Below are 72,089 nucleotides of genomic sequence, written 5' to 3'. Positions count from 1 at the left end.
AATATTCAACACCGCTTAAACTTTCAAAAACACTCGGGAGTTAAATGAGCAAATATTACCAAAGAAATTGCGGGAGATGCCGCGATAGTAACTTATAACGGAGTCATCCGCTAATGTGCAATTCAATGCAACATTTTCAGAGTGTAAAAAGCACTCGACCGGATATTGAGGGATCTGGGTTCGAATCCCAGTAAAGGGTAATGATTTTCACACTCTGAAAATGTTGCATTGAACAAATATTAGTTTCATTGTGACATTTCTATTTCTGCGGCACTAGAGATTTATCAATTTTATGAGAAAAAGCATGAAATAATAACAAAAATAGTTGACGCATTTCCCAATTAGAGATTGCATTAACGTGTCATTGCATAAAGAAATCCAGCGGTTATAGGTGATTAGTATTCGGACATTCACTTACACGAAACATGTGAGATGTCATGACATGAATGTTTACGTATCTTTGTTCCATCAAGTCCAATAACGATTCAACTGTAAACCTGTTTATGTTATCAATCGCAAAATAGCTGCATGTGCTTTGCATATCGGTTGCGTTTGCTTTTATGGCGGGATACTGCATTGGTCACCGAGATCACAAACTTCATATCGTTTAAGATCAAACGCAATTTTGGCATTCGCGCTGTCATGGATTTATTGGATGAAATATATGCTTACGGGAGTGACGTTAAATATAGCCTAAACCTCGATAATACTGCGTCGGTTGTTTTCAGAGGCTGGATTCATATAATTGTGATCAGTCGTGGATATTTTGCGGTCAACTATTATGACGTGAGTAACAATGAGATAACTTTGAACTGTGAAGCATTTGCTGATCAAAATTTCTCTTCAATTCCTGTCGTAATAGTTAGGGGTGAAAGAGGTATAAATCTTCGTTTAGAAATAGTCATTCCGAGTGTACATAAAGCAAATTACAGCGTGTGTGAATAATCTAGTCACAAAGGTAGAGTTAATAATTCGACGGGACATTAAGTCCTGAGCCCTCTGCATGACCAACACCTCATCGGCGAGTCTCCTAGCATGCAGTACAAAAAAAGCTATCGAGAATTTTCCGTTGCTGCTAACATTCTTAATTCAAGCAAAATAATTGCTTCTGATTACATCTCGCCATCTTCTTTAACATGGCTGATTTATTCGCAGCACATACATATGATGAATGCCACATATACTGAATTGCATAGAAAATTAACCGGGATTACCCAAGCAGTATATAATTGGCCTTTAGTAGATTGAGATCCTTACGCACTGTTAATTATTTAGAATAAAATACATTAGATCATTAATACGATACATAAGATCCATGTTGGAATTAGCTTAGAACAGCTAAACATCGAGGCAGTCAGTCAACGCGCTGCAAATCAAGCTCTTCCGTCAGAGGCTTATTTATTTACCCGCATATAACATGGGACCTTAAACTTACGTTATAAAAGTAGTTTATTTTGATGGTAGAAATGGCTGCGTTTCATTGATATTAAAAAATTTTCAACAATGAATATAAACCTTAATATCTCATAATAAATGATACATTTGTTTTCCACACCTTACGCAATCAACTGAAAGGCTGGTTTAATAGAAGGTAGAGAGCCCACAAGTACTTATCCCAAAGACGTGTGGCAATCACATTTTCATGACAGGAAGTTTCTAATCCCATGCCGTCAGTGGTTTGAGATAGGGATATCGGAATGGTGCGGTGAATAACGTACTTGCTTCCCACCTAGAGAGCCCAGGTTCTAATCCCGGGTGCGGCATTTATTTCTCAGTGGTATCCCGATCTCTAGTTGAAGTGCTTTGTGGGGAGCACTTTGAGTGAGTACCCCGTCCGTCGGATGGGACGTTAAAATGTGGACCTTGGCGCCTTTTGTTAAGAGTAGGCTAAAGCCGACGCCGGGTTTGTTTTCACCCTTCATCCTTTCCTGTCCATCCTGAATGGCGCAAATGAACTCAGATGTCGGTCACCTCCCCTAAAACCACTACTATTACTGGTTTGAGGGAAGATCCTTTGTTTGAAAAATCACTGTTCGGGTGAAATTGAAATTACACAGCAGCGTCATCAGGAAACGATCTCGAAACTTCGTTCAGAGATTCGGCGTTCTACCCACTGGAGTAACACATCATATGTCACTTAATTCAATTAAAATAAAATTGCAATAAACTCTGAATCCTACTTGCATTTGAGTTTTCCCCTCTGGTGAAGCTTGCTCTTTAATTAGATGTACCCAAATATTTAGAAATTTTATCTGCAGTTTCGTATCCATTACCTTATTAAATTGCCAACGGCACTTTCCTGGTGGAGCATTACTTCAATTGAAAGCCTTTGTGAATGTGCAAGAGATTTTTTTAATTAGATGATACTTATGTAGCTTGTGTACAGCTAAATGGTGACTCTTTCAGGGATAAGTACCAAATATTTCCGTTGCAAACGTGAAAAGTTTGATAATTTCATGCCAATTTTCAGCTTAAATTTGTGATCTATATTTTGAGTTATGCTTGCGAATAGGAAATGCATTAAACCAAATTTTCCAAAACAAAAGTGAATGAAAGTGCGTGCTCATTCCATATAAATTAGTGCATTAAGGTTTCTCTAATGTTATTGATACATTGAGTGCGTGTTGGTAAATTTTTGTCCCTATTTCAATGAGACTCATTCCCTCTCTTCTAACTAATCGAATTTTTGCTACTAGTGTATATAAGAGAAATCAGGCATTTAAATTATCTTCCCTCTAACGTGAGTGAGTTAAGAGGTTTAATAATCCTAAGGCCATACTTTTATTCATTCGCAGATTAAGTCCTGCTTCTCTTCTTTGGTTTTCTAATTACTACGAAAATTGTATTTGCTAATGTTTGCATGGATTTTTATGCACCTAAGTTCAAATCAAGTTGTTTAAATCTTTGTAATTTATTCACTGTACAACTAGCTGTCCAATTATGACTAGAGGATCACGGCGTGGAAGGGAGAGTAACATACGTCAGCACGTGTGTTTAAATCTACGTATTTCTGATAATGGAAAACTATGAACCAAGTTAGATGTCGAGGCATAGAATGGGCATTTTAAATTTAATAGCAATAACACTAATATAAATAGACCCTTCATTCTAACCTGAAAAAAATCAAAGAAGGAGGGTAATATGTAACAAAAATAATCCCAAAAATAAAAAAGCTGGAATTAGGAAGTGAGGATGAACTTCAGATAGCTCAGATGATTCTCGTGACATGTGTGACGATAACCATCCTATAAAGGAGCGAAGTTGAGTTGTGGTCAAATGTGTTAAATAGAATATGCTGTTCAATAAACTCTAAACTACGCTCGGATATCGTTTAAGTACACACAGAAATCTTTTTACGCGTAGAAGGAATATTAATAATGGGGCGACTTACTCACAATAATATAGGAAAACTATGGAAAAAAACTATTTGAATCCAATCTAAAATCGTAGAATTTTGTAATATCCGAATAGTGTAATTTAAAATGTAATCCTATCTTTTTGAAAATATGAAATTATTGCTGCTCACACGATTTATAACGAGAAATAATTAAATGATTCAACATATCTTTCTTTGGATCAATTTCCTGGTGACTGCATTAAGATAACCTTCGTCATTAAATTCATTTTCGTCTTATTCATTCAATTTCATTTATTTAAATTTTAAAACTGCTGTGCGATCTCGCAAAAGTACAATGTGAATGAACTTTATAAACATACATGTATTGGACGATTCCAAAAATCATCAAAAATATTATTAGAAAAAACATGAACACTCTTATCAATGCTGAGGGGTGTTTCATAGGCGATGGTATAGTTTATCCAATGCTAAGCTCAACGACGTGTGAAATTCACACGTCCTTGTAGGAGGGAAAGATCCTTTCTCAGTTCCGGCTATGGTTTCCCAGGAAGTTAAGGTACCCGAAAATTCACACAGTATGGGTGGATGCGAGAGTGCTCAGAGAGGCATGCCCAGGAATAGAACCCGGGTCCTCCCCAGATATTTATTACTATATGTGTTGTGATTCCTGTCGTGATATCAAAAGTATATACCCTCTGGCACCGTTGAAATTTTACATCTTTTCAAGCAATAGAATTTTCTAAATGCTAAATACGTCAAATAAATCTAGTATTTTATGGAATAAGTGGGAACTGAATTTTCTGCGCTCGGAAAGATGAGATCATATTGCATTCTAAAATTCACAAAAGGAAATTCATTACGTGATAGCGTAACCACAGTAAGATTCTACTATATTTTTAGCTGTTAGAACATTACTCACCGATTTTACCAACTAGGTATTCTATATTTCGACCATTAAGCGAAGTCTGCAACTATCAACGATGCAGAAGAGCACCCTATTTTTGCTACAGGGTTGTTTAACACACACGGTGTCGATATAATACTTACACATCCAAAAGATTAAGAGCTAATCAACATGTTCGAATAAAGGCCTTACAAATATTGCCAAAAAAGAGTGTGCTAAGGAATAATCTTCTAGATCTCAGGAATAAACAAAAAATATGTTCCTTTGAAAGTGAACTACATTTTTGATGAGTGCGATATTGGTAAACAGTTCAATGGTTCCTTGGGCCCAATGCATTCGTTTGTTAACCACTTGAAGTTATCAATAAATTTCATAGTTAGAGAAAAAAACTGAACGATAGGATTGTCAATGTAGTTCATAAGTGAGAAGGAATGGGTGAACGTTTTCGTATTTTGTAACAAAAGCGAATTATATGTACTCAATGCTGCTTCGTTTAATCTAAAATGAACTCATTGAATGCAATTAAGGCAAAACGACTGTTAGATACTGTTTTAGTCGAGTATTTAGTCTATTAAGGTATCTTCGATGCAAAATTTCCAGGAGTTTCTTAAATCTCATCAACTTTGACCGGCCGGCTAGGTTTCTAGAAACGCCTATGATTGAAACAGACACACTGATACTTTGCGAAGGGGTGTCAGTTGTTTGGGGAACCCACTATTAGAGTCAAGCCTTTCAAAAATCCGCGGTTGATAAAGAAATGCTTCTGTTTTGTCCTAGCATGTTCTTTTTTATTTTTGGGGAGAATACCATAACATTTGTCACAAAATGTTTATTATTGTACATACCCAGTTCTGCGTCAGTGCATTATGAATTTTAGTTCTCAGCAATGTTTCATTGCTCTGTAATTACACACAATGTGTGGAATGGGTTTGACATTTTCTGCCTCTTATTTAATCCGATCATTTTTTCACTACTGATGTACTATTCCGTATCATACTTCATGGAAATCTGTCAGTTTCAAGCAAACCCAATCGCTATCCACGCTCTTCACGACTCGAGAATTTCTTCTCAACCTCGCTTGTTCAAGTATCCGCATCCCGTGGCGAGGCCGCCCTATTTTGAGGCACCCATATCCCCGTCGCCATAGTCGTAATCTCTCAGGCCCTCACGACCGATCCCTTCCCTTATCTCCCTATCATTTTCTCCCCCACTTCCCGATCATTCGATTCGACTATTGATGCGTGAAAACCACCGCCCGTGGTGATTGTTAAGTTGAGGTAATTGGTAGGAGAGGAGTTCTGTTGGGGCTCCGATAACTTCTCGAGGTGGTGGAATGATAACGGGCCCCCGAGGCATCTCTTGGGACACACTGAAGCGAGAAGAGGACGCGCCGCCGTGAAGAACTCCGACCTCTCTCTTCTAAAATCCGTAGGATGGGGAGGTCATGACCTCGGGAGCACGTGACCGCTGAAATTTGAAGCGTACTAATTTTGGATGGGGCCAACACGGTTCAAGTTTTTTCATGAAAGGAGAAATTTTTCCGTCAATCGTTTCCCCTTCATTGTTTTAAAATATCGGTAGGATAGATCAGGAAAATTAGATTAGGGACTTGAAGGGTCGAATCAACAGATTAAAGATGATATTTTTCCCGCAAAAAGAAAGGGATCAGAATAGCTGCAAACGAAGCACATATGGAGAAGAATATTTTTTTAGGAGTCCTAAGTGGTCTAGTTCGTCGTTATTATTTTATCTAAACTTTAATATATTTTTATTATTTTTACTATCATCTCGGCTCGCACGCGTTGTCAGAAAAACATATTTCAGACGTACACCATAGTGCATATACCAGTGGTAAAAACATCTGCATTATCTGAAATGTTTCACTTATATTATTATTATTAGGTAATCTACCGGTTAAGGTAGGTTTTTGGATAGACACAACTACCAAATAAATATTTTGTAATTTCCTAACAAAACACAAAATCTAACAACCTACTCTACATCAAGTCACTCTTCATCTCTGAGTACTTCCTTCCTCCCTTGATCCCGTCCAACATCCCTATCCTATTCCTTCCCTTTCCTCGTTTGCCTAACATTTTTCCCTCTATTACAGTCTTCAACATCCCACTGCCGATCAATACGCCCCTCATCCATTTTTCCTGCCGCCATAGGATTTCTCCCAAAAAACCCCTCTCTTCGCCCACCATATAAAGTACTTCCTCATTTGTTATCCTCTCTGTCCATTTCACCTTCTCCATTCTTCTCCACACCCACATTTCAAAAGCCTCCAGTCTACGTCTATCCTCCTGCTTCAATGACCATGTTTCCGTGCCGTACATACTACGCTCCATATCAAAGTTTTTACGAGTCTTTTCTTAATATCTTTACTCAACGTCCCTCTCATTAACTCCCTCCTCCTTGTGAAAGCCTCTTTGCCTAGCGCAATTCTCCTCCTTAGATCCCTACTACTTTGACCGTGTTGGTCCAAAACACTTCCGAGATACGTAAACTGTTCTACCTGCTCTAGTTTTTGCCCTCCTATTTTAATGTTAAGCTTGGCCTTTTTTTCTAGAGAATCGCATAACCTTTGTTTTATTAATATTGATTTTCATCCCATACCTGTCGCACTGAATTTCCAATTCGCTCAGTAATGCTTGCAACACCTTAGCTGACTGACAAACTAAAGCTTGGTCATCAGCAAACCTAACTGATTTTACGAATTCCCCGCCCACTTTCATTCCTATCTCCAGTTCTTCCCATGCCTCTTTGGTCATTTCCTCTGCATACAGGTTGAACAGCAACGGTGATAATGGGTAACCCTGCCTTACACCTCTTCCTAACACTGCCCATTCAGACTCCCCGTTCCCCACTCGCACCTGAGCAGCCTGAGGATTAGCCTCCTTTCCCTCCAATATATTACTATTTTCTTCAATATGCTCATTAGTTTTCCCCAATTCACTCTATAAAATGCTTTTTCGAAATCTACGAAACAGGCAAATACCTCCTGGTTGTATTCTATATTCCTCTCGATTAATTATCTCATTACTGCAATGGCATCATGCGTTCCTCTCCACTTCCTAAACCCAAACTGGTCATCCCATAAGTATTCATTTGCCCTACTCTCTATCCTTTTGTTTATGATCCCGAGAACAACTTTAGCTGCGTGGGATATCAAATTTATTGTTATATATTGCTAAATTCCAAGGAACTGCGGGAGAAGCCGCAGCAGTAATTTTCAACGGAGTCACCCGATAATATGCATTTCAATGCAAACATTTCTATAGGTAAAAATAATTCACCTTGACCGGGATCCCGGTCAATGTGAATGATTTTTACACTCTGAAATTGTTGCATATTAATTGCGAACTAACAGCTAAGCGAAGCATTTTTTGAAATAACCTACCTGGTGTTAAATTACCCCCTGCCACGCCACCTAACCGTTGTTTGCATGGACCTTCTACATAATATCCTCGATGGTACACAGTTACATATAGGTGTAGAAGGATCTAAAGGATTGTCCCGTACTGACCTCTGCAGGGAATAGGGATACGTTTACCTATTAATTTCTCTCTCCAGCAAATGGCGTCTGCATAAGCATTATTTTTAAACCATTTAGTCTGTGATTTACAGTAGAATTACGTTTCGAACGGTCGCTACAACTTTGTAGGGATCTCACATCGGATGCAAAACATGTATCAGTATAATTTTTATTCCTGTTAAAAATAGATTTTAGTCATTATAAATCCTTATCGTAACAATATAAAGGCTGCCTTGAACCTAATTGCAAAATTTATATTTTATCAAAGAAGAGAAATAGAAAAGTTTCTATTTCAAACCTAACGAATCGTTAAATATCTTCTCGGCATGAATGTATTAAGATAACGCGAACCGCAGATGCTAGATTAGCTATAGACCGGGCCATTCTTGTTAAGTCAACATTCTCTTAACCCAAATGGCAGTGGATGTTACTACAAGAAAAGCAAATTTATACATATTCTAAATAAAGTGTCTAAAATGCGGTTTTTTATCATTTAATGTTAGACAATGTTAATGTCATGAGAACGATATCGGCACTAAAAATTATTCAGGTCTTAAATAAATAATTTTTATTGTCCTATTGTCCATCCTTACCTGGATTTAAAAACTTATCACTTCGTTTATTGGTAACCCTTTGAGGAAAAATATGCAACAATTTTTTTGTTCAGAATTTTACAAAACATTTTTTTTCTTATTGTCAGCTTACTTAATGAAACGATTACTCATTTCATGTCAAATCAGACTATTATTCTGGGAATGCCCAGAAGGCTAACTTACAGGCCAAATAACTTGCAGGCTGTATAATACCAAAAAATTGATCCACACATGTAACTTCTTCCAATTCAGATTATATCCAAACGACTCTGAGAATATGATATCCGGATAGAACTTCATTTAATAGAAATTAAGCACCAACACAAGCATTGTTTAGTTCGACATTTGTGTTGTTCTCTCGTTTTTTCCTCGGCTAATCCTCACGTTAAACGTCTGATCTCCTAAACTTCCATTAAAAACTATAATTATTCATATTTCTGTCATAGGAGACAGGAGTCAAATCGAGATGTCTCTGCTTTGTCATGTAATCAGACGTTCTGCTCTGCTGATATTATCATACTTCTATCATCTCTTATCCTTAGGAAATACGATAAGACAAGTGAAGAATAAGAATCTCATCACTTATGATGTTCCCCCACTCTTTATTTTTCTCTCGTAACGTAACATTTCCATTTCCCTAGTCTTCTCTTCCCCGGGGCATTTAGTATCTATGCGTCTCCACTTCGGAGGTATTTAACGCCACCTCCAAGCAATCATTAAAATGGGTTGCTATGAGGTGTTTCCCTATTTCCAGGCCCAAGCCGTGAGCTGTTGTATGCATTTCTTCTGACAAAATTGTAGCTTTACTTGGGTTATTTTACTCGCTCATTTTTTCCTTTCCTACTACAGCGCGCTCTTTCCAATTTAGCTCCCTCGGAAATTAAATCCTTACATTTGAGCCAGCTTTTTCTGCCCTTGTTTAGTCTTCATGTTGTTTATTTTTCATTAAAGCAAACCAATATTTTGTACTTGGAACATAAAATTGTAAGTTTGCTTCCGTTATTCTTTCCTCGGAAGCCAGTTTCCTCCTCGGATTTTCTTCGTTCGATAAAATATTTTTAAAAATATGGTTAATGCCGGACGCATCCATGGCAGACTCCCTACTTTGCCCTTTCATCGTATATACAGGGTTTATTCTTTGATATTACTACATAATCTTCATAATTTGAACTCATTCTCGTGTACTTTGGGGAAACTCATTCCTTTTGGTTGCAGTCACATTTTCCAGTATTCAGTTCTCTCTCTATAATGCCTGTGCCCGTTTTGAACTACAAGTTTTCCAGTTGTTCGGGATTCCCTAAGCGTTCTGGAAATACCAATTGATTGATACTTTGCTGTTGAACTCCTTCGAGGAGCCCCATTTAGATATCAATATGGGGTCTTGGTTCACCTCCGGAATATATTACTCGAGGGGAGTTTCATAAGATCTGCGAATAAATCAATAAAAGGGAAAAATAAGTGATTAGGAACTGCTGGACCTTGGTAAAATGAAAGGGGGGATCCAGTTGCCTTATACAATCCGTTCTAAAAGTGTTTGTGTCGTTTTTACCAAGTCTCCGATTTAATATGCTCAAGTGAAACAGTCTACGGTCTCCACCTTCGCTCATTTGATGGAGAGTTATTGCACTCACCTCCGCGTTGTTGGTCACAACCACTCACATTCACGTAACTTTCACAGGATTTCGTTATATCCTCAGACCCAGGTACACAAAACCCCCACGCTCTCCGAGTGGCGCTAGTCATTTCCCAAGACTTTTTATTCATCGAGTGCCCGAGATACTTTCAAATGAATGCATTACAAATCGAGAGATTTCCCAACGATTTGCAGTCGCTCTTGGTAAATGTTAGCCTTGAATTATATTATAAATTTTAGTCATAGATATGGATCGAAAAAAAAATTTGTTGTAATTATTTAATTTATACATCCATCAGAAATTATGAAAGTGCACGTATTAAAATATTTGGGAGGTCAACATTTATCTGGAGTAAAGCACATGAGATATCACTGGAATATGCAAAATATATATTCATTTCGCATAGCAAAATGAAGGGACCGATTCAAAACAGGGAAAATGAGGATGCCAAGGACACTGGTGCACTTTCAAGTATCAATTCTTCTCATTGCATAGTTAGCTGTGAGTAATTGGAGCTAGATACCATCTTTGTTTTTGCTTTATTGGATTTTTGGGCAAGGGATCAATGAGATTTTCATAATATTCATGCTTATATTAACCCACACCTATTCAAAATTCTAGGATTTGGCTATGAAAAACTTTTACCGGAGGGTAAGCATAGATGAGAGACCTTTGAGCTGCACGTCGAGTCGAGTGGAAAAATAAAATGGAGAGAAAGGAAAATTAGCGTTGAAATTTTATTAAATTTAAAGGGGAAATGCGGCTTCTGGTAGAAATTCGAAGAATGCAGGAAGAGTGGATTCAGAAGATCTTGAGATATAATGGATGCTGAAGGAGGTAATGGAAGGGATAATGTTGAGAAGGTGAGGTTGGAGGGTGGAAAAGAATAAGCATTTTGGATGGAATGAAGGGAGGTGGAAAGCAGTGCAGAGATATAGAACGGGTTATTACAATATGCAGTTTGAGATTTAAGATGATTTTTCGTCTACCAGTCGGAGCTTAAGAGCACAGCATTGCGTGGTGCCGGGGTCTATCAAAAACCAACCCTCACCCTGCAAACTGTACTAGAAAAAATCTTGAATCGTCATATACTTTCCCCTAAATGTTCTTAGTGGTTAACGCCTTTCATTGCTTCCTTTAATCTCATATGCCATTACAGATATTAGTGAATTTTCTTAGGAAACATATTTCTCATAATTTAACATAATTCTCCAGCTATGACTCAATACAGTAGTAGTAGATTGACGGTAGATCATTTGAAATTTTGCTGAAAGGGCATGAGAGTAGAAGCTATTATACCGGGGTTCACACTTGCTTTACTTCACGGACAATCTAAGGATTGAGGGTCAGAATGTCCTCAAGAAATCCACGTTTGCCTCATGTACACCTCTCGAATTATGGATTACGTAGCCTAAATAGCATTTTGTCTCATACCGACATTACCATTTAACTGTCAGCTTGAAGAAAACGATTCTTTGTATGTTCTTTCCTTTTCCTTGTAAAGAAGTTTTCCGCCGGTGCATGGGTTAATCCATCCACGGGAGGGATTCCAGTCCGTCGTCCGAATGGCTAAGGGAGTCCTAGCAAGCCATCCGTAGTGCGTAAATATTCGCGCGGAGGTCTCTCAAGACCCGGACGAGACCATCCTCATCGCGGCGGGATCTCCTCCTCCCCTTGGCGGTGATGGCCCAGGGGAAGGAGGTTAGGGGAAAAAACGTGGGTGCTATCTCGGCCAGGGAGGGTACGGATAGTCCGGGAGGAGACGAACAGTCCCCGCCACATGCGCCTTCATGCGCGGGGACCCCGCCGTGCCGAGGGCGGACTTCCCCCGTCCCGAATGCAAGGGCACGTATGTATGTATGTTCGTATGCGCGCGCCTGTGAGTGTGTGAGTGTACGTGTGTATGCAAATACTCACACGGACTTGCGAACGCCCCGCTGTGCAACTCGTTTGCATCTCGGGACGAGGCTCGAGTCCTAGCGAGGGAGCGCTCGTTGGTGCGGAGGGAGGGAGCAGCGGGGTAGAGGGTGGAAGACAGGAGAAAGTGGATAGGGGGAAGGGAGTGGAAAAAGGTCGAAGGCCCGTACCCCCTCTCTCCTTCCTCCTGCGAGGGAAAGAGAGAGAGAGAATAAATGAATGGATGGATGCAGCCAGAGGCCAAAAGAGAAGATCCGCCAACTCTCCCCCCTCCCTCACCAATACCACGTTTACTCCCCGTCTATATCTTCCTCCCTGCGCGAAAGGGAAGACGGCTTCGAGGGGATGAGAAAGAGAGAGACTGGGCTGTGAGGTTCGGGGCGGGGGAGAGAAATAAAGAAGCCAGAAAGAGGGCGAAGTTAGGTTGAAGAGATGTACAACGGTAGGAAGGGATGTGAGGTTGAAGATTGGGAGAGGGGTGGATGGATAGATAGATATATGGGGAGCGTGGAAAGAAAATAGTGCGGTCTGTAGGCTTTAAAAGGAAATGATCGGAGGGAGAATTATCAAGAGAGAGAGAGAGTATACTGGGGGTATGATGTTGTAAGGTAAGGAAGGAAAAAAAGGTTATCGGGGAAAAGAAAGTGGGTAGGCGCTCAGGCAGCGAGGGGAGAGCATTATAGTAGTAAGGCATCCTAGGTTGGAAGATGAAAGGCATGGGATACGAGGATAGGAGGGGAGAGGGCTCCGGGTATGTGGCGACGTTCAGCATAGAGGAGGATCGGAGGGTCTAGTAGGGAGGCCAGAGAAAGAAATCGGCAGAGGAAAATAACCGGCGTGCCTTGGGTACTGGACTTGAAGCTGGGCCCGTCGACTGAGGGAGCCTCGTGGATATATAAGTCTGGTGACTTCTCACCCTCCCTCCCCCGTCTCTCCTCGCTTTCTCCTCACTCCCCGCTCTTGTGAGAAGGGTGCCACCCCACACCCTCTCTCTATCTCTCACTCCTGCTCATCCTTCCGCCGTAACCTCTTTGGGCAAGCACCCTTCCCCCGCAAGATCTCGCCCTCCGCGCGTCCCTCCCCCCGTCCTCACTCGGGGATCACCCCCGAAGGAATCTCCTGCATGCATAGTCTCATTCCGGAACTCCTTCGGGATGCGAGTCTGGTATCCCAGGGTCGCGGGCTCTCGCACTTAGACGAAGGCGGAACACTGAAACTCTTCCCACGGGACCTCCACCCGGCAACCACCGGGGTAAGGAGGATCGAGAGGCGAGGAAGCACCTTCGGGAAAAACGGAGGAGGAATTTTGGTGTCGTCTTTGGCTATCGTCGTCCACAAGGAGACTTTGTGGCGTAAAAGAGAGAGATAGAGAGCAGACGGAGTGAGAAGGATTTTCGCCCACCCGGAGACGTGAGTCGATCACGTGAGTCCCCGATGGAGTAGCGGAGGAGTTAGAGAGGAGGGCGCCCATCCCTCTCCCAGTGATTCGGCCAAAGGATATAGTGGCAGGCGACGGGAAGCAGAGAGGAAGCAGTCATCCTTCACTAAAGGGGCCGTTCTTCTGATGACATTTCTCGCTCGCAGCCTCGTTTCTTTGAACTAGTGTGGAGAAGAGGAGGTGTAACATCAGAGGAACCAGGCGCCGAGGATGGTGGGACCGATTAAGGGTTTGGTGAAGACTAGGTAAAAGTGAATCGAGCAGAGTGAGAGGGAAACTTAAAATAAATGCGTTGACGATAAGATAGGGATTACGGATGGAAAGGTAAACAGAAGGTCCTGCTTCTATTCCCATCTTCAGAATAATTTTCTCTCCTCGAAAATCGCCTTATCCCCTGTCTCGAACGGTTAAGTGGATATTGGAAAGATAAGAAGGGAGGAGTTTGAAATCAGAGCCAGCTAAAGAGCGGAGTGAAAGACTAGCGGAGCTAAGACTAGATCGAGTCTCTAGTCTCGTACATCCATTCAGGGCCTATTCAAAGAGGATCACTGCCTATCCAACCCATGACCAGAAAGAAGGAGGGCCGGAGAAGACAGAGGAACGGAAAGCTGAGGAAACATCTCGACCCGAGAAGATAACTCCGCCTCTGTGAAGGGTTACTATCACTTCGTAAAGGGTCACTATCAGACCCGCCGCTTCGCTTTAAAAAGCAAATTTCCGTCAATCGGAAAAAGACGTTTCCCGGTGGGTGGGTGTGATAGACCTCTACAGGAAAAATGTGTAGTGATACAAATTAATGCCTGGCTGTTTCGGTGAGGGTTCTCTCGAAGTTTGGAGACGAAAGGAAAGGAAGGAGTCTGCGGAGAAGGAGGAGGCAGAGGCAGCCACGTCCGACGTCTTTCCGGTTCGCCCAGGGTGAGGACGAGGTGGAGAGGAGTTAGAAGCAGGGGGAGTTGGGAGGTTGGACGACGGGGGAGGCCAGCCGGCACCACCGCCAGATCAGAATTCCTCCGCGTGGATTGAGCGAAGGCGCCGCCGCGGGGGAGGAGGTTCCGACAGCAAAAAGATACAGGGGATGAAGGATCCCTAACCACTTGAACCACGGGAAAGGGAGGGTCAGAGTTGAGAAGGTGGAGAGTCGACCGTTGTCACCGATAAGATTTGCGAACTCGTCGTAAGAAACGGGAGGAGGGAGTGGACAGAAGTCGTCTAGGGCGGCGAGACGATTAAACAAGGGAAGGAGGAGGATCAGTAGCCGGCAACTTCGCATCGAGGCGATAGGGAAAGAGCGGTGGAGTACTGTGTTTTTCGTCTGCTACCGCATGCACCGTAGGCGGTTTACAATAGAGTAGAGGAGACGAGCGCGCGAGAGAGAGAGAGAAATCAGGAATACTGCCCGCGGGCGGAAGGAGTAAGAGAAGAAGCCGACAAGGAAAAGTGGGAGTCGCAGGGGGTGGGGAGTGGCGGAAGAGAGGGAGGTTTTTAAGTACGCGCAAGAGGGCGCTATCATCGGAAAAGGGGTAGGGTGGCCGGGGAGGGGAAGGTTAACCTCGCAAGAGAAATGGGGAGGGGCTGAGGAAGGAGGAGGCTGAGGTGGTGGTGGTGGAAGAGTAAAGAGGGGAAGGAGGAGGACGAGAAGTGGTGGGTGGGGGGGCGGCGGGGGATGCGGAGGCGGTGGAGGAGGAGAAGTGGAGGTTTTGAGAAGGAGGCGGAGGAGTAGAAGAAGGTTGTAGGCGAATTCCGCCGCTCTCAGTCGCCTGCTGCCTTGCGGTCGACGAAGGTCGACCCAAGAGGAGGGAAGAAGGAAAAAGGCCTCCGCGGGGGGAGAGGGAAAGATATTTCGAGAGGAGGTGTTAAGGGGGAGAGGGGAAAATGTCTGGGAGTGGAAGGGGGAGGATTCCGACTTGCCCGTGTGACCGAATGGCTTTGTGTGCGTGAGAGAAGAGGAAGGGAAAGAGAGAGAGCGAAAGAGGAACGAAAGTGAAAGTGAATTGGATCGAGGCGGGGTCCTTGGAGGAGGTGGGGCTTTTCATAAAAGGATTCGCCCGGCGGTTCGATGCTGCCCCAAGTCTGGTGCCCGGGAGAGGAGGCGGGAGGCCATTAAGTAGACGCGGCGTGGAAAAAGAAGACGGAGGAGGAAAGCGAAGGAAAAATATCGGATTTTTTGGAAGAGTCCCGATGCGCCATGCCTCCTCGTCGTCACCGCCACGCCTCCTCCGGTCGAACCCTTTAAATTTTTCATCGCCGGTACCCACTCCACGTCTCACACCCCACCCCTCTCGCCACGCTTGCCAAACACCCCCCCTCCCCCATCCATCGACCTTCCCGATTCTCGGGAGAGAAAAATAAATAAGCATAAAAGGTGTCACCCACGCACCGGCGGGACTTTGTATAAATCCCTGTGCCGCGCTGTCTGGGGATCACCTCCTTCGGGAACTCGGCGTCTCTCCATCTGCGGTTCGTAAGGTGACTCGGCGAAATCTTCGCGGAGAACAAAAGGAAAAACAAAAACAAAGAAAACAATGAAAACAGACATTCATTCTATTTTATCCTTTTGAAAGAAATCAGCCGCGAGTGAGCGAGAGAAGAGGAAGTGTGTGTGTGTGCCGTTTCCCCACCCTCAACCGTGTCCCTATCTCCTTCCCGTTCAGTGAGGGTGGAAAAATTCTCGAGTGCGCGCGGAAAAGACGCCTGTGTTTACATGAGCGTGCTTTCGCACGTGTGGGCTCGTGTTTTTGATCGAAGGTCGTAAATGAGGCCACCCCATCCCACTTTCCGTCCCGATTGTGCGATCAAGTTTGCGTCTCAAGGTGCGGACGAATTTTGCCCGCGCCACGTGAATGGATGAGTATTTGTGTGTGTGTGTGTGCGTGTTCCCATGCAAGTTTCAAGAGTGCGAGGATATCTATGCGAGTGCGCGCAGCGTTCGTTTTCTGTTTTTGCTTGTGACGTCTGCGACCCGACCCTGAAGGATAAGAGAGAAATAACGAGGGAAGGTTGTGGTGCGAAGAGTTAGATGGAGATAGGTGAGGGATCTATTTTGTGAGCTGAGGAGTGCACTAGAATTTCAGAGTCGGAAAGAGGTTGACTGCCACGGCACATATCCCCCCATCCAAACTACCAGATTCTCCAGTCCTATTGTTCCTCGCCCTCCGCCGCCACACACGTACGCGAAGAAATTAGACGCGAACAAAGGTAAATCGAATATCGAACGCTCCCGACCTCGTAATTTCGGTTGAACACCCAAACAACAGACCTGGCACACCGTTTTCCCACCTCTGACTCACGGGTGCTACGAGGGAGATGATGGGGGAGTGACGCTGTAGAGACGAGAGGGGTTATTTGGCGGTGTTACGAGAATTATATCCGACGACGCCTCTCTCGAGACAAAATGGGGACCCAATTTTCCTAAAAAAAACTCCCCGAACGATAACATCTCTCTAATTTAATGCCCTTCCTTTTCTGCGTCTCCCCTCCACCCTTCCCAACTAGCTCCAGGGAAAACTACCTCATCCCTCAAACCACCAAACCAGAGAGGCCTTGCCCTTCAGCCTGGGGTGGTGCCTTTACCCCCGCCCCCTTCCTCTCCACTTCACTCGATCGGATTCTCGCTCTTTCTCCCACCCACCTCACGCGCCACCCGACCACTCTCCTCTAGTACACCCCCCCCCCCCAACTTCCACTCGTCACACTTCATGATCCCTCGCACCTTTCCAAAATCTCCCCGTTTACCAGAAATGAAATACGTCTCCTAACACTGAGCCGTTGTATCATTCCACGGATGCCGCCACCGCTTCCACATCCCGAAGAAGCATTAATCGGACGAATTGAAAAAGATGACGCAGGGATAAAGAAAATAAAGGATTCACGTTTTCATATGCGGAGGGGAAAAAATAAATGAAATCTCTTTTTCTAAGAGTCGAAGTCGTTCATTCTTTCATCTCTCTCCCGTCACCCATTTTCGTCGCTCCGAAAGGACCGCTCTTCCCTCTGTGGCCCTCAACTTTCTCCGCCTTTACCCCCCCCCCCCCCCTCGGAATTCCTACTTCCCTTTTTGTATGAGCCAGGAGGGGTTACGTCTGCCCACACACTGCCCTACGCCATAGAAGGAGAGGGTCGAGTAGACGGGAAAGAGATATCAAGATATAGTGAAGAAAGGGAGGGAGAAGGAAAAAGAGGAAGGGTTTAAGGGGAGAAGAAATTCTTTTTTGGATTCGTCGGAGACAAAGTGTCTACTCCACGGTGGGGAGGAGGAAATTACCTACACAGGCGTGCATCGCCACCCACACCCGTAAAACTTCCACGGTCCTCCCCGCCAACTCTTTTCCATCCCTCCCTACGCCACAGGCCTCCCCGTTCCCTCCCTAGCCTCCGCCCTTTCTCCCCGCCCCCCTCGCCCCGCTTCCTACCTTCGCCCGCCGCAAATTGCCCGAACTGCGTCGCGAGAAATTGGACTCTTACCCAGGCGTCCATCGCCTGCACCCCCGCACCCCGCGCACCCTCTCTCTCCCGCACCCAGTCACGTGCCATACAATTTCCCCTCAAACTTGCCACTCCCGCTCCGACCACCCACGCAACCCCGGGCGCAAAATCCTCTCGCCCACGAAGTCCGTATGCAGTTCTTGCGGACCCTAACTGCGTCACGAGGTTTCGTTGAGGAAGTGGTAAGGTTTACACACCTGCTCCGCGGAGAACCGGGGACTGGGAGAGGGGCACATCGGCGACCCTCGAACGCACGGGACCCCCACGGGATCGAAGGAGAGAAAAGTAAAAATGAAAAATACAGCAAAAAAGACGCAGCCCTTTAGCGTCCATGGAGATGGACGATAATGGAACACACTACTCACCCTCTTCCTACTTGAAGTGACCAGAGACGAAAGGAGCGCAGAGCCCTAAACCTAAGGGAAGGGGAGCATATACGACTCCGTACCCAACAAATGCTCTCACGCCATGCGCGATAGTCCCTTTTGAACAGTGGGGCGGGGTCGGAAATAATTTACCACGCCACGGAAGAAACAAACGCCCTCCACAAGTCCACCGGGGATAAACAATGGAAACGTGGACTGAAAAATAAGAGCACGAGGAAAATCACAGGAAGGAGAAATACCAGAGACGGAGAAATATGAATGAATGAACGGGTGAAAGCATTCGCTTCTAATATAGCTAGACCATAGAAAGTGTAGTAATTTCAGAAAATTTCCATTCGTCACCATAGCCCATTTTGAAGGGAAGGGAAACGGAGAGAGTGATGGTATTCAAGAGTCAATAGAAAAGACGAGGTAAAGGAAATCCACGTAAGAAAGTGATATAAATCAAACCGGAAGACTGAAAGACATGAACAAACACTCCGATCCCCTTTCTCCGCACACGCTCTGCAGAGAAAAAAACGTGCCGAACGAAATCCCTTTAAACTTCATAGGACGTATATTTTAGGCCGTGCGTCGGTGGGGAAAAGGAAAGAGGCAATCGGGACAGAAGGGGAGAGGCGAAGTGAGCGTGTTAGAGGCGGCAGAGGGGAAGTTTGGGAGGAAGGAGCGGAGAGTATGAGATAGTTTTGAGAGGAAAAAATGGGCGCAAAAACAGGGTGAGGGGGTGTGCAGGGGAAGGTTTTTTGGGGGTCTGGACTTCGCTTGGATTAAGGGAAGTGGACGAAGGGTTGGGGGTAAAGGAAGAAGAGGGGGGCGAGTGCAAAAAGGGGGGAGGGGCTTCTGCGTATGTGGCACGGGGCAACCTGTTGCGGAAGGAGTGCGAGGGAGGGGGCGCTGAAGTGCGCCGTGGTGAAGGTATATATGGTCAGCGAAGGAGAGTGGAAGGGAGGAATAGAGGGGAGAGCGCAATTTCATTGTTGTTCCAACGTTAGCTTATTTTTTTTCGCCCTCCTTTTGTTTCTCACTTTTTTCCTTCCCTCGCCTTCGAGGGATATTTTCGACCCGTTTTCGGTCTCCCCTCCCTCGTAATTACTGTCCATCGGCCTCCCTCCCTGGACGTCTCTCCCCCAGTTTTATTTTTTTTCCTTTTAAAGGTTTGACCCCGATAAGCCATCTCCCGTCACCGGCTTCGCACTTTCCGCCTAAATACGTAAAAAGGAAAAATATACCTCCCCGCAACCCTTCCCGAAAACCTTTAGCAGAACCATTTCTGTTTCGGAGAAACGATTAACTTAATTCAAGCGTGAAAGTTCAGGCTGAGAGAGCAAGATTAAAGAGTGTGCACTTTTGTCATCCTGTGATCCAATGATATGTATTAATCGGGAGATTTAAAAGTGCCAGGAAGAGAGGTTTGAAGCTATTTTCATTTGACAGACTTTGAAAAACAGTTGTCGCATTCTGAATTAAATGCCGTGCATGATCACATTTGAGAACTGGAACTCATTTTGTTCTGTTTTGGAAGCTAGCCATCCCGGCAATATTTACTTCATTCACGCCAACAGAACACTATTTGCATTTGAATGCACTTTCCCAACTGGTCAACGCGTGTGAAGGATTTATCTAGGATTGAGAGGACACAATTAAACTGAGTAGCGAGAGGTATTCCCTCAACAGATCGAGAAAAGGAGTGGCGAAAAAATATATGCTCGGAAAAACATACGCCTTTTTAATTCACCGCAACCTCTTCAGTTTTTAAAGCTTCATTTTTAGCACCCGCACGTCCCACGGCACCTATGCGTATTTAAACGACAGGAACGATACTGATTTAAGGGCTCGCGAACGTCGACCGAAAAACAATAACGACCTTAAGGCATATGTTTTAAAAGCAAACCTGCTGGAAGTGTAGTCCTTCATTTAGAATTCAACCCATTCTGTGCGTTCTATATCGCCGCAGTGCTATCCACTAGCACACAGTGTTTGTGACATTCTTATGTAACAGCGTGCGGTCGGAATCAATCACAACTCACATCCTTATCTACGCCTCTCCAAAGAACCTCCAGCCTTCTCGCTGAAAGTTTCTGCGGTCTCAAGGGCCGAGTGCTATCCCCTGTGGAACCAACGCCTACGAGAAGGAGGGGTCGCATACGTACGCAAATCACTCCGATTCCCAACGGCGGCTACGCCCTATTCTACAGCTAAACTCATACATATCCTTTTACCATTAAAGCCGTACTTGGAGCCCCATCGCGACGCCTTCCGAGACGCTTTGACCAAGACCCATCGTCCTGCCCTCTATGCTACGCCAACACCTAGTCGCCTTACTCCCTTTGCGATTAGACTACTTCGGTCAAGAGTTTCTCGGTTGCCTGTCTTCCCCGCGAACACTCGAGGCCCTTTTAAATGATCACGGTACCTACCCCACTTCACGCTGACTCGCACTTCAAGGAGGGTTATATAGTGTTTTAGGAATGAAAAATAGAGTGGCCTCAATTAGATTTCCTCTCGCACCCGTACTGTTGGTCCCCGCACCTTAGACCGAAGGAGGCTCAGGGGAAGTCGGCCGCAAGCAGTGATGGCAAGGCCAAGTTTAAGGGCGAAGGGAAGGAAATAGGGATTAAGTGAAGGAATGGCGACGCTCTCATTTGAAGTCGCCCACGATTTATTTCTCTCCCTTCTCCGAGAAAATTGGTCAACTTCAGTTCCGGGGGCAGTGAGGAGGGAACAACAGAGTGGTGGACGAATTAGGCAAGAGAAAGAAAGGAGGCCGTGAAAGACAAGTAAAGGGATAAAAATCAGAAGAAATAATTTCGTTTTATATTTTGGAGGTAGGTCCTGGAGGGGTGGATTAATCGCATCCCTTTAAGAAGGGGGAAGCCTTCGTTTTATTTCCCTTCTCATCTCCCTTTTCTTTTTTGGAGGGACTCGGCATCTTCCGCGATCGTTCGGTTAGGGAGTGGAGGAAAGAGAAGGAGAAAGAGTGAGAGACGTATAGCGAAGACGTCGCCACCCGAAAGTCTGTATCTCGCCTTACGCCAACAGCCAGTCGCCGTCTTCTTGCTTTCTTCCCGTGCAACGGAGGCGATCGAGGAAGGGGAGGGAGTGATATTTCCGTTCACAGTAAACGCTCCTCCACCCGAGGCGCCCTCCTCTCGTTTACTACGTGCGCCCCTCCCACCCTAACGACGGCTCGGCTCTTTCCCGTGGAAAAAAGTGAGAGGAGAAATAAAAATAAAAGCGAACTCTTCGCGCGTCCGTGAAAAACCTCACTCGTTCCCCGAAAGGCACACGTGGGCCGCGCCCGGGCAGGTGCGCCCGAGGTTAGAAGGCGGCGGGGATCGCGTGTCGGGTGAGGTGAGCGAGCCGTCGCGGAAAAGACCCACGGCGAGCGGGGAGGATAAGAGTGGCCGAGCGAAATATTATCCGCGGTGACTGCCGCCGCCGCTGCGGCGTTCTACCCTCGAACCTTCGGCGTGTGCCGACAGTGAGCAACCCAAAGATCGTCTCCATTGCCCTCCTTAGATACGCATCTACCGTTCGAGGGAACCTGTGATTGTGTATGAGTGAAAAACAGTGCGCAGCGGTCAAGGCTTTGAGCAGTCGCTCCATTCGGCCATTGTGGATGGTCTCACCGGAGAGTGAGGAACTCTTCTCTCTGCGCGAACGCCGCGAATATTCCGAAATTCTACCATTTGGAAATTGACGCGCAATTCCGTGGATTCAAGGTTCCCGTTACCCCTCCACCGCATTCTTTGGGCATTCCAACCCCTCGCGACAGGTGTGACCCCAAACCCTTGTGGACAGAATACGTGAGTTCGGTGGAGAATGGGAGACGACCCTTTGGTTGAGCTCTGCTCCGCCTTCCGCGTGAACAGATGAAGACGCCCGAGGGATTAACGACACCGAGACCATCAGCTCAAAAGGCAGTTAGTTTTCGTTCGTCGTGTGTGTGTTCCTCCGACGGTGTTGCTGGTTGTGTCGTGGAGTGGCGACGTTGAGTGCACGTTCCCTCGCCCTCGTCCTCGAGGACTGAAGAGGAACCGCGGCCATGGATGAGCACATCCACCGCCTGATGGGCGTGCCACCGCCCTCCTCCGAGTACGACCGGCGGAGGCGGAGGCCGTCCCTGCAGCCTCCGCCGCCCCCACCGCTCCCTCCTCCCCCCTCCCACGTCCCGCGACCACCCCCGGTGCCTCCCCCGGGTTCCTCGCAGCCACCCCTGGCGCCGCCGTCTTATCCTCCCACTGTACCACCCCTCGCCAACTCCTCCCCCAACTCCCGGCAGCCGCAGCTGAAGATCCCGAGACCCAAGGCGTCTGGGAAGGGCGGAAAGGGCGGTGGGGCGAAGAACCTTTCAACTTCGTCGACTGCCGAGTCAAGGGACGCGGTTCCGGCGACCAGCGCGGCCACTGTGAGGGCTTCGTCACAGGAAGGTAAATGTGCATTACGTAGCGTATCTACTGGCGGACCTGCTCTCCGCTCGGGAAATCTTGTTGACTTCGCGTGCTTGGTCTATGGGTCGTACCCCATTAGACATGACACTCTTATTAAATTTGACCACAACCTTCTTTATGCTCTTTTGAAGGTGAGGTTTAGGACGATTTCTCGCTCTTACCTATGATTGTCGCTCAGATTATTATGCAGTAAACGACTATCCATGCAAAAACATCACTGTATTCCTGTATGACCTAAACCCAAAGTGCATGATACTTTCTTGAACACTGCTTTGTTTAAATAAGTTTTGAGTTTCTCTGTTACTCAAATTTTATCGTAAGGTCAGACGTTTCATTGCTTTTCGAAGACATCTATTAGTTGTATGTTATTAATTACTAGCTTACGGCCAAAAAACAGATTTATTTGTTTTTATGCCTACGGTGGGCTCTTATGCCTAAAGATGTACTTGAAATGATTAGGAAGGACCGATTTTTCTCTAAAGTAAGCAATATATTTGATCAGCATTATTTTTCATCCTTGGCGACGTGGATGAGTAAGTGCATACATGTGCCTTCTGTGCACCACTCTTGAGTGCGACTGCTGTTGTACGTCTTCGGCACTGATGAACATTAATTCTTTACTATAAAGAGAATACATATAACCAATTTACCCATAAATGTCAAATTGGAATCACTCTAATGTCACACATTCCTACCCATAAATTAAAATGACTGTTTTTAGATTACGACTTTTAAAATACCCAAAGTTTGTTAAGCATTGAAGAGGTCAAATTAACTGATAAGAGAATACTTAGATGTAAATTGTGAACAGACTTACTGCATTATTAAATTTGAGAACAGATATAATCGGTTTGAAATATATTAACACATACTATTGCCGTATAAACTAGGTCAAAACTTTTTTTGACAACAGTGAATACACTGACAGTGAGTAGAATCATGCATGATGTTTTGTTGTTTGAGCAGATGCGTCCGGCGCGTCGTGGAGGAATAGCCTTATATAAATTAATAACACATTTTTTACTGCCTTCTTATTTAATATAACGTCAGGCGTGCGTTTCGACGCCAAGATGTCATAATCTGTTAAACTTAAGTAATTTTATTCCATGGTGTCCAAATGTACGTTTGTATTTTATTAAATACACGGAAAGTACAATGCGTTCTTCAATTATATAATTTTTTCGACCAAAATAATGAACTTTTTCAGTAGGAAAAATGATACATTACGACCAAGATTTCGAAACTGCATTATCATGAGATTGTCACCGTAACAAATGATGACGCAACATTAGAATGAATCGTAACCTTGGTCATAATGTTTACATCTATTCTAGCTATTTTTGTGGGAGATGCCCGGAAAACTAGCGGCTGAATTCTTAAATACGTATAAGGAAAAAAGCAATAGCTATAAAAATGGATTCCTATTCTTCTTATTTTTTTGCGTAATCACGGCTGGTGTTAAGGAAACGAATTTTCATTTATTTCTTTTTCTCACATGACAGAATGGTTCAGTTAAGTTTAGTGCAAATTATGTTAACGTTGAAAATAATGGCATACCCTTATCTCCCAGGCTTCTTAAATGAATTTCCATTTAACTATTTATCGTGTTGTTTGTTTACTGCGGTATTGATGTATCAGTAGTTCACGCAATAAGAGTTAGTTTTGTCTTAACACATGAAATACTACATCCTAATTAAACCTGAACGTCAGTATAATTACTATGTCTTACCTTAGGCACTTGGCTGTAAACATTTTAAGCTTATGCTTGCCTCAGTAGTTCGTTTAGACGTCGGATATTTTTTCTCGGTCTGAATTTTTGTTTTTAAAAATTAACCTCTAATTTGCTTAAAATATATTTCACGTCGTTATCAGAAGATTATAGAGTGCTCGTCTCTCGCCGTCATTGGTTGGTGTGCCCAGTTCACCCATCTCTTCCGAGGGTTTTGGCTTCGTTCAGAAACTGTCGCCGGTGATTGCTTTTCTTGGCATCGAAGATGCTCCAAATGAGAGGATCAAGTATGAAAGAGAGAGGAAGCCATGAGTAACATAACCCCCCTAAAATATGAGAAGCAGAGACGCCAGCTTTTATTTTGAATCGGTGCTACACGTAATACACATAAGAAAAAGCAAACAGAGGTTTTAACAAGATAACTGGATAATTGGATTGCACCGATACTGTGATATGCCTCCTATATTTTTATTGCTCCCAGAATACACAAACCTCATAGCATTTGTCTTCTTAATCCACCGAAGACTCTATTGCGTATTGTAAAATAAATGAAAGTTCCAGGCTTTCGGGATTATAGCATAGGATTTTAATGGAATAAGACAAAATTGAAGGCCTAAAAATTTTTAATTTAGTTTTCATGGTCTCTGCCTTTGCGTTCAATTGTATTTTTCGCCTTGATATCAATGGAAATCAGAAGAATTGGTCAGGCAATAAATTGCGTGAAAAGGTACTTTAATAGCTTGTGCTATTAAGTTTATTATTTGTCGCAAATATATTTCGTTGCCTAATGTATAGGAAAAATGCATGTAATAGGAGCAGAAAGTCATCAGTTATTCTACGACGGCTGGTCAAGAATTTGTAAAGATCTGATAAGGCTAATGATAATTAACAGTTCTGCTGTTGCAATAGGTAAGAGAATAACTGAAATCATTGAATACCAATTTTCGGTGCTAAATAAATGAAAAATCATAGTAAAGTAGCCAACATATCTGGCCTATTTCTGGCGTGTCCCTGGCGCCATTTCTAATACTCAAATTTTGGTTTGGGTATATTTGACATAATGCTTTATTGAATTGTTTTATTTTAGTTCGCGGGTGATTTTATCGCATGTAAGTAAGGAGTAAAGGGAAAGTTTCGTGAATACTTCCATCTACCAATGGCTACACGCGCTATGGAAATGGATGGTGCTATTCAAATTTGTCATTGATCTCCATCAATGTGTTTAAAAGCTCTGAAACGTGGTTTACTGTATTCCCATAATGACCTTTGAGTATTTTCTCTTGCTTTGAAACTCTAAAAATGATTTGAGCCCTTTCCTTTCATGATAACTTTGATATATTACCAGTTTAGGTCACAATCTCCTGAATCAAAGGATAAAATCCTGTGTTGGTAGTGGATCATCCAGCTATCACGCTACCATTAATGTCCTAAGGGTATTTACATGCTACCTTTGGTTCTGATCCGTGGAGTAATTTTAACTCCTACAAGGGACAAACAAGTAATAATTAAATCAAACGGACTTTCTACATTATATGTGTAACAAAAAATATTCAATTATTTTGTTTCTCTGTATAGCTATACTTATCCAATATTGTGCGTACTCACAAGTGAAGATATTCAGTTTACGATGGGGTTCGAGTATTAGGTTGGAAAAAGTTATGACAGCTTTTTGAAATTAAGTGCTCAATGGTACATTTACGATGGCATCAACGAATTCAATTGTATTATCACCCTTGCGCATTCATCGTCGTCAAGTTAAGTAGTTTTGCAGCTAAAGTAGCTTTTTATGATAGCACTTGAGAAAAATAATTGAAATGTCTAGATGAAGTTGGGCATTTTCCAACGCTTTTTCACAGACCTGCATTGAGATGCTGCGGACTAAACATCTACTAATGCCCTGTGGCGCGCCGCAGAGATTTGGCAGGAAGGGTTCAGTTGGTGAATACGTATGCTCGCGACGCCGTGGCGTTTTTTTTTCATCTGACCCCTTTGACTGATGGCCTTTTTCTTATGAAGTATTCTTTAATGATAATTTGCTATATGGTATATGCATATGAAGGTTATATATGTATATATATATATATACACACACACACAAACATACATATTGGTACGTTTTTCAGGTAATTTTTTTTCTTCCTACGGTTCTACTTTAAATATTTCAGGCGGAATTGTTGCAGTCACGAGTTTCAATATTCATTCGTATCACCCGTGAAATATCTGACCTATACACTTTTAGGCAAGATAGTATTTATTTAATTTTACTTACCTTTAGAATGATACTGTAAGGTGAAAGGAGTATAGTCATTGGGAAGATAAGCTAAATACTCGTATCAGAGCAACTTGTTTCTTCACGAGGGATACTACTTTTCTGTGCCTAAAAAAATGGCTAACCACATATTGTCTGCACCGAATGTTGTCACTAAATTCATTCTAAATGCATGCTCTTTAATTTTTAGACGTACCAAGTTGTGTATTTTATGCACATAATATTTTAAAGTTGGCCCCTAAATTAATTGTACAAACTTCTTTAAATAATTTCTGGATCAATTATTGAGGAAAATGAGTCAAAGTTAGCGGAAGCCTTCACTTCTTCGATCTTGGTGATAATCAAAACAACTTTACTTTTGCTTCAACGGATTGTAGCAAAAAATGTCGTTTGAGTAGCGTATCCGGATTCATAATTAGGAAAGGGAAAAAATGTGAGCCATCGAAGAGAAAAGTCCGACGAGAAGATAGTTGATGTGTAGTTCAGTCTTGTAATTTCAAACAGGGCCAAGTTTTCGCTTTTACAGGCCTTCGTTTTTGTATGTTATACCATTGCATGATTTAGAAGAATTATCTTTCGCGCTGTACAACAACAGTAAGTTGTTCAACTCATTTAAACAGTTTTTCAATGATGTTTTTTGCCATATCGCAAAACTGGCTTGGCATGTTTGGTTAAAACGGTTCTTCCAAAAGGTTATTTCAATTTCATGGAGTGACATCATTTCAGTAGAGTTTTGGAATACTCAAAACCTTGAGTAGTGGTATCTTACGAATGAGCTATTAAGGAAATAGTTAAAGTTGAACATTAGTTGTATATATCTAATTGTGTATAGAACTACAGTTTTCAGCGAAAGGTTATTTTGATTTCCGTAAATGAGGGAGACTGACATTTTCCAATATTATGGCACGAGTACACTTGTAATTCACTCAAATGACACTCTTATGAGAATTTATGAAGGTTAATGCGAAAGTAATGTTAAGGAAATTATTTAAGACTATTCCATCGGATTTCATGCTTTGTAAAGCTTAAAAAAACCTGTATCTGAACCATTTTAACCATGCCATGCCATGAAGTTACTGTCCATCAATTCTCGTCATACATGTATTTGATAATTATTCCCTTTCTTTGATCAGACAGTTTAATTGTTTCGCAAAACTTTAAATTATTCTTCCAGCCCAATTTCGGATCAGCCTAGCATTATTCAAATATTTCAATCTTGAATTTCAGGATTTTTTGCGTTAAGACGAAAAATGTCTGTAGTTTTGCAAAGTTCAGAACCGAAAATAAATCACCCGTGGTATTAAATCCTTGGAGTTTGATTAAAGTTGAAACGCATTTTATAGAAATTAAATAGTGAAAAGGATGACGTCATGTAGTGGAACGGCGTATCCACTCCATGTAACCAATATAAGTTGAGGCAATCCTTCACATAAAATATTCATTATTTTTTCGGCCTGCAAAAAGTTACGACGACATGGCGGCTTTTGCACGAACGACCTATACAAAGGTATATGATTTACGTGGCATTGAATAATTCACTGAAGGTGCTACCACGCCCATTTTAAAAGTTATGGCTGGGTAAAAATCTGTGCTCTAAACGAACACGTGGCGATTTTGTGGAACTTACTGCGTCTCGTGCGCCTATTTGATGGTGACGCCACCTAACCTGATTTAAAAGTTAGCGTTGTGGGTTGACTCCAATGAAGAAAGATTTAGGAGAATTGGGAACCTTAGTTTCTCGGAAAGGTTTTTGTTAATTTAGTCGCGTGTTACGAAATACTACCACTTCATTTTGCAGCGAATATTTTTATTTCATTTCTTTATTTATATACCCTGCAAGCCACCGATAGGATGTGTGCCAGGGGGTGAATACACACCAGAATAATTTTACCCGAACATGACCCTATTGCGGTCGAACAATGTTATTATGATCCCCTATTGTTCGTGGAGAAAATAACATCTTAAATCTATCTGCTCCTCTGACCTCTCTAATTTGATTAACATGATCTTACCGAAAAGGTAGATCTGGCAAGATCTCGCACGTTAGCCATTTTCCAATCTCTGGGAGCCTTGTGATCTCCCAGCGACTTTTTAAATATTAATTCTAGGTGCGGTGCAATTTCCCGGGGATTGGGCCCAGAGGATTTATTAGGCTTGCTATTTTTCAGCAAACGTTATATTACATTATATGAGAATTCAATTTTGGGCATCGGTTGACCGGCACGATTTGGTAAGCAATCGGAGGCATTTGGTGAGATATTAGTGAATACACTTTGAAAAAAAGGAATTCATTAAGTTAGCCTTTTCCAAACTGCTGGTTACTCATTCGCTGGCTATTGCTGGTTACTTTTTCTTTTGGTTCCTATATCTCATTTCTTCTTAAGCGGACAGGATTATCTGCAATGTACACCTAGGAAATCAAATAACGTTTTGCAATGCATTTTGGCAAATTTTTTGCAAAAAAGGGGATAATGAATTTTGAGCATCATTGCATACCTACGCTTCAAGCAGGCGTCTTTCGGGACAGAATAAGTGAAAATTAGAAATTATTTCCGAAAATGTAACTCTTTTCATTAGTTCATTTCTTATTAACTGCCCATGGGAAACCTCTTTCACCATACCACATTCATACATTTTTAATATCAACTATTTTGTGAGGCGTCGTTTTTTCTTATTTCTTTACGCAGGGGTAATTTGTTTTCTTTTTGATCAATATACTTGATGTACGTTTTACGGTGGGTAAGTTTGTTTCTTTGATAGCGTGACCTCTCTACTAATGGTGATAGCCCCTTTTATACGTATTTGACACTCGACATTTTTTATCGACCAGTATGACAGAGGGTTTTTCGTGATGAACAATCTTTAACGTGCGTTACCTGACCCTTGCCTACTGAGCATGCCTGGCATGGACACAACCTCTGCCTGTGTATCCTAGCGGTGTCTTGCAGGCTATCAGGTAGACGCGCTTCCGTATATGCGCTTCCGTAATTGAAATTCTTCACATTCCTTGTCTTGAGAGTCATTTTGATTGAATCCACCGAATACTCTCTCGACCTACCCCTTCCTAGCCACCCATTTAACCTTCTCTCATACATATAACTAGCAAGTGAAGTAATCCATTTCTCAACATGAACAAACCAATGAAGCACAATTCTTTCATTGTTTCTAAAACCACTCATTGCTCGCCCATTCCCTCTTAACTTTCCCCAAAATATTTTGAACACTCAAATTAAGGCTGGAAATGTTAGCTAAGTTTCCGCACAATGAGGGGAACTTTCGCCCTTGGGTTATTTTAGACCTTTATTCAAAGCTACAAAAGTTTGTAAATAGTAAACCATTAAAGTAAAAAACTGTTTGCTGTTCACATTTTCAAAACAATGTTTAAGCAAACCTTTATTATGTCGCATATCCATATCCATTTTGCAACTATGTATATGAACCAAACGTGCAATATTCTATGAAACTCATTTCTACGTGAAAATTAAGTTCATCTTTGAGTTCTGGCACCATTAAATGAAATATTTTTCAAACTATACTCAAACTGGTCTCCCCCATCAGCTAAAACCTTTTTCTTTCCTCTACCATTATTGAAAAAGAGAAAAAAATATTTTGAATATCCAAATTATTTTGTATTATATACCTTCTAAACGGGATTTATTTTGTTAAAAAAATAGCTCATATTACCGAATACGTTGCTATAACAATATGAATGTAATTACGACTTTAACTAATGTAGAATTACTAGTTAAATACTTTTCGCACAAAATACACATGATGCTTTTCTATCTGCCATTTATTTACAAAATGATATTTAATGCTTAATTATTGGACTGTTCTATCAAAACCTTTTAATCATTATAAACTGTAGCAGAATGGGACTACATTAAAGTACAAAGATTATTCAATGAAATTACATGAGAGGAAAATATTACTTATGCGTCTGAACCAGTCGTACCATGATACAATTTCAGTGGTTGAATACATTTTGCTCCTCGTGTCATGAACGTTGCCTTCCGCACAGTTTTCCCAGAAACCATCGGATTCATCGAGGACACAGTCCATTAAAACTTCAATATTCTTCGGTACGCGTGTGAGCAAAGACATAATTCCATTCGACCAGTTTAAAAGAAATGATTTCATTTCAGCTACATTCCTTTTCCAAATCTTGACCCATTTTAACGCCATACGTTATTAGGGACAGTTCTGCTTTATCGTGAAAATGTATTGTTTTTCATCATGAAATAATTAACCATGAAAAGAAAAGATAAATATCGGGAAAGAGCTGAGCGTCCGCTTATCTGCGACTGAAAGCTGCGTTCTTCTCCGAATTGCGTCGTTCTTGCCTCCCGGAGCAAGCCGACTCGTGGATTCAAGCCGTCGCAATAGAGTATACTATCTTCTTCAAATTTCGATTTTTCGGCCCCGACTCGCCTTCCCTGACTGCTGGCTTCATTCCCCTTGACATCCAAGTTCAAGGTCTTTCGGGTACTTAAAAGAGTCTTTCCACCGACTGAATGTTGATGACGTAGGTACTACAAAATTTCTCTCTATCATTTATATAAAGGTCGTTTCTATCGACATTGATCCCATATAATGATTCGTTTTATTTGAGCGTGCGTAATTCAGTTGTATCGCATGACGCTGTGACTCGTATTTTGATAGCAGGTTTCGTTTAATGGCCTTAAATTTACCTTAAATTAAACGAGACGAGTTTCAACGTTAAATCAGGCGGTTGGAACTACAACTACGTGGTAACAATTAAAGAGGTCATATGATATCCACTCTTTGGGCTTCTATAAGCCTCGAGGTCGCTTAGCTTATGATAAGGATGCGATGGGTAGTTTATGGGAACGAATCCGCTCTAAATTTGTTTGTCACTTTCATTTATACTGATAAAATTGCTTTTCTCCCAGCGTTCAATTCATTCGATCACCGACTAAAAACGTTTATCATCGAAGCGAAGATTATTTCCGTTTTTATAAAGTCTTGGATCAAATATGTTCTAATATTCTCCTATATTAACCTAGTAATATATTCCTTTTTTACTAGGTACAAATATATTTAAGATTGCTATGAGCTGTCAAAATGCGTTTATGAATTTATGTATGTGTATCTGCCACAGCTTGCATGCGCCGCCGCTTGTGAAAATATGACTTTTATATGTAACGCGTCTTTTAGTAAATAATGCGGAGCTTTCTTTCAGTTCTTATGAGTGTTCCAGGACAATTATCAATGCACTATATTTATTTAGTAATGAGGCAGAGATATGAGGTCATAAAATTCGTGTGGGTCTTATTGAACCCTTACTTGATCGTGCAAAAAAATTGTTTTGACTGGAGAATAAAAATTAACGAAGGAAAATGATATTGAGCCCTTGAATTGATTGAATGTAAAAAGGTTGAGAAGGCGCGGGGGGACGTGGATAAAACACTTTAGAATCACAAAACATGACAGGAAAATAAAGGTTGACAAAACATATAAATTGATCTTCGGAAAAGTATAATTTTTGTGGAAAAGAAGAGCAGATTAAAAACTACATTAAAACCAATCCACCGTTTGTGAGCATGTGAAAGCAAGTGGAAGTGTTTTTAATGTTTCCATTTTCCGTTCGGATTTTAGTAGGTTTTTTAAGCATCTGTTTGAATAGGATCAGTTAAATGGCGTTAAATTATAAGAGAGAAATATTGAGCACTTCACTGTAGCTACATGTAACCCTATTTCTTGGAAAGGAACTTCGGTTGATGGTATTTGCACGTTCAAGATTAAGGGTTGAGCAATTAGAGAGAAAGGGAGATTTCAAGGGAAGATAAAGGCTCCAGGAGATACTCGACACCTTTACTGAGGCTGCCCCAGAGGAATATTCTTAAGAAAGGATTATACAATTTAGTCTTCCTTCCGACAGGTGGGATTATTGAATTATTCTGCACTTAACACTAGAGAAGTACTTTGCAGAGTTATTTAGCATGCACATCTCTAGTTTTCTTTGGGATGAAGCATCATAACTTATTTCCACCTTTTGCTGCCTCCGAAGAGCTTCAAATCGAAAAAAATGAGATCATTAAATCCAAAAAAATATGTCAATTTTTTTTAACTGCACTAAAATATTTTTACGTTTATTTAATTCACAGTATCCATTCATTTTTCAAGTAAAACCTTTTAATATTAGGATTATACGCAAAGAACTTTCAAAATATTGCAAAGCGTTAATAACTTACTCCGGGTTCATTAAAATAACAAACGCTTTTTGTGCCATTGGCAGGAATGGTGGCTAACCAATGCTCTTGTGTTGGTATATATTAACTTCATCTAAACTTCTTCCGTTTGCTCATGCTGTCATCAATCTCATAATGCAGTGAAATGGGCTGATATTTGATGAATGTTTTGCGGGTGACCCTTGCTGATATGTTCAGTGGGAAGAAATAAAAGAGGACATTTCCGGGCGTCAGATTAAATGCTCACATGAGTGCATTTTATGGACGTTATGAAGAAACCTCATTTAGGTATGACCTCATTGAAACTAGATTACAAAACATCGATAGTGAAAACTAATTCACGCCAAAAATTCAATACCCAGTCAAAATAAAAATGCACGTGGATTTTGCTATTTATGTTTTGATATAAAACTTTCATCCATGAATCCCCATTGGGTCGCAACTAAATCGGAAGGATTTTCCTCGAGAAATCGTTGATAAATTTCAGAAGGGAAAATACTATATTTATCGCTTGTGTTGGGCCACTTGATTTCCTCGATCGCCCCTCCGGATTTTAACACTCCTATCGTCCTGCACTGCACTCTCTCCATCGGTGTTCCCCCCTCTCCCGCCCCCACGCACACTTTCGATCCCCTATCCACGACCACCACCGTCTCGGACCAAACACCCCCTCCCCCTCGCCCCGCAAGCCCTCCCCACTCTCCTGGCTTTGCGGCGCAATGCCCGTAGTCCCATCGCTTCGGCCCCTCACTCGCTCGCTCGCAAAATTTGACCTTGGAAAACGCACTTTATATCTTTTTGCTCTTCGGCCGAAGTTCCCTCCTCCTTTTTGCTCCCATTCTACAACCCTTCCATCCCACTTTTCACCCCCCCCCCCAATCCGTTCCTCCCTCCACCCATGACCCTCTGTCAACCCCTCCCCTCCCCCCTGGGCGAAGATATACGGCCGTGGGTGTGGGGAGCTGAAGATCAGGATGTTTTGGGGAACGAACTGCGAAGGCGGGAATGGAAGTTAAAGGGGGAGAGCATGGAGGATTAGAGAGGTGGTGGGGAGAGCGGAGACGGGTCGTGGCGGTGGCGGATGGACCGGGACCCAGGAGAACCGTGGTGCGCACATTTTCTGTCCGTCTCCGGCAGGAAGGCGCTATTTTGAGCGCGGAGTTGTGTGTGTGCAGAGGGCCTCATCATATGACGCAATCGCGGCGTTTCCTTTCTTTGATTTTTAACCCCGGCGCGCGAGAAAACCGTGACACCCTGCTGACCGCAAGCTCCGCACGCTTTCGTAATTTGATTCCCAGTATTTTGCGTTAACTTTTTGCAAAAATATCTTGACGATAACCGACAGCAAATGACCTTTTCCTTGAGCCAAACACGCAAACTATATATAACCAATTTTGTGAGTCTTTGTATATTGAGTACTTGGGTTTACGTAGTTTTCTCGTTAAACTGAAGGCCATGGAAAAAATAATAAAACATATAATACTAGAAATGAATGAATTATTATATATATTAATTATAATTAATATTTTTATCTCCAACTGTATACCTTATTCTACCCATTGGATTCTACAATAGCCCTAGTGATTAGAGCCCCGAGGGCGACTGCTGACCAGAGGACCCGGTTTTGTATCCCCATGACTTTGAACATAACCATCCTCATGTATTCCTCGAGTGCAGGCGAGGTGGATATCCCCGGTCTTCCGTTGCTCTTTGTGGAAGGATGTCTTTGTGGCATCGGGTACTTAAAATGGCATTGGTAGCTATTCCATTAAAGTCACCAATGACATTTCTCGACTCCATTTGAGTGCCTGGATACTCAAGCCTTGGCATAATAGTATCAGCAATAGCGTTGCTCTGCGGTCGTCTTTTGTCTCTGCCATTACAACACTTTTATTCCAAACTCCTTTAAAATGACATGAAAGTTCCGAGAGTTGAGATGGTTAATTGTGCTCAGCATTATCATTCCATACTACATAAAAACTGATAACAAACTGACGAAACGAAACCTGGCTATATTTGACGAAATATAGCACCCATAATGTAATGATTTGATTTTGTGTGTCACGGAAGGAAATTTTAATTCATTATTGCTTGGTAAATTTAGAAAAATGGAATTTAACCCTTAAGTAAGTTTTGCTCACACAAATATTTATGACTAAAGGTAGATTCCAGAAAAATGTCAGAAATTACGAGTATTTTCTTGCCAGTAAGTCAGGCATCAGTTTCTAAAAACGCAATGAAAGTCACAATTTTTCTTCGGTTGCTTTGTAGTTTTGGTGTACTTTTCGTATTAACATCCAATTTATGTACTGACTTAACACGTGAGTGATGATTATACTGGTATATTGATCAATAGGGGAACAAAATAATGACTACTTTTGGAAAATGCACGAGTACAGAGATTTAGATAACCTCTTCTTTCATTATTTTATGCCAAAGTTAGCACTTAATCCAAGTTACCCTCGACATAAAAATGTTATCAATAAATATAATAAGCAAATGACTCATGGCAATGGACATAAATAACCCGCGCTTACTGATATGCAATTGCTTGTTCCCCATTGGCTGAAAAACGTTTTTCTCTTGGCAGTCTTCATGAACATGTGCCGTCGTGCATATGTTATCAATTTCGTTCTTCTCAAAGGTTTTGTGGCGCTAGATATTGCATAGGCACCTATGCCATTTGTTTATGCCGGTGTCGAGCGCTGGCACTGATTCTATTTTCACATGTCGTATGAAGGATGACATCGGTTGTTCTTACGAGTTGAGGAATAACCCTTCAGATCTTCTTGAGAAACCACAAGCATTACAAGGGAATGATCAAACCTCCTCTTACCCAAATGTTTGGAGTTTACACGCCATATGGGGCTACATATACGACATGAGCTCTGCCCCCATCTATCTCACAAACTTTCGTTCTGATTACGGTGATTGAACCCAGCTAACTATGCTGACGTTAATTTAGAGTCGTATGAAAACATATGTCACTAAAGCATATGATATTTTATAATGATGTAATATTCATTTTCTAAGAGAACAAAATTAACTGCATACCAATTATAAGTTAGCTGAATAATCAGAGTGATCAACCGTAATGCTGATCGTAATTCAATAAAAAATGGAAGGCAAATGTAAAAGTTTTTATCGAGGTCATTATTAATTTTTTCATGTAATTCAGACGTTGAAATAAGTAAAAAGCAAGCATTAATTGCAAGGCTAGTTAATTAAAAATGAAGAAAGCCAAGCAAAACGTTTCACTGACTCTTAAGTTTTTGTATGATAAATCTCTTTTGCCATAATGTTGATAAATATAATTTGAATGAGAACATTTGTAATACAAGGGAGATTACAATAAAAGAAACTGTGAACAAATCAACGTGTGAAATTTTGTAAAATGTATTATAGTTATTATTAGAATTTGAACAATCCAAACCTTCGGATTATGCGGACTTCTTCTGATGATATTAAAACTCATATTACCCTTACTGAAGAGAAAGTATAGCTAATGCAAGTGTAATAAATAAATGGGAAAGAATGGTATTCTGCTGTAGCGAGTGAATATTGAAATGTGGGTAACTAAAAACTAATCTTCAACTTAGTTATAGGTACTGCTTTTGTGTGGGAAATTTAAGAAGCTAATATAGTCTGCTCGATGCTTTTCCAACCCGGCTGGGTTCCTAAATTAAAAATTAACATGCAATAGTAAAGAGGGACTCACCAAATAATATGAGTATATTATATTATCTCGCTAAATAAAAGCATAATGAAGCAAAACGTTGTTTCACCGTTGCCTGAATCATACGCCAATTAAAATAATGTATCATAACATTGAGTTGTTGGGTTAACTCTTACTTAAAATTTCATTGCATACTTAAGTAAATATTATCATATCTTTTTAGTGACTACTTTCTATTGTACGCACCACCCTCCCAAAAGTTTCCTTACTGAATGTTTCTATGGAGGTCCATAGTTATTTGGTGAACAGCAGTTGCGTGATACTCACTTGCTGATAAAATGATATGCAGGTTTTCAAATCAATTTCTGTTTCAAATTTGGCCTTTCAATGTAGGCCATCAATGAAATATTGAACAACATACGAAAGTATCATTGCCGACGGGATGCTTTTAGCCAAAAAATAATCCATTCAATACACTCATACTAAAATATTATATAAAATCTTAACTGTTCCTTTATGTATAGATATTTTAAGTAGCACGCCCCAATTACAATAGTTCAAAGTTTTATAAACATGCAAACAAAAATTTCGGCGGAAGTTACCCAAAAAGGGAAATTGTCCAAAACACACCGATGATAACTTTAAAACGCGCGAATATTTCCGTTGTAATACAGAAGTCGGTTTCACTCCCTAAACATTTTTTTAATGTGCGAAATTAGTTCAATTAATTTAATAACTTTAAAGAAGACATTTCTTTAGTAGGTCACAAATCTAATGCGCGTGTAGTTCACTGTTTTATGGGAATATGAATAGGCTCCAAAGTGTGATCAGATAGGCTCCGAGGTGTGTTCAGATAAAAGGCTCCGAATTGTGCGTAGAGTCAGTCAATAATAGAGTTTTCCTAGTAGGAGGTATTGCCATTTTCCCCGTTTCGTTGTAACCATTAATCTTTTAGCTATTCTTGGTGGAAAGAGCCTGTGCACAAGTCCGTTGGTAGAATTACTGAACAATAAATTAGTCAACAAGTCTTGAACTAATTTTACAATGATGACATCGAAGCAGTGATAGTTTTCAGTCAAAATTTGATGGAAAGGTCTTCTCCTGAGTTTCACTTCTATCTCTGAAGATATCCAGAAATCACAGAATCTTCATAGTATGGTCATCCTCCGTAATTGTGGAGGTGTGTTTCGAAGCCTTGGGATTTGGCTGAGCAATATTCTACGTAAAATTGAAATTTGCATCGGATTCTTCTTAATCGGCATTAAATGTATACAATTTGATACGTGTCAAATGCATATACCATTTGTAGTACGGATTGTAGCTCCAGTAGTACTCTTCGTATTCCTAGTTGCAGAATCTATGTAAAATATTTGTGACAAAATTACCGCAGAAGTTCACAGACTTAGCACTTCGAACTTAAACTTTTCATTAGCACTTCTTCAATGTTTCGACGGAGATTTCATCGAAATTCTCGCCCTAGCAGGTATGGTTAAAACAATAATGCCCAAAAAAGAAAGGATTAAAAGACGTCAAAATATGCCGCAAGGCGTACCCGAAACTGTGAGAATATTTCATGTGCCAGTTGTTGCGCTTTTAAAAATTTATTTTATTGAAAACACTTTGTGCTATCGAGACAAAAACGTCTATGAGATGCACACAAATTCGGGATACACGGAGCGTTGCAAGCATATCAGACAAACGAAAACTCCCACTCAAGCATACACTTTCTTTGTAGTCGTCATTCTAACGGCTTAGCACTAGCTTCAAACGGCCTTCTTCATCTTTATTAATATTAAACTAAGACGATTTTGTCAATATTAGGGTAGAATTGGTAACTGTTTTTGAGGATCTCTTGCTGACTGCATAAAGAAATTTTGAAAACAACATATTTGACAATTTATAATATATTGCATGCAAGTGAGATTGTTTCATCTTATTTGATGAGGTTAGCAGTAAACATAGTGGGTTTATTGATCTTAAAAATTGGTGTATTACAACAAAATTTATAGCATGATGTAAATTTGAAACGTACCCGTTCGTCGAACATAATTCCATATTCTCCTCTTAAACATGAAGGCGGTTTCGTTAATGACTTTGCAGACCGGAGGCAATAATGGACGTTCAGGTGCATCATAGTAAGGGTTCCCATCGGAGGAAGAGAAGGAATGAGAAAATACCAGAGCGAGATGAGGGTGGCGAGGCTGGGAGATGGGTGTCTGCGTTTGTATCTGCACACAATGCGGCGATAAACCTTATCTTCGCCGACAAAGTTTCGCTCCCAGCGCTCAATCCTCTCCAGCGTGCCGCCGAGGTTTAATTCGTAGATCCTACCCATGTCGGCTGTTGTTCTACCCCGACTTCCACGGCACTCCTCCACCCCTAGGACCTCATTCCTCGCTACTCTCATTTGATCTTTGGCCTATGACGAGGAGAGCAATTTCCACTCAGCGCTTGAGATAAAACGGTATCGTTTGTTCCCTTAATGGGTTAGTATTGGCGTTTTCGTATTGGTGAATGAAAACAGGAGTATAGGAAGGAAGAGGAGATGAAATAGTGGCGAATTTGGTCCAAGAAAGGCCCAGACTTCACTGTCATTGGTTTACTTTGCAGGCATGCCAGAGGAATTCCCAGGCATTTTGCGTGGTGAGTTGGACGTTGAGTGCCAAGTGGGAAGATATAGTAGGGCAACGTGACATTGCGCGCAGTTTCTGAAAGTCGTGAATTTAATTACGCCGCGGGTAGCAAATTACGTTCATTTCACCTTTCATATTTCAAAATGATGACCGGAGGCAGTTGGTTCTCCAAGATTTTATTTCTTTCTAATTTAGCGTGGTATATTCGGCATCTATTTTCTATTTAATGCATATCATGCCCGTAGAAAAGCGTTTGGGCCACGTTTATAAATACCTATTAAACGTAAGATGTGTTTGATGTTTAATGCATGGTGCCACCTTTCTACAACATTTACATTCTGAGGCCGAAAACTAATTTTAAAAGGGTTACCTCTAAGATTATTTACACATCATACTTACAATATTCCAGCCGATATTGGATTAATATAGTTTTTTTAGAGATGTGTTACATCTAGCTAGGTAATTTCTCTGTTCATTTCTTACCCTTAGTTTTTTGCAGCTGTTGGGAATACTGATTTGCTGTAATCTTTACATTTCCGTTCAATTTTTCCTTGACATATTTTTCATCTTTGGCATTCTTATCCTCCGTCTCTTGACGATTTAAAATGACAGTTATCATATTTGAAATGAAATAATAATGATTAGATTATCACTATAAATACATTTATGTTAAACGACTAATATAACTCTACATGAGCAAACTTACATTAAATTTACAGGTTTTTGGCATATTTTGCGAGTTGAAATTAAATTATCGCCCACACCGTCCTAAAGACTTAAATCTTATTTGTAGCAGTGTTCGTTAAATTATTCTCTTGGTCAATGTAAAAAAGTTTTTATTAGCATGATGTCCATTAGAATAAAGATATTAATCTCTTAACTTACAATTGGGTATAAGAGCGGGGAGTGCGCTGAGGGAGCAAACGTGATAGGGAGAGTACGAGCATGTGAAAAATGAATGTTTCAAACTTGACAGTGACTTTTTTCAATGCAATCTGGAATTGCCATTGCTTGTGAATTTTTAAACGAAACCACTAAGTTCGCTTGAACGTTGTATGCTTGTCTGCGTGTTGAGGCTCTTTTTCGGAACGGTGCTCGTATCTATTCCTTACAGGAAAAGCATATAAGAATGAGGAAGAATCGATCCGTAAATACAGAGGATCTGGGAACCCCCAAGTGCGCCATCTTATTTTCAATCATAAGGGCTTCTTCCAAAGAAGAGGAAACCGGCGAGTCAGCGTCGTTCTAGAGTTGGAAGTATGAGAAATCGATATTATTTATTAGAGGGAAAGGGAGAGCCACGAAAGGAGGAAAGAGAGGGAGAGAGAGGTTGCGAAATTTGCGAAACACACTCACTCGTGTGTATGTCGAAAATTTTGTTCACTTCTTCTATTGCATGTAAAACCTTAAGTAGTGCACTCCCGAGAGAAGCGCAGAGAAACTACAGCCCAATCAATATATGAACGCACAGGGGTACAGTAATCGTAAAGGTATATAAAAAGGAAAAAGATAACTCTGTAACGTTTCGGAGATCGCTCGGGGTACCACCTTCATCAGAAAAAGATGAGTAACGTTATTCTTCTTCATTTGACGAAGGCGGCACCACCAAAACACAAAAGAAATATCTATTCTCCGTTTTCATGCCTCAATATTTTTCGCAAATGAATTGTGCGAACAAAATAAAATGGTAATAATATAGAAAAATTCTACCTTCTTCCTTGTTCACATACCTACGTTCGTGCGTCAGTCAAGAGACGGTAGCTGGTAAGAAAGAACCAAAGGTCTCTTGCGGCAATGGTGATTCACTAGGTGAGATGAAGGTACTCCCCCGCCTTCTTCACCTTCCTTCACTCTCCCTCACGCTCCACCGTCCTCTGTTCCTCTCTCTATCCCGTTTCTTCTGCCGAGTCTGTAGTCCCGTGATAGGCGCATGTGCGAATATTGGCAAGATCGAGTTTTCGGGAGGTGGAGAGAGGGGGATGTTGGATGGTGAGCCGCGGTGTGTTCTCAAGGGATGCTATTCACCTACGCCAAGGAATCAACGCCTGTGTTTTACACCGGGGAGTTAAACTTCGCAATGCTCCGTAATGTTCCTCCATTACCTGGCCGTCGGCGGGATTACTTGATGGTTTCAATAAATTTCCTCCACCCCCCCACACCAGGGCCGCCGCACGTTTGCTCTCCGTGCTCGGGGCACATATCTCGTCGAAGGGCGACGGAGGATTCCTTTACTTCCGTGTCATTTACGCGTGCGTCGCAGGGAATAATGGAGATGAGGGAGAGCAAGCTCATATTGTCTGCCTCCTCCTCATCACGGGTTCCCCGGGAATATCCAAGGGTTTGATTTAGTTGACGGTCCACCGGTTCGACGGGGATGTTTATTTTTCTCCCGTCGCCACTTGCTCGTTTGCCTCTTGAGATTAAACGTCACACGTGTGTGGAAAACCAGCGATATACGACACTCATTCTATCGCAAAAGAATTCATGAAATTCACATAAATATTTGAACGAATAATTTTGAACAAGCGTTTGAAAATCATGCCTTCTTTTCAATTGGCATGGGTTCAAATCTTCCGTTTGTCTTTCGGCACGACCGTCTTCCTCTCAAGAAATAGCTTCAGTATAATACAAAATCTATCGATGAGTATTCAATATAATTACAGAGTCATAAGAGTAATAATAGTATGTGAAATTTCGTTTGAAATTAAAAATCTTACTCTAATGCATATGTACTACCCATTGTAGGTACTGTCTTATCGGTCCCGCCCTTTTTTCTATACACTACAGTTAAATAATTTAGGATGAAAGTAAGAAAGTAACAAGTAACAAGCTGAAAATAAATGAACAGAATCGTTTATAATTAAAAAAATACACCTAATTGTTCCAGCTTATTATCTACTGTATATTCCATGTAGGAGCAGGTACGGAATCCGACGAAAAATATGTAAGTGATATCTTACATAATTATTTTTTAAATAATATGATGGTGCCAATATTAATAATTATGCTATACATGCTTTAAATGCTTGGATACACATTTTAATGCATATTTTTTCTCATTATTAAGGAATGTTTCCTATTGCTAGTACAATGCTGATACACCCAATAATGAATTGAATTCCTAGTAAGAGAGGGTAATAATTCAAAAAATTATTGTTTAGGTTAGCTGTGAATGCTACATGCATGATGATATGTAGAAATCCCCGATGGATCATAAGAGGCCAGTTAGTTCGAAGGTTAAATAAAAGTCATTACAAAATTCTTTCCATATTCCATTACGGCCGTTCAGTAGGCACTGCACCTTGGCCTTTTCATACACGAATGTATATTTTTTCGTACCTCCTAAGGCAAATAGGTGGATAGTAAATTAGGAAATCGTTCTTTATCTTTCCACTCTGAAAACTGATTTTTCTAAATTTTTTTGTCAGTATTATTAGAACTGCAAGATTTTAGATTACATTATCTTAATTAACACTAAAATACTTCAGAGATCTCAGTAAATATGTAACGTTCATTCCAGCGCTTCTCATGCACAGAGACTTAATTGGACGCTTGGAAAATATTGACGAAAATTTAAGAATTGTTATAATATCTTACGACAACCTTGACAGAATTAGTGATGACAGGTTCATAACGAGTAGCAACGGAACACCAATAGAACGTTTCTGTCACCATAACGATTTCCTCTGATACTTAAACATGCTGGAGAGGAAGATAATGGACGAAGCTTAAACAGCGATTTGGATAGAATTTCCTTCTTGCGCTGGGGATTATGCTCGGGAATTAAAGCTTTTTCTCTTTGATTAAAGGGGATAGCCTGTATGCCGCCCCGTTTGAGCGCTTGAGTTGATTTCTCCCGCTCATCGTCTGCTTCCCTCCCTCCGCCTTCTTCCCGCCCCCCCCTCAACCCTCTCCCTCTCTCTCTCGGCTCCAATATTACTGCCGGCTTCTCCTTCGTAGTTTACATCCGACGACCGCGCGAGAGCCTCCGATCGGATGCGATTTCCCTGCGAGAGGCAGCGGTCGGGGCGGAGATGAACGGAATCCGTATGGGAGTGCGTCCGAGAGGTTTGAAGTTGATAAATGGTGGGTCGCGCGTTATTCACCATTTAAACGTCCTTCGTCCATGAAATGAGTCGCATGACAAGACGAGTATGGGCCGGAGCAGTTATAGGTGCTCGATGGGGAGCTGGAAAGGAGGACGTCGTGCTTCTGTTTCTAAACCAATCTCCGAGTGGCTTATTGTATCTCATCAAAGATCCTTATTATCTATCCTCTCCTCTTCGTGCACATTTTCTCTCCACACGCATGAAAGCCTACATTCTCGGACTTTCACCTTTTTCTAATTACTTTGCCTTTCTTTTCCATGAAGACATATATTCTCAATTAAATTTTTTTATCATCCAAGACGGTCCACTTATCAGACGGTCTCCAATAACTATGATGTACGACATAATACGACGCTTAAGCTTCCGTTTGCATACCCTCCGTCATATTCCTCTCAACGTTACATATTTTCTAAACTCTTTTACCACGTCTACAAACCCGATTATCTTCCTTCCTCTAACCAGCTTATCTATGACCTAACTTTATCTTTTACGGATGGAAGTGATCACCCTTAAAAAATAAAATCAAAATTACTAACGTTGCCAAGTTTTTTTTCAAATAGGTGCATCGGAGATCAATAAAAGTTGCCTGGAAAGCATTTTGAACTCTTTCCTAATTCTATAAAATTATTGAGAAGAATATTTTTAGCATACTTCAGATAAATTTCATTTTTCAAGTGTCATCGTGTCGTGTATAAATTTTAACTTAAGGGTTCCATTTCATTTAATGTATGCTAATATTCTTTTTCCTCTGCCATTTCCCCACGGATTTCACCCTATTGTATTTTCAATCAGTAAATTCAAAAAAGGGGATTTTTTCCTCTTATTATGACTTTCAATATCCCTCTACATTTCAGAATTTCCTGTACCTACTTTTCTGCCTTTCTCTGCTGCCACCGACTAACTTCCTCTCTTCCCCCGCCAAATTAAAACTTCGTCGTTAGTCCACCACTTTGTTTAGATATCTAATTCTTTTTCATAATCATATCTCAAAAGTCCCTAATCGGCGTTCATCCTTTTGCGCCAAAGTCATTCTTCATAGTGTTACGCTCCATATTTGAGACGTTATTAATCCTTTCGTAGTGTACTGTCCCCTCTGCTAGTCCTTGGAAAAATCTCTTACGAATTCCCATCTTTTTATACTTTTGCTTCTTCCTCCAACTCTATTCTTCTCCTAATATATCCAGTTCCTTACGTGTATCCTTATCCAATTATCTCCATCCATAAATTTTATCATATAAATATAATCAAGGCTCAGAACATTTTGCATTCATAAAGATTATTTTCCCGTAAAGATAATAAGATGCAACCTAAAGAGAGCTAAACAAAGGCGAAGAAAAATAATGAAAGAGTATAGAATCGTGTTTAGCCGTGCTTCATCCCTTCAGCCTATATTTCAACAGAGAATGATGCTGTTTTCATTTAAAGTTTCAAGACTTTAATTATTGAACATTGAATTTACCGCGAACACCTCTGAACTCGCAAGTTTTCTGAGGCTGCTAAAGATTTCGGAAATGTGGGCGAAATACTTCAGAGCCTTAATCATGTTACGATTCCTGACTCCTAAATTGTGTGTCGAGAATTTGCGTAGCATGGATTCGCATGATAATTTGATACATTAATTTGACAATTTCAATTTTTTGTACTCATTTACCAGTAGCTAGTGACTTTGAGGTAAATATGAGCTTAGTTAAAAAGATTCTTAATGTTCGCAAGAATTCCCTCAAGAAAAGGGTTATTTTTATCTTTAGGAAATAAAAAATGGTAGTACGGTACTGTGCTCTGCATTACGGTAATGGTAGTAATCAGATATACAATTTAACTACAAAGATAATACATTTGATGTTATTGTGAAACTCTCCAAATTTAGTTCGAGTACATCACTTCGTTACTTCCCTCAAGTGCAAAGTCAATTTGGAATTTTTCTGGTTTACTCATTTTCGAATGGATAACGGTTTTTACATATTTTAACCAAATTCCATTTTCTACTGTAATGCCGTTTTATGAAATATTCAATTGAAATATGCAACCCTTATTCTACAAGCTACTCAAAGGCAACTGATCATTCTTGGCTCTAATTTCCATGGAGTTAACGTGGAGGTTTTTCTTATAAAGGTTATATGCAGTGTTTAAAAAATTAAAATGACTTCAATTTGCTTTGAACGGTGAACGTTTTCCCGTGGTAGTGTGGCAAATAGAGATATGGCACCTATTAACCAAGGGTAGGCAAGGTAAGCATTAACGTACTCACTTGAGGGTAAAGTGTTATTTACGATGTTGGAACTTCCGTTTACGTTGAGGTTAACGCGGTGAAATCTCCTGTGTGAAATAGTAAATCCCCGATCAACTCAAGCCATTGCCTTAGATGAATGACGTCTAATTCAAGCGATATGGCCTAATCGACATAGAGAGCAAAAATTTAATTAAAGATTTGCTAAAGAGAACTCAGCAAAAGTAATAAACGACGGAGTAAAAACGTTTGATGTCTAAACACATGGATAAATGCAAAGATTTTGGAGGACAATCCTTTTCCTCGAGCGATTTGGAGCATATGCATTTCATTATGCCTTTCCATTTTTTATTGAAAAGATGGATAATTTCAGCCAATGATTTTCATCCTAGTTGTTTGGATCCAACTCAAATACTCGTATGATTAATTCTTCTATATCACTGTATCCGATTACTTGATATATTACATTTTAATTATATGCTACGTGTATTTATTATTATGCTTATCAATAAAATGAGACCATATTGGATTATGCTCTACAAAAAATGTGCTTTTTATACAAACTTTACCGTTGCGTTTGCAATAAATAATTAACTAACTTTGACCAACCAAGATCTACCCACATCCTAGTGTAATTTAAGATTGAGTAAGCGCCTACGCGTCATTTTAGAGTAAGTGTTAAAAAGATATGGAAATTTTTGGTTAAAATTATTCACCACATGGGCAGGAAAGAGAATAAAAACAACTTCAGTTTCAAATTTCTATGGCTCCTAACGTTCCGCGAATTTACGCCACGAAGGAGATTTACGCGGGCCTTTTTCAGCCCAGGAGGCATCCCTCATATGACACCCACGGATATAATTTACGACCAATTTAATTTTGCCTCTCTTAAACGGTACATTATCTCCCCAGCGGCCGTGTGCGAGCGGAAAATTGGCCCGGCTCTTGAGCTCCCTCCGAATTGACGCCCCGCTTAAACCTTTTGGGTGACACGCTCTCTCGACTCTCACTCCTCTTCCCCATCCACAACCATCCCCACCCGCGCGAGGATGGGTGAGTTTCCATCTCCTCCGCTGCCGCTCCCCCATCACTTTATCGCATTGTTTTCCCCGGCCATCCCCTTTAATAAGAGTCGGGAAGCGAGCGCGCGCGCGTCCGCGTGGGTCGTTTTAAAGGAGGAGGAGGAGGAAAAGGGGAGTAGGAAGGAAGAGAAGAGTCTGTGCCAGCGATATGTCGCCCCGAAGCCTCCGGGGGATAGCTCCTTAAATCCGCAAGCCATCCGTCGCGTCGCCCGCGTTATTCTCGGCAGTCAGAATGGCAATGGTATTTATAGTGAAGGGTGGGAAGTTGGGGAGAGCGAGGGGAAACGAGGGAGTGGGAAATGAGAAATAGCGGGCGCCACCTTATGTCATCCAGTTTTGTTTATGCGAGAGTCTACGTGCGTTGAGAGAGGGAGTGGAGAGGATTCTGGGGGTTGGCGGGAAGAGGATTTAATTTTGGATGAGCGGGAGAGGGAATGAAATCGAAAGTGGCAAAGAGAGAGAGAGACAACTTACAATACGGAAAGAAATCTTAAATAAGTCCTACGTAATGTTCTCATATAAAGACAGCTGATGGTGTCAAGGTCAAGCACATGCCTCGGGAAACCCAGCGTCGCTTTGCTATGCGAGCCAACGATTGATGACTTATCTAAGGGTTTTTGATGAAATTTGGTGACTAATCTTCTTCTAGCATGCCATTAATTTCCGTGATAGAAAAAAAGTTCACATAAAAAGTTGCAGTCCAAAGAATATGATAACCAGCCCTCACCAGAGGTGATTAATGAAAGAATGAAATTTACTAGCCAACCTCACCTTTTCCGAGAAATTTCAAGTGAAGAAGCTAATGAAATTAATGAAAATTCTATAAAGATGCAATATTATTGATTTTAGTACATAATATGTCAAATTTTTCTCCTTGAAGTTTTAATTTTTAAATTATGCCCAAGGTAATCAAGGTAGCTGTTCCTCAGGTAATTGGGTAATAATGCTTTCGGTTCATCAATATCATTCGTAATTGTTTCTGTATGTTGATTCTGGATTATAAAATATATAGTTTCATGCGACATCTTAATGTGAGATAAGTTCTTATGAAAAGGTGTGAAGTTGGTGGAGAGGTGCGCCTCACTCGAGTGGGAGTCAGTGAAAGAATTATTGAGGAGTGTTACAGGTGTATACAGTGTGAAGAGCTGAAGCTTGCAGAGACTGATGAAAAGAGAATTAATTTTCTGGTCCGTTTCTCCATTGAAATCTCATTTTCGGATTGAAAATTGACAATAATGACTGTCAGGAGAGTCATCTCACTTTTGCAATTTATCCACATGTCCTGGGAGTATGCTGAAAATCGATATCATGATCACAACCTAATTAGCTTTTGAAGAGAAGATTTCTAGCTTTAACTGCCCTCAAATTACCCCTTCCAAAATGGAAAAGAATACAATAGTCATAGTGCGATGTTAGCAGAATTTCAGCAAATGAGTACAAAATTAGATGGTGGGATTACAGTGGTTGAGGGGTTTTAGGAATCAGAGGAAAGGTGAAAAGAAAACTTAGGTTGGCATTTGGGTGCGCTTAACGAACAACGCCAATGTTTCGCTGTCATTCAGCGTTCAAATCTTAGACAATTTATGTTACTCCCAGCCTAAAATGTTCTCCGCTCACCCCCAAGGATCGGAACACTACCGAAAGTAGTCCCTCCCAACAAACCGTACCCTCAACATGGAAAGCTAACAAAGCATTTCCCGCTCCAAACGGAAAACCAATGAGTAGCCATTTCCATTGAATTTTGCTTAAAATTTCACCCATTCAGTCCGACTTCCTGTTCGTGAGGCTAACGCACCAAATGGCTGCATTTAAACATCCCAGCGGCATTTGCATTGCTAAGTGGGTGCACGAAAATTGAGTGTGTGCTTGGAAAACTTCAAGAGACAGGAAAGTCCCGCAAAAATCTGTATTCGACCCACGTTAATTTTTTTCCGTGTATTCGAACAAGCAAGCCTTGGGGACCCTGATGCCTCCACCAACACTGACGGGGTTAGTAATGAGGAAAATACGATTTCTATTCCCTTGACTATTATCTCTGACATATTCGTGGAGGGTTCCGTCATATGAAAGATTCTTGAGGCTCAGAAGGTCGATGTTTTTTCCAACGCGGTCACTTTGACTAATTTTTTCTTGCTTTCCACGAAATATATTTTCTGAGGGAAGAAGAAGACGAAATCCATACCGAAAAAGTAGACCGGGCACTTAACAACGTTGGCATCTCCACAAACAGAGATTTATGGAGGAAGGAGGAGCAAAGATTTGATTGGGGTACTTATGGAATCTGCGCAGAGGGCGGATGGAGAGAAGGGAAGTAAACACAGGGACATATGAAAATTCTTTGGGAGTCATTCATTATGAGTGCTGGAATCATATATCTTGGGAATGCAAGTACCAAAAATACGAATGATTCTTAGGCGAACTAAACCATGAACGGCTCCGAAGAAAATATTTTTTGCGCTTGTCAAAACGATGAAGATGGATTACTTAATTAAAAGAAGAGTATTGCGGATTTAACCAAAAATCGGAGTTTTCGCCTTAAGTTATATTAGAAAATATATTTACCATGCAATTCCAAGACACATCAGTCTAATTTGACCCTTAAATTTTCGCAGTTTAAAAAATATACTCTTTTCGCTCTGTTTAAAAGATCTACCTAGTTACGGGAATTTTGTGGAATAAAAGAAACAATTACAACCATTCCAAAAACTGGAAGTTTTCACTAATATATTATCCGTCTAACCCCGAATATAAGCGGCTAAAAATTATTTTAATTACTGATTTACAGCTTTAATTCATCGACAGCATCGAATTTCGACTTTAAAAAATTATTTAAATTTTGGCAACTTGTATATTTATATATATTGAATTCATTCAAACATCTCAACTTTATAACTTTTTTCATCTCGTAGTAGCATCTTAGATATTTAAGTGTATTATATAAAATTTGATGAGATATATTTATCCATTTATAGAGGAAGAAATTTATGAATTTTCTTCAGTAATTGATCATTGCATGTGAATGAAAGTTGCCAGACCCTTTTCGTGTTTACCATTTGTTATATTGATTGTTTCTCAAGAACGAGGAGTTTTAAAAACAGTGCCTGCGCATTTTAAAGGAAATAACTAAGTCTCTTTCCATTAAAAATAACTTGCCATTAGTTATAAAACTATAAACATTATCTGATTCGTATCCTATTATTCCGTTCCTTATCTAAAGTAGTGTCAATTCCATTTCGTACCATCCTGTAACTTCTCCTCAAATCCTGAAAAATTTGAGCTCCTCAATAAAAGAGTATTTTCCATTTATTGAAGCAATTATGTCCATTCAGTCATCACATGAAAAATATAATTCAAATTGAATGCAACCAAAGCGTATTGTAGATACATTGTGAAAAGATACATAGATTTATGGTAACGCATCTTGTGGCATTGCAAGACCAACGCGACTTTCATAAAAATTTGCAAGGTAGCGTAAAACGCCTGCTCCTCAGTGGCGTGGATTGATCCAATTAATTTCTAGTAATGCAAATATTTACAGTCATAATTGAGAATCGTGATACCATGACTATAAAACTTGTTCATCGCAATCTCCCTAGAAGTGAATTTCCTTGTATACATTAAGCCGTTTTTACATTTATCTTTCCAACCATAAATGAGCTCTCTCACGAAAACTGTTCACGGGTAAATTTAGAACGAACATACTTGTCGGTAGAAGGCGTGAATACAGTTTTATCGTATTTTGGGGTAGTATTTAATGTTAAGATATATGTGTAGTTAAATTAAAAAGCATGTGTAACGCCATTAGGACACGGATAGTGGAGTGTTATAAACTTTAGATGAGGTAGAGATAGTATAATAGAATGATTATTTCAGTATTGACAATTGTTTACTTTTTAAAGCATTTTCCTTTTTTAAGCAGGTTTCTAAGGAGAGAATTCAAGAAGTAGTCTCTAATTAGAAAGTAAATGGGTCATCCTCTCCGAGAATTACTTGAGACTCCAAGCAGAATAAAATCAGTTTTATATAAAATAAAATCAAAATGCTGGTCCGGTGGTAGATGCGAATGACCATCCGTCGGAACGCACGTTGAAAAAATGTTCATTCTCATTATGTAATGATAAAGGAAATATATTTGACATGAGTGGTATTATACCCATCCAAAACCAGCGTGGCAGGGAGGCAGGCGACGATGGCCGGGAGACGCGAAATAAGTAGAAGATACTGAGGGAATAAAAATTTGGAACATCATTGGATTGAGGCTCAAGTAATTGCGATTAGTTTGCATTAATTCCATTAGCAGTAAATTAGAAATGTAAATATATTAGCTATAAGAGTAGAAGAAGGAAGCAAATTAGAGAGAAAGAGAGGCGCAATTTATATGATAGCGATTGTTCATGAGAGACGATTTCATTGCAAAAGTTTGTACTTACGGAAAGAGGAAGAAAAGACAAAAATCAACGAATTTTATTATTAGTTACTACAAGTAAGTAAACCTTTATGCAGTCATTTAAATATTCTTGGAGTCAGAAAAGTTAAGCGATGATGTCCCAACGAATTCCTGAAATTATACTCATAGAATTTTGGGGCCGCTGTACTTTTTCCGGGAAGGAAATTGATGTTTTGCGAATTCAAAAGCTTCGGCGGGATTCAGGTCCCCCTGAACTCTCAAATCTCGAAATCGTATCGCTGCCATATTCTCACTCAACTAGCGCCATCCCCCGTCGCCCCCCTCCTCCCATCACTCCTCCTCCCTCGGCCTCCCACGCATCCCGACCACCACGGCCGCGACAGAATGTCCCTCCTTACCGACCCCTCGTCAAGCTCCTTCCGCCCCAACCCCACGTAACCTTTTAAAGAGGCAGTGCTGGCTGGCAAAGGGAAGAGGAGCGGAGGAGATAACGTCCTCTTTGTGCCTCACCGCCTCCGTCTCCCACTCCCTCCCTCCGTCTTCCCCAGCTCCTCTCCCCACCGCCCCCAAGGCACGAGGAGGGAACGTGATGGCGAAATCACGCACCCCGGAGTCCGGAGAGAAAGTGACGATTGGGGCTCCCGCCGGGTCTCGAACGCAGACGATGGCGAGGCAAGGGCATCGTCACCGCGGATGTCGTGTGGTGCGCGCGTGTGTGTGGGGATGACGAGGAGGGTGGGCGGCTTAGGGCGGCTCGTTTTATTAAGGGCGTGCTTTCGTGAGTCGGAGGGCCAAGGGGAAGGGGATTGGAGGGAGAACAATGCCCCATTGTTGCCTCTCGACGTCGTCGACCGCTCCCCGCGCAGAATTTCCCTTCTGACCCTTCGCTCCTTTCTCGCCCCAGTCGCTTGTTCTACTGTCTCTCCATCCCTCTCGCTCTCTCACTCCGGAAATATTTACACCGCGACTTCACCATTACGTAGATCCTGTTGCTCTTTCATATTGAGTTTGCTTACTCGTGTGTCGCAGGGAGTCAGAATGTGAAGGGTGCAAGTGTCCGGGTGACGACTCAGCGTAAAAGAAAGGAGGATGACTGATTAAAGGGAAAGAAACTCTAGTCCGCGAGCCTTGATTTCGCACTGATAATTGTAGCATGAATAAATAATAATTTCAGCACTTTAAAATATTTATGATTTCGCGCCAATCATTATCGATTGGCTGCGTTATTGAACCATTTAGTGCAATGTATCCAATGGTAATTTTTTTGGACAATCTCTATAGGGTCTTGACATCCACTAGGAGCATATGTGAGTGTTAAAATCCATCGCATGTTTTCAAAATCGGGCACTTACCAGAAAACGTTGAAATCCACCTCCAGGCGTGAGTAAACGTTGTTCTGGATGCCATCCTCTAGTAGTTTTGAGTATTTCAGTTAAAATTGAATTAAATATTATGAATCGCAATTGCATGTATTTCAGGAGTATTAAATTCAAATTTTAATTACCAGTTTTGTACAATACGAACTTAGCAGTGAATGCCTTGCGAGTAATGAATGTCAAGATCCAGCTTTAATATTCGAAATTTACCTCAGTTTGGTCTCTCCTGCGATTCGGTCGTACTGACACGCGTTCGGTGGAAAAGCGCGGGAGGTTCCAACGTTTATTCAAGGTAACACAAACGAAGAGAGACACATATTGGATTAGAAATTGAGGAAACTGTACCATAGTTTGAAAAACCAAGAGAGCGACTCCTTATCAGTCCACCTCTCCCCCATATTATGCTCATCTATTCATTCATCATTTGATGAGGTACGATTATTATTGTTACCTCTTTCAATTGAGCAATCCGTCATCATTGTAGAGTGTCCACACATGCAGGAAGCTTCGCATCACAGGATTGGGTGAGGGGCATTCTGACGATCACGCTATAACGTGCTTTGGCCTGGTCAAGGAAACAGAAGCGTAGACTTACAATTACGCCGCACTCGTGACTTCTGGTAATACGCCATTGTTCCTTTGATCATGCATAGATTTCTAATTGAAAATTTCACAAGAGTAATTTCCAGAGGAGGCGAATAGTAATGGGCAAAGACTTTCGGAGAAAGTTCGGTTTGAATCGCAGTTTGGGGGACTCGGGGGAAGAAGGGACAGTGAGGCAGATTTGTATTCGTCTGGCGGGACGAGTCACTGTAGAAATCTCTTCTTAGTGCCTCTCGGGGGAAGCCAAATGTTTCCCGAAGGTATCGTCCAACGGAAAGAGGCGTTCTCGTGAACACCCTCGCACCGCTGGTTTCCCCCGAGTGAACAAAAGAGACTTTCTGATTGCCTTTGCGTATCTTCGCTTGCGCAGCGTAATGAAATCGCTACGTTTGTGCTGTGTGCTGGGGAAACAACACTGGAGATATTTCTCACTGCCTCTCTGCTTTCACCCGCACCAGTAATTCATTTCAATGCAACTAAGAGGAGATAAACGAAGTTATGGCAGCGATCATGACCAAACTAAGTCGATCATCAGAGGGAAAATATTTCCTCTTCATTTGATTTATTTCATTTAAATCACGACCTTTTATTAGCTGTGGGAGGAATTTTGCTTCTTTGTTCTTTTCAAATTTTACTTTCATTCATATGAAAACCGGTGAAGTAGAATGTATGGTTATTTTCTATTTCAATCGTTTGCATGCGAATAACTTAAAGAAGTGGCCAGGTAGCCCAATGATTAGGAATTGTGTCCCTTAGGGTATTGGGTTCAAGTTCTGGCGATGAAACTGTTTGCCCTACCCCGAAGCATGAGAATTACGTGCGTTTTCAATTTATTTCTTAGTGTCACTGAAACATAAATATATAGCAATTTTTATATAATCCACATTCATATTACAATTTCAGTTTTTGTTCGACTTACACAATTAAGGAGAATTTATTGAATTTCAGAGTAAACCATTAATTACTTAGTTAGGTTATGAGGTCAGAAATATGGCTAAATCACTATTCCTAATTTTTATATCCTTCCACAACCAGGTGCCTCATAAATGCACAAATTTTTTTGGATTTTGTCTGAATATTTCTTCAATCATTTCCTTAGTGTATAATGAGAATTATTTCCATTGTAAATGGTTAAACGTTTCACGTACACGTCTACTGGCATTAATTAGTTATTTTTATAAAGATTTTTTTGAAAAATATTGTTAACAGGTACTTTTTTTTAAATAATTTGCGTCGAATCGCAAACTTTTTTTTGTCATTTCCATCTATTTCTCTAAACTTAGGTATACGTAAAAATAATTCATTGAATCCATTCTAAGGGAGTGTGAGGAGAAGTATTGTATGATACTATAATGGGCATAAAAAAGAACGCTGAATTGAAAATACATTTGAAAGAAGCGGAAAATATCAAGTAAAGTTAAAGTATTAGCATAATTTCTGTTTGGCCATAAGGAAGTTTAAAATGTGTCCAACGAATTTTGTGTTCTTAAATCCTATGAAAGAAAGTAGACCACTTACACCGTTTATTTTCTGGGATGGAATCATTAATTTACCCTGGAATTCTAAAATAGAGAATGAGGTTAAAAATTTCATTCCAAAATGAGTTTTATGATAACAGTGGAAATATTTCTGATTTGATACAGTTTTGTAAACATTTTCACGTCATTTGTAGTAGCCACGAAGCATATCGAGTCTGGCATGAGGGGAAACACAAAAAGTTTCCATATCATTTCTTTTTGAACGTATCTAAAAAATGAGCCTCTTGGAGATTCTCGTTACTGTCGGAACACAATCACCTTCGACAGCGAAATCGATTCCTTAGTTTCAGTTATCAAAGGTCGCCCGGCCGCCTTGCAGTGTTCTGAGAAAACGTCCGCAGTTGGGTCGTTTTCGAGGAATCTCGGGACCGATAAAGGGTGTCGGTGAGTGAGGTGGATGGATAGCTTCATCTTCAAACCATTTCACCCCCTTTGTCTCTCTCTTCCCTTCCATCTCCCCCATTTCGTCGCATCAGGCGCGCGAGTCATTAAATTCCCACTCATCATTCCCTCACACTTTCTCTGTATCATTTTTTATTTCATCTTTCTCTCCTCCTTGTTATCGGATGTCAGTGTTATTTCCTTTGCCCTAGTAAAACCATCAAGATATTTTGCAGTATTGATTTTGCGGTACGGCTTGCTATTATTATCGGCTACAGAGCAATTTTTAGATATTCTTTTAATTTTTGCTAATTTCAGCTACTTTTTAAAATTAGGCAAGTACTTGTATGCATGCATGTCTTTCTCGAGAGAGAATAGGAGGTAGAGGAATATGATTAGAATAAGAATGAGAAGAATAAGTTTTGCGTTTGGGTAAGAATATTTCCGCAATAAAAAATGTTACTCTCATTCATCCGAAATGCTATATTTCACTTTCAGTGAAAGGAATGGTATAAAAAAGTTTAACATTCACGCTATCATTTATATTATGATATCTATTTAGAATCATTGGCTAATTAAACGAAACCAAATGTTAAAATTTCCGGTTGAGCATTGTACTGTCACTTACATATCATTGTAAGTATCGCATTTATTTATTTTTCTTAAAAGTTACCAATCTTATATAAGTTGATCGTCTGCAAATTAAACTAATTCTGTGTGAAATATTTAGTCAAAATTTCGACCAATTTATTTAGAATATCACGCCATGATTGTAGAGAGAGGTGTATATAGAAAGTTTTATTTGAGTCCTCTTTGTATCTTATTTATGCTCCCGACAAATATTTGGCAAATATTTATTTACAAGGATATTCTAATTCCCTGGAAGTGATATTTCAAAACGCACCATCTAATGGGCGATACACAAACCAGCCTTTGATTAAAAGGCGATAAATAAAGAAATAGGGTTGACTTTTAAGTGCCGAGTGTAAGTAAAAGTACTAATTTGAAATACCACTTACGAATGCATTGCCAAGGAAGTAATACATTTGAGCAAGCAATTTTACTGTTCAAAATTGGCTAAAATCATAAAACTTGAATGTTTTTCCTTCTTAGCAACTATTAATTGAGTCTAAGAAGTACAAATTCGTAATGTATTTTTACAAATATTTCCACTCAAGGACATTATCTAATTTTTAGTGATTATTTGGGAAAATTGGAAGGTTTTTGAGACGAAGTAGAGTGAAAGTTAAAACGTGTATGGAACTATAAAAAAAGATCGAGTACTGTTATTCAGCAAGTAATCATTCATAATGGTATCACTGCTTGGCTCACTCCATAGTCAAAATAACATGATAATCTCCTTGCGTTTTTATCACTTTAGGCATTTTAATAGGTCAAAGTCTATGGTATTTTATTTTTAATCACTAATTTATATTATTCTTCTAAATAGGATGTCACCAGCATGAAATATTGTGCTGGCAAACTAGTTTTAATGTAAAAATTAAAATTATTTTAAGAATTTAGGAGGCTATGTGTTTTTTAATTCAATATTTAAGTATGCAGGACTTGCAAATAGATTTGATTAAACTTATTTAAAAGAGAATTGGCATAGTCTTTTCTAGAAAAATTAACTTCATTTGAGTAGCGCAATTGTGCTGATGGATAAGTATTTGAAAGAAAATTTTGTTCTACTTTGAAAGTAGGAATTAGAGATGACATTTTGAACTGGGTTTAGCCACCTGCTTACAAATTTGTTAGAGCTTTGGTGACAATAGTCAAGAAATTACATTTCATTTTTAACCTTTTCTCCTTCGGGTGGAAATTGAATGAGCTATGCATTAATTATTTCTTTTAATTATTTCTGTAAATTGTCATCCCACTGACTTTTTTCTGCATATGGCTTTAATTTGTTTCAAGCACTCAATTAAGTATTTCATTTAACAGCTTTTTGCTGGAAAGCCATGATGCCAATTTGTTAAAGGAGTCACTGTTTATACCTTTTAGCATGAGTGAATATGGTTTCCCTTTCACGCTATTTGACGGGTAAAGATAGACTTATTGGGTTTCATTACTAACTATCGAAGAGGATCGAGGGAAACGAGTAATTTTTACTAAAGGTGTAAAAAGAGTTCTATTTTTGGTTCTGGTCAAAATATGCCAAGGCGTGACGAAAGAAGCACTCCGTACAATAAGGGTACACTACAAGGGACATTACGTCCATCTGACGCCAAGTATTTCAGACATCGTTTAGAATTGATCGAATCCCTTCGGTGACGTGTTTTTTTCTCTTACTGCCCTAATTTTTTCTACTTTGATAGAGATCTTATTTTGCAATGACCCGTTAATATTCAACAAAGTTCATTGAAAAGTTAAATTTTGTAAAAATACTAAGTGCGAAGCAAAAAATACTGATGTAATCTAGTAATTACCGTGTTCTTTGTCTCATTATGAGCAAAGATTTGCATTTTTGCAATTACCCAAAAAGAATGTCTATTACTTCCACCTCGCTTCTTTTGCTATACGTATTTCTTAACCGTCTCAATTTGTCATTTTCAATGTATATCTATGCCTTTTGTGGTTTCTAAATTAAGTTTTGGTGAAGATTAAACTCCTGTCTCTGGCAGGGCTCAATTTCTTTCTCCTCGCGGTCATTCATCGTACCTAACCCATGGACTACCCCTCATTATCAGCTCTTCCTTCGCCTACCGTCGCATTCCAATCCTCCATCACTTTAAAATGTTTCCCTGCAGGAGCACACGCGATTATCTCCTATAACTGATCGTGTATGCTATCGAATTCTTCCTCCTTATGATTGCTCGGTGGCATGTATACCGGAACAATGAACAAGTTAGTTGGTTCTACTTTTACCTAAACTTGTAATATTCTATCCATTGCTTGCCCTCTGTTTAATACGCTTCGTCCCACCTTTTGTGTAATATTATGACAACATTGCGCTGGCTGTCGTCCCCTTCCCTAAGGTTTCTTCAATTAGAGGTTTATTTCAGATTTCTCCCATATACCATGATACTGATAATAACGAGAAATTATTGCATAGTGCACTGAAAACTTCTCTTATTTTAAACAGAGTTTATAGCAATTGTTAAAATGGGTTGGACGAGGGCTTCAAATTAGTGCATAATAAATAATAAAAAAGTATATTCTTATGCATATCGAAATGAAAAGTTATGGTCTTTGATGTTCTAGTCCCCATTATGTAATAAGCTAGTTTTGCAGAAATTATCGTTGACGCCTCCCTTAACCCTAAAAACATTTAATGGTCAAAAGCTCCATTTTATGAAAAAATTCGAATTCTTAAAAAATGAAAGATTACAAAAAATATAAGTCACAAGCATTTTTTATATTTTTGGAAAGGTGAGATTTCGGTGGCTAGTGATAATAATAAGATCCAATACCACGTTGATAGATAACGAATTAAGTGCAACTTTGTTGATTTTACGAAAAAAATAATTTATTCCTCTTTCATCGCGTAGGTGAATTGTTCAGGTAATGTAAGCTCTGCTTCAATTTAAAGACAAGATTTCCCAAAGTTGGGCCAGTAACCCTCGATAGGTAGAAGAAACTGGAAGAGAAAGGACACCAAAAAACCACTCTTAAAGAAGAAATAATTCCTGCGAAGTGAAACTATGATCAGATAGGATTCATCATTAATGGATATATCTTCGTTATCTCGTCTCAGTTATCTTTTACATTTCTTTTGCCTCCAATGACGTATCTCTTGTATGCCCGGCTTCCAGTTAGGGAATCATCGAAGGAAGTTCCCGCCATGTCAGATGGGAACTCGACTCGCGATTCTTACGGTCCTTGCAATAGGGTGACAGTAACTCAGTAATGCTTCTCACTTCCCATTTCTGTACCATTTGGTCCCCTACCCCATTCTCTTAATCATCTTTCGGACTTTGCCTCATCCCTGCCCATCCACCGGGATGAATGCGTGTGCTCCCTCTTATTTTTTTCACACGATTTCCATCATCCGAAACGGGAGGACGTCGTGATTGAAGCGGCTAAAACCCAAGCGATTTCCGCTTTGTTTCCCACCGTTTAAAAAATAAAACGCGTGGAATGAGTGCGAAGGAATGGCGAGCACCCTGGTTGCTCCGAAATGCGAGGATGATCCCTTCCGGTGTTACGCACCCTTCTCCTCCTCACCTCCCCTTTTTCCAGCCCGAGCCTTTCCCTTCTCGACTTCGCGCCGACCCCGACGCATGACGTAATTTTAAATCGTCGAGAAAAATGCCAACGGGCGCGAATTCAGAGCCGCGAATAAATACAAGTCCTAATCCCTTCCGCTGGAGGCGAGTCGGAATACGAGATGCGAGTCAGGAAGTTGCCACCTGGAATTTTCGGCGGGTGGAAAATTACTTTTTTATTTCACGCGGGCGAGGTTATTATTTATGACCCGTATTTAACAGCAAGTTGTTGAGCGCGTATATGTGCGTTCAACATCCATTATTCATAGTATGCTTTTTTCAGATTCGTAATTTTTCACCGAGAATAGAAAGTTTATCCGAAATTGCAAACCTCTCATACAAGGGGTCATTTTAGTCACGCATGCATAATTTGCACGATGAGTCCTTAAGAGATTTTCGGGATCTTAGTGAAGCCTATACCTCATGGTTATCATTATTAAAATAGTGTGATGCTGGATTTATTTTTATGTCAAATGAAATAAACAGTACAAAAGCAAATATCATATTGTTGAAATTAAACGTTGCAAAAATATTTTACTACTGTAAACATTTGCGTGTGTATGAATACTGAAAATGAGTTTTGGCAACCCCACGGGAGAATTTGTTTGCAGGATTTTAAGTCACAACTCCTCAGGGAAACCCGAAATAAGATTACAAAATGTACAAAAACATGGTAATGTTTTCTGATAAATAATTTGAATTGTTATTCTTCAAGATTTCCACGTATGTGATTAGCAATCGCTCTAGCATTTTATCTATGTCTGCATAATTTTTTAACCTCATTACCTTTGTTTTTATTTTCATTGATTATAATCCCATGCTTTTCGCACTGACTTTGTGATTTTCTCAGCAATGCTTGCAACCCCTTGGCTGACTGACTAACTAAAGGTTGTTCATCGGCAAATCTAATTGATTAAATGAATAGTCCAGACGCACCTGAGCAGTCTGAGACACAGGAATATACCTATACATGTTTCAGATAAGTCTCCTATCCATTTAATGGACCCCTATTTTCTCCAATGCATTCATTATTTCTATCCTATTCATCCCATCCAACGTCTTCTTGAAATCGATGAAACAGAAAAATACACCCTGATTATATTTTATGTTTCTCTCTATTAGTGACTTCATTAGTGCTATGGCATCTTGCGTGCCTCTGCCATTTCTGAACTCAAACTGAGTGTCATCTAAGTATTTATTTTTTTTTGCTGTACATCCTCTTATTCGACACCATGGGAACGACTTTAGCCCTGTGCGAATTCAAACTTATTGTTCTTTAGTTCTCACACATGGTAGCTTTTCCCTTTTTTGTGATAGGAGCTATCACTGATCTGACGAATTCTTCCAGCCGTATTCCTCCTTCATAAATGCTACGAATTAGTCCATGACGACTCTTTCTCCCACGTTCTCCTGATTCCATGAGTAAGTTCACGAGAATGTTGTCAACCCCATGGCGTAGTAAATTTCAATGCCCTTAATACCCTCTCCATCTCGCCGTAATCCATGTCTGGACGTATGCTATCCTCATCTATGTAATATTTTCTAGACATGGGTGGCCATACCAAGAGCGAATTTCATTGTTACCACCAGCACAATTCTATGGGTCTTGAGTTACACACAAGCCCTTCCACCACGCCAAACTTGTGGTTGAGGAGAATGGTATTCTACCGTACAATGCGTAATTTTCAGCTAGGATTAATACTTCATGAATTTTGTATGCCTCTGCCATTTGCAATAACCAAGCAATGCTTAATGATTATTCATTAATAGTTAATAGAATTCTTTCCTTGTATTTTTTTGAAGTTCAAATCTTGATGACGGTTGACTTAAGCAAAGTGGATCCTCTACAACTCTCTTTCAGCCGAATCTTTGCTCGCCTATATTTGGAATTTTGATTGTCTAGGAGGAAATTCCGAACATGCTTTCCTCTTTTTAAGCCCGGTGTTTCTTTTGACGTGAATTTTATTTTGCTCGCTCAACCTAACAACCCGAAAATAAAATTGCAAGATGTTACCTTTCAGTGCGGAAAAATGCATCTCATACTCTACCTCTCATTTATTTATATCGGCCATTACACTCCAATTTACATTTAAACCATAGATGGTACAGGGAAAGGATCTGGCCCCCGTACCCAGATGTGAGAATTTTACACATCGTTGAGCTTTTCGTACAACACTTCACTTCAGATGAAACTTAGCTACTTTAAGGCTGACCCGCATATTCTGATGTGTGTATACCATGATATGTATGATAGATCTCATTATGCTATATATGGTAGGTATTTGACCTGCTCTGAGAGACTTAACTCGATACTATCTACTTTTAAAATGTCGTCTACATTTCGTATTGCTGCTATTAACCAAGAATCTTAAACCCCAGGCATCTAGTACGTGAATTTGAGAGCATCTGTTCCCACGCTTCGGTGCTGCAAACGCCTGGTTCCGCCGAAGGAAATCCCTCCATCCCACCGTCTTAAGCCTCAAAATCCGCCCGCGCGCCCTCAAGTCCCCTTCCTCGCATATAACCTCCCTCTCTTTCTTCCTCGAATCTTCCTTTCACGTAAGTCCCCAACTCCCGCCCACTCGCGCCGATCCTCTCAGTGAGCGCTTCACTTCCATGGCAATCCCCATTTCGCTCATAATTGCCATCATTTATCTGCCAGGGCCCTACCCCTTTCCGCCGCTCGATCCTCACTCCCCTCGTTCATTCCCCAGAGCAAAACCCTTCCTCAAAACTCTCTTTCTCACCCCTCGCCTAAACAGTCGAACAAAATCTCCCCACAGTCCCCAATCTCTCTTTTCCTCTCCTCCTTTTATAGACTCGATACTCCTCTCTCTTCCCCTCACTTCTTTCTTCCACATGCCCCATTCCCCTCTTCTCCTCTCTCTCTTCTTCCTCCATCTGCTCATCTTCTCTCTCGCCTAATGCGTTCCTGAGGACCTTTCCATTTAAATTTGCATCAGCCGACTCCTCTCCGCGGCCCCTTTCCGTCGAAAATACTCAATTAACCGCCGGCCCAAAAGTGAGTCGACGATGTCTTCGTGACGACCCCCCGTCTCCTATCCTTCCCTTGTGTGTCGAGCTCCCAGATCGCACTTCCCGGGGGAGCGGATGCAAGGTATTATACATGTAATTTATGTGCATGCCCGTCGCATTCGTTGGACGTCGTGCGTTAGGGTCAGCGGAACTTCAAGCACGTCGGCGTCGAAGGGACGGTACTCCCACCCCTTTTAAAGGGGAGGCAATCCTTTTCCTCCTCCCATCCATCAAAGATGAGAGCAAAACTAGACGTTCTTCGTTTCTTTGCTTAAAGTCAATCTCATGGCAAGGAGCTTTATAGGTAACATGACGACACTTGTGCCGATCGGTGATCGTAAAGCCTAAAATGAATAATTTTCTTCCTCCATCAGCCTTCAAGAATATGTATACTAGATGTTAGCTAAATATAGAAAAAAGGCTTAACTTTTATGAATTTAATGTACCAACATTGTACTTGCGGACTATTGGAAGTGTCATTATGACTGCTGGAGGAATGTTGGAAGGGGTATACATCTGACAAGATGGCAATAGAAGTACGTAATGCTCGCGTTTGTTACATTTTAATTATTTAGCCATTGGCTCAATAACTTGCATTGAACAGTTTTGAGAAAAATAATAACCACATCATTTGATTAACGTGAAGAAATACTTTGTTCTAATTGAAATAAATAAAAATGTACATTTTTATGTTTTTTCAATCATTAGGAAATTTCTGTACCAGTTATAAATTATAAGCAAGGAATAGTAAACAAAACTCTGTAATGCCACAATTAACAATTTATTATCACACGATCATGGATGGTTTCTCTAGCTTGCAGCAGCATCAGGTCCTCTGTTGTGCATGCGGAATTGCATACATTTTTTTCTATTCTTTGCAATTCCAGGAATAGTGCCGTATACCTGAGAAATCCAATGCTGCGTTAATCTCGTCCACCTAGAGGTTTCTAAGGTGTACATAATATTTTCTCTGCGAAATAACTATTTCAGTTGGGCGAAATTTTCAGTGGCTAGTAATTCTGGAGTATAAATGACCTTTATAAGAGAAATATAAATTCAGTTTTCTCTACATACGTGTGTATTTTAAGGGTTTATTATTAAGACGTAACAAAACAATGACGTCTTCCATACAGAAGACATCACGGTTTAACCCAACGGGTTTGGCATTGTCGATTTTACCAAAATAATTTTGATTATTACTGTCATTGATGTAAGTCACGTTAATATTTCTGTAATAGATGCCCTTGGCGATTATAAAACACGTAAAACAACAGTAAATTGATGAATACTGATATTGATGTAATAGGTGAACCTAGATCTCAATCATGGTTTGTATGAAAGTTTTATCTTCAGATTAATGGGGTCAGTTACTTTCTTGTCTTCCCATGAGCCCAAAAAAGTCGTATCCACAGATCTACATTATTTGGCTCTAAACGGATATATACAAGTGCCACTGAGATCTGAAACAGGAAACATTCCGCCAGCTAGCGAATTTCTGTCCATTTGACAGCTTAGATCGTTGTTTAATTTATTGCAATTAACCTCATTTGTTATGCATTCACTGCTAAAATTTAAAGTTAGGCATAAAAGAAAACTTTAAATTTGGAAATAAATTGAAATGGGTTGAATAAGAAATCACTTGAAAATCATAATATTTCGAAGAAAACTTCTCTAATTCTTGACGGGTTGCTTTAAATCTCCTTTTTATTCCAATATCCCAAATCAGAGGGCGTGTAAGTCCAATGTGTAGAGTGCTGAGATATTGACCAGAGGTCCCGGTTTTCTTTCCGATTGACGCCTCTGGGCACCGTCATTCATCTTCACCCAAACTCTGTGAATTTTCGGGTACCAAATGTTACTGGGTAACTGCAAGGGACCCAGGGAAAGGAACTGGTCCACCTTCTTGATAGTTGAACTCCACAGGCCGTTCGTTTAGTATTCATTTGGTGTACTCTCACCTATCAAACTTTGGGTGATTACTGTGATGAAAATCCTATACCATCAACGCTTCCATAACCCGGTATCTTTCTACTCTTGAGGAGCTTAATAGGCATCTCTCTTCGAGGGATGCTTCTTTCGTTCTTCCCTGATTTCTAGACGAGCGCGCCTCTTAATGCTCTCGGAATTACCCTTACCGGTCCCCATCCCATCTGACGGGTGCACTTTTGCCGTAATTACCTCCATCCCCTGGGAACAGTCTCTTTTCTCGTCTCCACCACCTCTTACATAAAAAAGTACTACATTAATAGTTTATATTTTATTTGTCGAGCAGAGAGAGCGGTTGCCATGGAGTTCTCTCCCTTAAGGTGCATTTAGATCGATTTCGAAAGTCTCGGGGAATATTAATTCTATCTTTGTTGAATAAGATTATCAAACTATAGTTGATTTATTAGTAAAAAAGATTCACTTCCATGTTATTAAAGTTACTGATCATACGTCACTTATATTTCTTGTTGAAGAGTCTAAATGATGGTCAAAATGACTATGTATGCCGAAATTTTACGAAGTGTTTCTAAAGAGATTTTATGGCATTGGAAATTAATCTATATTATTGCTTGCAGAAATAAGTTATTAAGTACAATTTCAATGGTATTTTTGGAATTTTTTGCCTAAGCATGTTATTTTTCTTTATTTAATGGCAAAGAAATACGTTGTAATTCTTTATCTGGTAACAATCAGCTGTTCACTTGCTGATAAAACGCTAACGAATACACTGGAAAATAATGAGATTATCAACATTGCATCTCCTAAGGTAAAGTGCTGAGGCTTTCATTTCTTCCCATAAAAACAATATTATTGCATCAATTTGTGAAACTTATATTAGCCTAAGACACGAGAACATTCTTTAAATTTTAGTCAATGCTTTTCTCCGAAATGCTTCATTTTTGAACGCACTCAACAAGGAGTAATCGCGTTATTAAAACTTCCGCTGGGTAATAGCACTTTATAGAGGGGAATATTTTGGAATAGCTGGGCCTCCTCATTGGGCATGAGAGGCAGGACTGCTTCGATAATTGCATCCATTCCTCTCTGCTCGGAGGTCGAGCGCATAAGTGCCTTTTCCTCCGCCGCCAACCGCCTTCCGACGTCCACGCCGGCATCGCCATCCCGCGGCGTCTCTCCCCACACCCACGCTACCCTCCATTCACCCTCCCCCTCGACGCTCCCACTGGATCTCCTCACAGATCACCATTTCCCTCCGCGATAATCCTTTTTTATTTTTCGCTTCCCCACCCATACCTCCTCCACTTCAACTCGCTCCTCAACCCCGCGACCCCCGGCAGAGTCACCCGCACACACACGGCCACTCAGTGATTCCGCACCTCCCGCTACTCTTTTTTTTTAATTTTCTAGTATACGCGAAAACGTCAGCCTATCCCGAGAACGCGGTTCGCCTCCCACCTTGTCTCTCTCATTCATTCCCGGATTTTCACGTCCCTCTCCCGCCCGTACTCTCTTTCTCTCTCTCCCTCCCTTTCGGAGTGGAAAAGAGGAGGGGATAAATAAATAAAAAGCCCGGCGTTTTTCTCTCCACTCTGATGGAATGGGGAGGACGTGATCGAGAGAAAGGTCCGGGGTCAATCCGATAAACTAAGTAAATCAGGTTCAATTTCATTAGTAGTGTTTCCTTTCTCTCGCTTCTTTCTCGTTGACTACCTCCCTCTCTCTGTTTTTGTCTCTCTTCGTCGCACGCAGTCGGCTCTCTCACGTAATCTTTCACTTTCTGCTGCTCCTTCAAAGTGCTACTTTTCCTAAGTGTCTCTCTCTCTCTCACACACTATCTACACAAATTTATATTCCTCTTTTGATGCAGTCCATGAAATAAATACAGCACGTTTCAAATCATTAGACATTTATTTGCTGGTGACAATTACGCTGAAACCCAAGCGGATGGGAATTACCTTCCCAAAAATATTTTTTCCTTGAAACTGTATCCAGGGTTTAATTTTTCCCTTTGGAATTTAGCGCCGAGTAGTCGAATGATAAGTTTAGGACAATTCTTTCAACCGCCGCTGTAATGTCCCATGCTATAAATCGTATGACTTGTTAGTGAAATGTGAATTTCACTAATAATCAGAATTTCATTATTCCATGGAATCATATTTCAATTTTAAATAGATAGTAATCGTCGTAAATTGTGATTAAAATTTATTCCTTCGTGGAATATTGCTAATAATTGTCGCCAATACACAAACTTTTAAACTGCTATGCAAACGCTATAAAATAATGAATTAAAATTGGTATATTAATTATATTCACTCGCAAATGAATTAAGTGCATTGCAAATGTAATTCTATTGGGTTTATCTTTTTTCAACTTCCATCATATCGCTTCGTCGAGCTGATTCGTTTTGCTGCCTTTAATGCGTCTCCCACAAAATATACCTGCACATGTGCCGCACTGGGTTTATAGGCCCTTTGGTAATTCTAAAAATATTGGGCATTATGTGACCCATGATCAGTTTCTCCAGCATTCCCGGAGCTTTCTATCTTCGACAAATATTAATCCAAGATGTTGGGCTTTATTTTGTCTTTATTGAGTTAATTTTTAAGTAGTGTTTCTACGCCGTGGTAGCAGTTTTTTCGACGGTTAATATTTTACATATGTCATTAGCTGATTGTAATATTCCTTAAATTTTATTTAGATAGTTCGGAATAACTGGTATAAAATCACGTACAGCTCTGGGACTTCTTATTCCGCTATTGTATTTAATCATGCATCAGCCTTCGAAGCGCTCATTTTCCATAGGACTTCACTTTTTGCTTTTATTTTTTATATTTATCTTTTGAAATGTCCGCATAATATTCCAGTCAGTATCATTAATTTTTTCGTTGAAATCGATCTATTCAATAAAAGGTAATGTTCTCTTTGTATTTTTTTCTCAATGTGGATTCACAGACTAAATTTGACTTAGGATTGTCATGCTTAAGCACATTGGGTCTTTGTCTAGGGATTGTGCTTTTTGTTTCATCCTCATGAAAGCAGTTATCTTCTAACTATTCAGTGCGTGCGAAGAAAGAACAGTTATTTTAATTCTTCTGAATTTTCTTCTGTTCCTGTGTAGGGACAAAGAAATCCTCAAGAAGTTCCATTATCGTTCTTCTGGTTACTTATTTCTCACAGATATGTTCGTAAAATCTACACTGAGGTTTCTACTCAGAATATGTTAGTAACTCTAGTGGCTATTTTGCCTAATCCTAAAAGCTTTTATCACTACAGTGCCATGCCAGCACCTATTTTTTTCTCATTGTGATGTATGATGTACTATTTTTCCTCAGGTGAAATGTCTTCCTCCAGTATTCCTTTGTTGCCGTTAAAGTACTCCGGGTTTTCCTTTCATCTCTTTCCTATTAGAGTTTAACCTATGAGATTAGGTATGGCAATGCCGTTCCTAGAAATCCTTTGAAGTGCTCTTCGAGCTCTGCAGGCTGGTTCATTGTCCTTTTGTGATAAGGCGTCTTCTGCTTCTTACGTGATATTTTTCATTTGTTCTTTCCGCGTCTTTTCTTAACCAAATCACAAAAATAATTTTTCATAATTTTGCCTCTAATCCTTTCCTCATTCCTTTCATTATTATTTCATTTTTGATTTCGCCAAGTAGTAGTTCCTCAACCACTTTGACGGTTAATCAAAATTAAGTAGAATAATTTTTCAATATTATTTTGTCCAGTGGATTTGCCTGTGTATCATCTTTGATTATGGTTTAAGGTATTGTTTCAAAATAGTCACAGAACCGGATGCATTATTCTCGACTTTTCTCTCCACTTAGGTTTACCGTATTTTTACTCTCCTATGATCATTCCTTGGCGCTCTCCGGGCGATAAAGATGATAAACTAAAAATCAAGTATTCCCCTGTTATATCAGCTTTTTATTTATTGATTAATGTTATAAATGTCGGTACTTCCAAGAATATAGCAGTTGCTCTTCATTTAAATCTCAGGTAAGCTTTTAACTTTACGCAAAATTGTATCACTGGGTTGACATTTATCCTGTGCCCTAATAATTCATTCATATTCTGTTCCTCCTCTGAAACTTAATCACCCACTTCCATTTCAATTCCAAATATATTTTGCTTAAGCATTGCGTTTTCAGTTTTAAGGTAGGCATTTAAATTTAGTTGTTTCCAAAATATCTAGGCATAGTCTTTGAATTTTAAATTTCGTGTGTATTATTATTTGAATGAATGTAATATTCTCCCAAATCTTTAAGCCATCTGGAATACCAATTTACAGACCAAAATTGTTGTATGTTCGTGCATTTGGCTAATATTGCCTCTCGATTGGTCTCTGGAAAAAGAGCCGAATTAGGGCAAACTAGTTTACCCAGGGAATATTTTAATATAGTGGTTTTCATCAAGACCGTTTTCAGATGAATAGAAGATTGAATCGGCTGTTAGCTGCCGCTCTTCTGAAAGAGAATTTTCCTTTCCTTTTGCACCACAATGCTGCGGTCGTTAAATTGATCCTCACAACATTTGCGGTGAAATGAAATTTGCTTTATCGACCGGTTTAGTCTTATCTTTGGGCATATCTATCTCATTAGGATTATTGATGGCCTCTTTGTTGTCAGAACCCACTCTCCACCGTTGCATAGAATTTTGTGTCATCTTTGTTTCTTTTGGAAAAGTATATAGATCCTTAAGCCCTCCCTTTCACGTCCAAGACCTTTGCGTGTCCTTGCTTTATTTGTAGCTTATTTCCTTGCACAAAAGGTGGCCCAATATTCATAAAACCTTGGGCGAACTAGTCTGCGGTCAGCTCAGATCATTAGAAGTAGTCCTAAACAAAAGCAAATTTATTGATTATATATGAATTGTCAATAAAATTGCTTGTATTGTATATTTATTATCTATATATACTTATATATATTATATATATATATATATAAATAATTATATATATAATTATAATTAGCACCTTCATGGCGTTCGCTTATTCCTGATTTACCACTTGCAATTAATAATATTAAATAAAAAGGATAAACATGCACGTAAAGATTACTCATTTCGGTGGTCCCAGCCTATATATATATATATATAGATATATATATATTTAAAAAAATTTATTACACTTTTACATATCTTAAGCTAATATTCCTCAAAATAGGACCCTTGTGAGTCGATACACTTGTTCCAGCGGCGTTCCCATTCCTGGAACGCTCCCGCGAAGGCATCATCGGGAACCTCTCGAAGACTCGTCGTCGACCTCTTCTCTGCCCTCCACGAACATCTTGTGCCACCGAAAGATCATGTTTCTGGACATGGCTGACTCCCCGTAAGCCTGGTTAATCATACCGCAAATTTGATGGAATAACGCTGCTCCAAAAACTTCGGCATCGCGTTCCGTGACGTGGGTCGAGCGTGGAGGTTCGCGTTAACAGAGCTCCTCACTACACCACAGCTCAGAGCCGACTGCCTTTTTCAGCGTCGCTTGCCAACATACCCCCCTCCAATCGCAGCCCGTCAGATCGGTGCTGGGCGCGCCTGGAGCGGCGGGAAAAAATCTGTAGTCTGTACACTTATTTTCCGGACGAACCCTGTATATATATATATATATATATATATATATATATATATATATATATATATATATATATATATATATATAATCACCCAATTGGAGATGATAGAGCGGCATACTAGACGACGGATAACCATCGGTATTTTATCGCATTACATCGAGTTTTTGATTATCACCAATTGGATCTTGGTTGATCTTTTAGTTGGCCTTAATATCGAATTAATGAGCACTAAATAAATGAATGGACATCACTCAAGTCTTTAATTCAGTTAATAGTTTTGAATCCTGAGGCTCGAGTTTAATGAGCCTCTCCAGGCAGAAAAAATATATTGTCCAAAATAGCCCGGATTCCCGGAGTTTTCGGGCGGGGAAGGGAGAAGGACAAATAGTCGAATAGGAGGAGTGGGAGCTGGGATGAGATATAGAAGGGAGTATGGTACGAAATGAGGCAGGGAATGGGATCAATAGGCTTCGACGGGTTGGGGAGGGAGAAGCACCTCCTTCCTCTCGTCTCCCTCGCCATTTCTCCGTCATTTCTTGGACCATTTGAGCCCGATGGGATCTTGTGGGCGTGGGTAAGGGAGGGAGGGGAGGTTAGGGAGCGCGCGCGCCTAGGGCGAGGGAGCAGGTCGACGCGACGGGGAGCGAGGGGGCGGGTGAACGGAGAGGAAAGTGGGAGGCGGGCTTAAGAGGTGGGGGAGAGAGGAGAATTTTGGGAACCCTCTTGTCGTCGTAACCCTTCGCGCCCTCACTCTCCGTCCTCCTCCACATTGCCCCCCCTCCAGCAAACCCCCCTTTCCCCCCGCCTCTCCATCAGCCCTGGTTTCACCCCTCCGACCCGCCTGCAATGCGCCTTCTGCATTTTGCAGCGTGTCCATGCGCACTTGTCCCCCCTCTCCGAGCCTTCCTCCCTCTTCCCAACCACCCACACCAAATCCTACCCGCCCATTTCGACCCTTCCCACTGGCGCCGTTCCCCCTTCTCTCGCGTCCCATCGCCCGAAATTCCCTCACCTCCAATTTAGAGCCCCTTTCTCCCTAAACCCCCTCCCCCTAAGGAACCGCGAATCGCTCCCCTTTCGCATCGCATTTTGGGAGACCCTTTGCGTGTGTGGTCTCCTGACGGTAGGTTTTCTGGGTTCCTCGACTCGTGGCCTCGCTCGTCAACGCGCATGGATCCGTCTTCCGAAGTTATCGAAGGAGATTGTGTGATGGCAAGGGGTTGATGTAGGATTACGGTTGGTTTTCACTTAGTAAAGGGCACACCAGAGGACGTGGCAGTGTTTTCAGCGGCGTATACAACCGAGACGTCAACTGGTTTCTTGCCTATGGTCATTGATAACTTCATTAAGCGTTTGAATGAGCATCAACCATTTTTTTCCGTTTGCTCATTTGCTAAAGCAATGATGAGTGTTTTTGTATCAATCGAAAATCATTTCTTTTTTCAGCAGATTTTTTTCTTGTGGAGCTTTTAAAAATTGAATGAACACTTAAGCTTGATTGGATGTGAGAATAAATATGACGTCACTATGGTTGAAATCGTTCAAAGTTTAAAGCACCCTGATGATTTTCCGTGAATTTTATTATTTCATATTTCTTGGCATACCATTTGTCAACAAGTACATGTAATGATGGAAACCGGAATGATCGGGTTCACTGATGTGCCTACATGATTGACGGGTTATAATTTGGCTGAAGATGACCTGGCTATTCTTTTAAAAAGATAGACAGAATCATTTTTTTGATATATTTGAATTGTTGAAAAATTGATACGATATTCAAATCCGCCTTGATTTCCATCAAATTAATTATGCGCACCCATATGAGCTATTATAAACCTAAACGAAACCAAATTTCTCTGGATTCAACAAATGTACGATATAATATTCCAAAGGCAATTATTGTCATAATTATTTTCAAATAATTATATTATTTGCTCCAACATATTAATTAATCTCCCTATGGACTTCAAACTTCTACATCTACATAATACCCCACAAGCCGCCGCAAGGGCGTGTGGCGGGGGGTGTTAGGTCACCAACCGTAAAAAGGAAACTTGACGTGGTAGAGGGGCTTATACGTCCTGATATTCCCTTAGGCTGTGCTAATGGGAGAAATAATATTGCTAATGATAGGGCCACTCATGCCCGATGCGTAGAAGACCAGGAGTCAGACAAAACGTACTATTTCTAAGGACTGCTCCTCATTGAGGCGGCTAGAAGAGTGTGTGACTCCAGGAGGTGACCATTCAAGTGAAAGTATTAAATAAAAACTAAACTACCTCTATTTTCTATCCCATGAATCAATAATGGACCCAAGTATGAGAATAAGTTTTGGAAACTACAGGACTCGATACCAGCTGCGCGAAGACAAAGCTCCTG

The sequence above is a fragment of the Hetaerina americana genome, unplaced genomic scaffold (assembly GCF_022747635.1).
Source record: "Hetaerina americana unplaced genomic scaffold, ioHetAmer1.1.p SCAF_3, whole genome shotgun sequence".
Classification (NCBI taxonomy): domain Eukaryota; kingdom Metazoa; phylum Arthropoda; class Insecta; order Odonata; family Calopterygidae; genus Hetaerina; species Hetaerina americana.
The sequence above is the reverse complement of the archived record's forward strand: the minus strand, read 5'-3'. Positions refer to the sequence as shown.